Raw genomic sequence first — 72,089 nt, forward strand, 5'->3', positions numbered from 1 at the left:
GGAGTAGCCGAAGCAGTAGTCGCTTGCGACCATGAAGCGGACAGCATAGCTTCAGGGTCAGTGAAGCCTGGAGAAGTCCTGCTCCAGCCCATGCCTCGTCCTCCTCCGAGGAGTTAGCGTAGGCGTGGGGTCGGAGTTGTGGCAATGAGGTCGAGGGCAGAATGTTGATGGGCGGAAGCGTAGGTGGCAGGAGTAGGAGGCGGCGGCATTGCTCAACCCGAAAGGGTACGGGGACAATGTCGTCGCCGGGCTCTGCTTCACCGGGGTCAGCTCCCCGGGGGTGGTGGAGCAGAGCTTGATGACGGGGCGTTGCTGTGCGCCAACAGCGTCTTTCCCTTGCCCAGGCTAAGGCTATACAGGTCCCTAGGCAGGGACCCTGTGCCAACAGACGGGTGTGGGGGACTGACAGAGTGCGGAGCGTCACCCTGATCTTGCGTGGTGTTAGGGTGGTTCCGCTTGTGTCGTGCCTGGCGAGCACGACGAGAGCGGCGGCCCAGGCACCGGCCGCACCTGGGCTGCTGGAGCGTGGTATCGTCGTTGGTCGACGGGGCTCTGGGTGAGAGGAGTACCATGTCGTACTCGTTTCCTAGAGACATGAACTCTAGGCTCCCGAACTAGATCATCATGCCGAGACGCAGTGGTCGCACGGGGTCTGCCATCCAGAACTTGTTGGGATGACTAAGCTGACATGCAGTAGAGCCCCTACATGGCGCACCAACTGTCGGTGTTTTGGACCGGGGGGTCCTCAACCAACGAGTGAAAATGTATTGCGTGTTCCTAATCCCGGATGGTGATGCAAAGAGACACAAGGTTTATACTGGTTCAGGCAATAGGTGCCCTACGTCCAGTCTGAGAGAGCGATCTTGTATTCCTTGGACCGAGGTGCTCGTAGTAGGGGTTTACAAGCTACGCGAGAGAGGGAGCCGGTCCCAGGTCTCGGTGAGGAGAAGTGCGAGTTACAGAGTGTTATGCATGAGGGTGTCGGTGATTCGATGCCTAGAAGCGGCCATGGTCTCTCCCTTTTATAGTTGAAGGGAGGCATAGGGGCGCTACATGTATTCGCTACGTGACGTTTCTTCGGTATGGGCGGTATGTCCGAGCTCTGCAGCTCGTCACTGTGGCGGTATGGTCGATGGAGCGGTCTTGTCCTCCAGAGCGATGCGCTGGTCACAGCTGATCATGTGCGACGTGGGAGCTCCTGTGGTGGCAGGCGCGTCTTCTTCTATTGGAGGCGTGTTGGTTAATGTAGGTTTGATCGGCGCGGGGTGCCGAGGCTCGGTCGATGCCATGGCACACGTATGCTGATTCTGAGGCTACAGGAGCTGGCTTTGCGTACGTCGTGGGAGTCTTTGTAGCCTGACGCAGGGCGCGGCGCGTTCTGCGGTCATAGAAAGCCGAGGCCCAGCTTGATGCCGAGGCTGGACCGTTGTGGGGGGCTCGACAGGCGCGAGTCTCGAGGCTGTAGGAGCCCGGAGGCGGGTAGCCGAGGCTCGGAGGGAGCAGTTGTTCTCGCACGTTGATTCCGAGGCTACATGACTTCGCATGCCGAGCTATCCTTGGGGCAGGGGTTAGGTAGAATAGCATAGCACGAGCGTGGGCACAGTGCGGAGCATAGTGGTCGATAACCTCTGCCCTGTCCTATCCCGGATGGCAGGGCGTTGATGTGACTTCCGTCCCATCGGCCACTCTGCTGTGCTGTGCCATCGTGCGGCTGACGTTGTAGGAGTGGTTGAACGCTTTAATTGGATGCGATGTCCCAGCAGAGAAGTTGGTCAAAGCGGTGGTGACGGGGCTGATGCCGAGCCGGTCTTGAGCGAGTCGGTAACTGGGTGTTCGCCTGAGGCCTTACGGCACGGGGCCTCGATCGAGTCGGAGAATCTGTACTGCATCCGAGGCCTTGCGGTGAGGGGCCTCGGATGAGGCGGAGAAAGTCTCGTGGCGCGGGGCCTCGAGCGAATCGGGGAATCGGTGCCTCGTCCGAGGCCTTGCTGTGAGGGGCCTCAGGCGAGTCGGAGAAGGTCTCGTGGCGCGGGGCCTCGAGCGAATCAGAGAAGGCCTCGTGGCACGGGGCCTCGAGCGAATCAGAGAAGGTGCCTTGTCCGAGGCCTTGCGGTGCGGGGCCTTGGGCGAGGCGGAGAGTCGGTCCTCGATCGAGGCCTTGCGTGCGATTCGTATTCTGGTTTAGTTATTTTTGGTCTAAGCAATTTTTTCGGTTCCTGCTTAAGGTACCCCTTTTTATGGTATCCGACACCCGGTCACTTTGAGCAGTGCGTCCGGTCACAACTTAACACGTGACGCGAAGCAGAATCGACCATTGAGATCGTGTGGTGGAGAATCAAAAGAGGAGACACGTGGCGAGCATCGGGCGACCGGACGCAGGGGTCCAGCGTCCGATCAACCTGACCGACGCGTCTGGTCAGCCTATGTTTCAGTGGACAGAGGAGCCAATGGCTCTATTCGTTGGGGGCTCTATTTAAAGGCGTGTGGCCAGCTCTAGCTAAGACTCTTGGCCATTTACGTTGACATAGCAACCTTTTGAGCTTAGCCAAAGCCCTCCCACTCATATCCATCATTGATTCATCATCTTTGTGAGATTGGGAGAGAATCCAAGTGCATTACTTGAGTGTTTACATCTAGAGGCACTTGATGTTCGTGTTTCGCTGCGGGATTCGCTTGTTACTCTTGGTGGTTGCCGCCACCTAGATGGCTTGGAGCTATGAGGATCGTCGAGCGGAGGTTGGTGATTGTCTCTGGCTCCGATCGTGGTGATTGTGAGGGGTTCTTGACCTTTCCTCGGCGGAGAGCTAAAAGGTACTCTAGTAAATTGCTCATGGCTTGTGTGATCCTCATCTTGTGTTGGTTGTGTGGCACCCTATTGAGGGTTTGGTGTGTGATGCCAATTAGCGCATGAACCTCCAAGTGACTGAATCGCCACAACCCGGACTAGCTTGCCGGCAAGCAAGTGAACCTCGGTAAAAAATCATTGTGTCATCATTTGATTCCGAGGTGCTTGGTCTTCATTGGTATTCATTCTTGTGGTTGATTGGTTCATTCCTCGACTCGGTGGTATAACTATCTTGCTCTCTCTTTTTACATTACCGCAAACTAGTTGTCAAGCTCTTTAGTGTAGCTAGTCGTGAGAGCTTGTTAGTTTGGTTGGTGCGGCTCCTTAGTGAGCCTTTGAGAGCACACTAACTTAGTGTAGTGACATAGCCATGGTGTGGATAGAGACTATAGAAACTAGAATTGTGGTAGGTGGCTTGCATTTTTAGTAGGCTAGCGCAACACTCGCTTCGCCTCATATTTGTCTAACCGGATTGCTAAGTGTTGTTGTAGAAATTTTTAATAGGCTATTCACCCCCTCTAGCCATTAGGACCTTTCAGCCATATCCTTGCTACTTGTTTGTCAGTGATATGGACCTAGGGTACCTCACCACCCATGGAAGAGCACGCTACAACCAGGGTGGGCCGAGGACATTGGGTATGACGCCCAACCGTGACAGGGTACATCATTGAACTTGGTGGACAAGTAACCAGGCGTATGAGATTTGGAGGCTAAGATGCGCAAGCCATATCGATTATGTCCTTAGATTTCCTTGTAACAAACTAGGAAACCTTCATGTAAACCGATCGGGACTCTATCCATAACCCTACCCCCATACTATATAAGGCGGGGGTAGAGAGCTCCAATCGGTATCCATAACCTTGGTCATAGCAACCCTAGGAAACTAAACATCAGCTCCCATGTAAACACCGATGAAAGCAATAGTTTGGTTTTGGGGAATTGATGAAACCCTAAGTGCTAACCTAGTTTATCAAGTGATCATGAGATAGGTAGCATATTCCAAGTGGTGAAGCAAATGAAGATCAAGACATGATGATGGTGATGCCATGGTGATGATCAAGTGCTTGGACTTGAAAAGAAGAAAGAGAAAAACAAAAGGCTCAAGGCAAAGGTATAAATAGTAGGAGCCATTTTGTTTTGGTGACCGAGACACTTAGTGAGTGTGATCACATTTAGGATCGATAGCCGTACTTTTAAGAGGGATGAAACTCATATCGAAATGCGGTTATCAAAGTGCCACTAGATGCTCTAACTCATTGCATATGCATTTAGGATCTAGTGGAGTGCTAACACCCTTGAAAATGTTTGTGAAAATATGATAACACATGTGCACAAGGTGATGCACTTGGTGGTTAGCACATTTGAGCAAGGGTAAGAAACTTCACCGGCGCCCTATACAGAAAAGACAGAGGTCACTGTAAATGACCAGACACTGGTCTCGGTAGGACCGGCGCATCTGGTCAGTGGTAGTGTGAAGATGCTGGCGTCGGTCTCTGACCGGACGCTAGGTCACTTAGTGACCGGACGCTAGAGGGTTACGTCTGGTCATGCTGACTTGGCAGCACACAGGGGAGACGCCGAGTGACCGTACGCTAAGTGAGTCCGGTCGAGCATGACTGGACGCGTCCGGTCGTGATTTCTCGCTTCTGGATGCTTACTGCAAACGACCGGATGCTGAGGTCCAGCATCCGGTCACTTCGCAGTAGCGCGTCTGGTCATCACTTGACCATTGGGATCAGGCGCTCAGTATTTGAAGAGAGGGGACACATGGCGAGCATCGTGCGACCGGACGCTGGGGTCCAGCGTCTGGTTGATCTGACCGGAGCATCCGGTCACCCCCGTGTTGTGCCCAGTGAAGGGGTACAATGGCTCTATTTCATGGAGGCTTCTATTTAAGCCCCATGGCCAGCTCAAGCTCACTCTCTTGGCCATTTTGCATTGACATAGCAACCTTGTGAGCTTAGCCAAAGCCCTCCCACTCATCTCCATCATTGATTCATCATCTTTGTGAGATTGGGAGAGAATCCAAGTGCATTGCTTGAGTGTTTGCATCTAGAGGCACTTGGTGTTCGTGTTTCGCTACGGGATTCGCTTGTTACTCTTGGTGGTTGCCGCCACCTAGATGGCTTGGAGCAGCGAGGATCATCGAGCGGAGGTTGGTGATTGTCTCCGGCTCAGATCAGTGGTGATTGTGAGGGGTTCTTGACCTTTCCCCGACAGGAGAGCCAAAAGGTACTCTAGTGGATTGCTCGTGGCTTGTGTGATCCTCATCTTGTGTTGGTTGTGCGGCACCCTATTGAGGGTTTGGCGTGTGATGCCAATTAGCGCGTGAACCTCCAAGTGAGTGAATCGCCACAACGAGGACTAGCTTGCCGGCAAGCAAGTGAACCTCGGTAAAAAATCATTGTGTCATCATTTGATTCCGAGGTGATTGGTCTTCATTGGTATTCATCCTTGTGATTGATTGGTTCATTCCTCGACACGGCGGTATAACCATCTTGCTCACTCTCTTTACATTACCGCAAACTAGTTGTCAAGCTCTTTAGTGTAGCTAGTTGTGAGAGCTTGTTAGTTTGGTTAGTGAGGCTCTTTAGTTAGCATTTGAGAGCACACCTAACTTAGTGTAGTGACATAGCTTTTGTGTGGATAGAAACTATATAAACTAGAATTGTGGTAGGTGGCTTGCTATTTTAGTAGACTAGCGCAACACTTGCTTCGCCTCATAATTGTCTAACCGGTTTGTTAAGTGTTGTTGTAGAAATTTTTAATAGGCTATTCACCCCCTCTAGCCATTAGGACCTTATAAGTGGTATCAGAGCCGAGGTCACCGTGATTTGAGGCTTAACAACCTTCGGTGTAAAAATGGCTCAAATCAACAACACCAAGAAGCCACCCCAATTTGATGGCTCAAATTATCCCTATTGGAAAGCTAAGATGACAACTTATATCAAGTCAATCAATAAGAAGGTTTGGAAGGTGGTAGAGACAAAGATTGAGATTGAAGATGAAGAGGCTCCCAGCGCCTCCGAAGAAATGCTACTCGAAAATAATGCCATTGCTCTTAGTGCCATCCATGATGCTTTGGATGAGAGAACTTTTGAGCAAATCAAGAACATTGAGAGAGCTCATGAGGCATGGAAGAAATTGGAAGAATCATTTGAGGGCACTACAAGCCGTGAAGGGTGCAAAGGCATACATTCTCAAAGAGAAGTTTGCAAGCTTCAAGATGAAGGAGGATGAGAGTGTACCAGAGATGTTCCATAGGCTTCAAGTGCTTGTCAATGATCTCAAAGCACTTGGAGAAGAGGTGAAGGACAAGGACTTCTCCCACAAGTTCTTGAGATGTTTGCCTTCAAGATTTGGCACATTGGTCACTATTCTAGTGAGGAGTGGTTTGGACACCATGACACCAAATCAAGTGTTGGGAGATATAATGACCGATGATACATATAGAGATGATGATGAGAAGGAAGAAAAGAAGGAGAAAAAGATGAGAAGAAGGATGAGAAGAAGAAGAGCATGGCATTCAAGGCCATATCATCCAAGGGCAAGGCAAAGCAAGATACATCAAGTGAAGATGATGGTTCATGGGATGATGATGATGATGAGAAGATGGCTCTCTTTGTCAAGAAATTTAGCAAGTTCATGATGAAGAAAGGGTACCATGCTAGAAGAAAGAAATCTTCATCCAAGAAGAAGGAAGAGTCAAGAAGATGCTTCAAATGTGGAAGCAAAGATCATCTTGTTGCTCAATGTCCATACAATAGCGACAATGATGATGACAACAAGAAGAAGGACAAAAAGGAAAAGAGAGAGAAGAAGGACAAGATGACCTTCAAGAAGAAGAAGGGTGGTTCATATGTGGTCACCTGGGATAGTGATGCTTCCTCAAGTGATGATGATGATAGTGATGATGACAAGACCACCAAGAAGAAGGCACTTGCAAGCATTGCTATCAATGAGAAGCCTTCTCTCTTCGACACTCCATCATGCTTCAGGCTAAGGCCACTAAGGTACAAATTTGTGATGATAGAAGTGATGATGAACATGATAATGAAAATGATAGTGATAGTGATGATGATGAACCTACTAAAGATGAATTATTTGACATGCTAGAAGATGCTAAAGAACACATTGACATTAAGAGAAGGGAATGCAAGAGCTTGAATAAGGAGGTAAAAGCCCTTAAGCAAGCCCTTGATGAGCTCAAAGCAACTCATGAGAGGCTAGAGGAAGCCCATGAGAAGCTTGGCAAGGCTCACAAGAAGCTTGAAAAAGCTCATTCCTCTTTGCTTGATGAGCAAAATAAAAAGAAACATGTTGAGACTTGCAATATAGGCTTAACTTGTAATATAATTGATGAATCATTATCTATGCCTATCATTGTTGCTCCCGCTAACCCTTCTTGTAGTACTTCTACTTCCACCTCATCTAGTAGTGATGGTCTCACTTATGATACCTCACTAATGGTTGAGAATGAGAACCTCAAGAAGGAGGTCAATAAGCTCACTCACACCTTGGCTAAGGCCTATGGTGGTGAGGACCGCTTGCTTATGTGCTTGGGTAGCCAAAGAGTTTCTCTCTACAAAGAGGGATTGGGCTATACACCCAAGAAAGGCAAGGCGGCCTTTGCTCCTCACAAGACTAGTTTTGTGAAGAACAATGGTCAGTTTTGCACTAGTTGCAAGCAAGTTGGTCATGTAGAGCAAAAGTGCATGAACAAGAAGTCACAAGCTAATGTATCCTCCATTAAGCTTGATTCTTTCTATGTACTTACAAAGGGTGCAAATGGTATAAAGGCTAAGTTCATTGGTAAACCATGGATGGGCTCAAAAAAGAAAGCCATTTGGGTGCCAAAGAGCTTGGTCACTAACCTTCAAGGACCCAAGCAAGTTTGGGTACCTAAAAAGAATTTATCTTCTTTTGTAGGTCAATTACAAAGCCGGAGGAAGGCATTGGGTTCTTGATAGTGGGTGCACTCAACACATGACCGGTGATGCAAGAATGTTCAACTCAATCAACACCAATGGCAATGATGGTTATGATAGTATCACATTTGGTGACAATGGCAAAGGCAAGGTCAAAGGGCTTCGTAAGATTGCAATATCCAATGACATGAGCATATCTAATGTATTGCTAGTAGAGAGCTTGAACTTCAATTTGCTATCCGTGGCTTAATTGTGTGATCTTGGATTCAAATGCATATTTGGGGTAGATGATGTAGAGATCATAAGTGTAGATGGCTCTAATTTGATATTCAAAGGCTTTAGATATGAGAATCTATACTTGGTTGATTTCAATGCTAGTGAAGCTAGATTATCTACATGTTTGTTCACTAAGTCTAGCATGGGTTGGTTATGGCATAGAAGGCTTGGTCATGTTAGAATGAAACAATTGAATAGATTGGTTAAGCATGACTTGGTTAAAGGCTTGAAAGATGTTGTGTTTGAAAAGGATAAGCTTTGTAGCTCTTGTCAAGCCGGAAAACAAGTTGGAAACACCCATCCTAAGAAAAACATGATGAGCACTAGTAAAGCATTTGAGTTATTGCACATGGATTTGTTTGGGCCAACACAATACACTAGCATTGGTGGTAACAAATATGGCTTTATGATAGTGGATGATTATACTAGATACACATGGGTATTCTTTCTAGTGGACAAAAGTGATGTGTTTGCAACATTCAAATCATTTGTCAAGGGCATTCACAATGAGTTTGAAACAACCATCAAGAGAGTTAGAAGTGACAATGGTAGTGAGTTCAAGAACACTAGAATTGATGAGTTGTATGATGAATTTGGAATTAGACATCAATTCTCGGCCAAGTACACTCCACAATCAAATGACCTTGTTGAGAGGAAAAATAGAACACCCATTGATATGGCAAGGTCTATGCTTAGTGAGTACAATATGAGTCAATCTTTTTGGGCCGAAGCTATCAACATGGCTTGTTATTGTAGCAACCGTCTCTATTGTCACCCGTTGAAAGAGAAGACACCATATGAGCTCTTGAATGGTAGAAAGCCCAACATTGCATATTTTCGGGTCTTTGGTTGCAAATGCTTATATCTTAAAGAAAGGCACTAGATTGGGCAAGTTTGACAAGAAATGTGATGAAGGATTCCTACTTGGCTACTCCACTACAAGCAAAGCATATAGAGTTTGGAATTTGGATAGTGGTACTCTTGAGGAAGTTCATGATGTTGAATTTGATGAAACCAAGGGTTCACAAGTAGAGAATGAGAACTTGGAAGATGTTAGAGGCATTCAACTTTCAAATGCCATGAAGAACATGGATGTTGGTGAATTGAGGCCTAGGCAAGTGAATGATGATGAAGATGATCAAGTGCAAGTGCTCTCTAACTCAAATGTGCAAGATGATACAAATCAAGCTAGTACAAGTGGCTCTCATGACAATGAACAAGATCAAGTGGCTAGTACATCATCTCAACCCAATGATCAAGCAAGTGCAAGCAATCAAGTTCCAATGCTCCAACCAACCAATATTGCAAGGGATCATCCATTGGACACTATCATTGGTGATATTTCAAGAGGTGTGCAAACTAGATCAAGATTGGCTTCATTTTGTGAGCATTTCTCATTTGTGTCATCCATTGAACCAAAGAAGATAGATGAAGCATTGAAGGATGTTGATTGGGTGAATGCTATGCATGAAGAATTGAATAACTTCACAAGAAATCAAGTATGGGAATTAGTAGAGAGACCAAAGGGACACAATGTGATTGGAACCAAATGGGTCTTTAGAAACAAGCAAGATCAAGATGGGATAGTAGTAAGGAACAAAGCAAGATTAGTAGCACAAGGCTATACACAAGTTGAAGGTCTTGACTTTGGAGAAACATATGCCCCGGTTGCTAGATTGGAAGCAATTAGGAATCTTGCTAGCCTATGCTTGTGCCCACAACATCAAACTCTATCAAATGGATGTTAAGAGTGCATTTCTCAATGGTTACATCAATGAAGAAGTATATGTTGAGCAACCTCCTGGTTTTGAAGATGACAAGAAGCCTGACCATGTGTACAAGTTGAAGAAGGCATTGTATAGGCTTGAAGCAAGCACCTAGAGCATGGTATGAGAGATTGAGGGACTTCCTACTCTCTAAAGGGATTCATGATGGGCAAGGTTGACACCACTCTTTTCATCAAGAAGATTGGAAAAGATTTATTTGTGTTGCAAATCTATGTTGATGACATCATATTTGGATCAACCAATCAAGACTTTTGTGATGAGTTTGGAAAGATGATGGCTAATGAGTTTGAGATGTCCATGATTGGAGAGTTGAGTTACTTCCTTGGTCTTCAAATCAAGCAATTGAAGAATGGTACATTTGTGAGTCAAGGCAAGTATATCAAGGACATGATCAAGAAGTTTGGCATGAGTGATAGCAAAGCCATTAGTACACCAATGGGAACAAATGGTAACTTGGATAGTGATGCAAGTGGAAATATGGTGGATCAAAAATTGTATCGGTCTATGATTGGAAGCCTACTCTATGTGACCGCATCAAGGCCGGATGTCATGTTTAGTGTATGCATGTGTGCAAGATTTCAAGCCTCACCAAGAGAAAGTCATTTGAAGGCTACAAAGAGAATATTGAGGTACTTGAAGCATACACAAAATGTTGGTTTGTGGTATCCCAAAGGAGCAAAGTTTGAGCTAGTTGGTTACTCTGACTCTGATTATGCGGGATGCAAGGTTGAAAGGAAGAGCACCTCGGGCACATGTCAATTGTTGGGAAGATCACTTGTTTCATGGTCATCAAAGAAGCAAAATAGTGTTGCATTATCAACCGCCGAAGCCGAATACATATTCCGTCGGTAGTTGTTGTGCACAAATACTTTGGATGAAGGCCACTTTGAGTGACTTTGGAATCAAGTTCAAGAAAGTGCCATTGCTATGTGACAATGAGAGTGCAATCAAGTTGACCAACAATTCGGTTCAACATGCAAGAACAAAGCACATTGATGTCCGCCACCATTTCATAAGAGATCACCAACAAAAAGGGGACATTTGCATTGAGAGTGTAGGCACCGAAGATCAACTTGCCGATATATTCACCAAGCCATTGGATGAGAAAAGGTTTTGCAAGCTAAGGAATGAGTTGAACATATTGGATTTCTCAAATATGTGTTGATGCACCCCCCACTTATATGACATGCCTCTCCTTCGAGCAATCCAAGGTAAAAGTTGATTGGCATGGCATACATCCTTGCTAAGGACATGTTTAGTGCATCTAGACATCTTTCACATTTAATAGGCTCATTCATGAAAATCAAATGAATTTTGATGATTGTATGGTACCACTATTGCTTCTATGCTTATTTTGGATCTAGTGGTAGCATATGACATGTTTGTGGGCTTGTAAACCTAGTGTTTGATCTAGAAAATGAGCTCTAAGTGTTTAACTCAACATGGTACAAGATAACCCTTATTTAGGAGGTGTGAAGAAGCTTGTCCTTGGATCAAACCGAGTTAAATATCTTTGGCAAGTATTCTAGATTGGACCAAATTTGGGAAAATGATCCTCACCCCATTGATTGACATTGATACTCTCAACCTATTTATATTTTGAACCGTTGTGGTCATTGATGACAAAGGGGGAGAAAAACAAAGATATTAGTGCATGGGGAGAAAAACAAAAGATATTAGTGTACTAAGATGGTGAAAAGACAACAAAGGGGGAGAACTTGACATAGGGGGAGAGATATGATAAAGGAAAGGGGGAGAACTTGACATAGGGGGAGAGATATGATAAAGGAAAGGGATCAATTAAAATTTTGAGCACACAAGTAGGGGGAGCAAACTCATGAACTTGTATGGTGCATTTGAATGTGCATTTCATATGTTTGCTTGCATGGCACAAGTTTTAAATTTTAATATCCATGCTTGTGTGGTGTATGCTAGTTGTAGGTTTGAATGATAAAATGAAAAACTAGCATGCATAGGTTATCTAGTGATTTCATTTCCAAGTGGTATCGAGCTAACCATAGTGCTAAGGATGGTATAATGGTGCACTCTGATTGGTATCATGCTTCAAAGGTCCATCTTTTATACCTTAGCATCATTTGGTAGACATTGTCTCCTATATTTCCTATCTAAGCATATGTGCAAGCTTCAATCCAAACTCTTAGCACATATGTAGGGGGAGCAATTGCTACCATATGGAGTTCATGAAACTTGTCCATATCCTTTTACACATGGTAAATATGCTTGGGCAAGCAACATGGATTCAATTGAATTTCAATTCATATCTTTGTGAAGGGTTGTCATCAATTACCAAAAAGGGGGAGATTGAAAGCTCTAGTTTGGTTTTGGTGAATTGATGAAACCCTAAGTGCTAACCTAGTTTATCAAGTGATCATGAGATAGGTAGCACATTCAAGTGGTGAAGCAAATGAAGATCATGACATGATGATGGATGCATGTGATGATCAAGTGCTTGGACTTGAAAAGAAGAAAGAGAAAAATCAAAAGGCTCAAGGCAAAGGTATAAATAGGTAGGAGCCATTTTGTTTTGGTGATCAAGACACTTAGTGAGTGTGATCACATTTAGGATCGATAGCCGTACTATTAAGAGGGGTGAAACTCGTATCAAAATGCGGTTATCAAAGTGCCACTAGATGCTCTAACTCATTGCATATGCATTTAGGATCTAGTGGAGTGCTAACACCCTTGAAAATGTTTGTAAAAATATGCTAACACATGTGCACAAGGTGATGCACTTGGTGGTTGGCACATTTGAGCAAGGGTAAGAAACTTCACCGGCACCCTATACAGAAAAGACGGAGGTCACCATAAATGACCGGACGCTGGTCTCAGTAGGGCCGGCGCGTCCGGTCAGTGGTAGTGTGAAGATGCTCGCGTCGGTCTCTGACCGGACGCTAGGTCACTTAGTGACCGGACGCTGGAGGGTTGCGTCCGGTCATGCTGACATGGCAGCTCATAGGGGAGACGCCGAGTGACCGGACGCTGGGTGAGTCCGGTCGAGCATGACCGGACGCGTCCGGTCGTGATTTCTCGCTTCTGGATGCTTACTAGAAACGACCGGACGCTGAGGTCCAGCGTTCGGTCACTTCGCAGCAGCGCATCCGGTCATCACTTGATCGTTGGGATCGGGCGCTCAGTATTTGAAGAGAGGGGACACGTGGCGAGCATCGCGCGACCGAACGCTGGGGTCCAGCGTCCGGTCGATCTGACCGGAGCGTCCAGTCACCCTGTGTTGTGCCCAATGAAGGGGTACAATGGCTCTATTTCGTGGGGGTATCTATTTAAGCCCCATGGCCAGCTCAAGCTCACTCTCTTGGCCATTTTGCATTGACATAGCAACCTGGTGAGCTTAGCCAAAGCCCTCCCACTCATCTCCATCATTGATTCATCATCTTTGTGAGATTGGGAGAGAATCCAAGTGCATTGCTTGAGTGTTTGCATCTAGAGGCACTTGGTGTTCGTGTTTCGCTGCGGGATTCGCTTGTTACTCTTGGTGGTTGCCGCCACCTAGACGGCTTGGAGCAGCGAGGATCGTCGAGCGGAGGTTGGTGATTGTCTCTGGCTCCGATCGTGGTGATTGTGAGGGGTTCTTGACCTTTCCCCGACGGAGAGCCAAAAGGTACTCTAGTGGATTGCTCGTGGCTTGTGTGATCCTCATCTTGTGTTGGTTGTGCGGCACCCTATTGAGGGTTTGGCGTGTGATGCCAATTAGCGCGTGAACCTCCAAGTGAGTGAATCGCCACAACGAGGACTAGCTTGCCGGCAAGCAAGTGAACCTCCATAAAAAAAATCATTGTGTCATCATTTGATTTCGAGGTGATTGGTCTTCATTGGTATTCATCCTTGTGATTGATTGGTTCATTCCTCGACATGGCGGTATAACCATCTTGCTCACTCTCTTTACATTACCGCAAACTAGTTGTCAAGATCTTTAGTGTAGCTGGTTATGAGAGCTTGTTAGTTTGGTTAGTGTGGCTCTTTAGTTAGCATTTGAGAGCACACCAACTTCGTGTAGTGACATTGCTTTTGTGTGGATAGAAACTATATAAACTAGAATTGTGGTAGGTGGCTTGCAATTTTAGTAGGCTAGCATAACACTTACTTCGCCTCATAATTGTCTAACCGGTTTGTTAAGTGTTGTTGTAGAAATTTTTAATAGGCTATTCACCCCCCCCCCCCACTAGCCATTAGGACCTTACAACCGAGCATACGAGATAATAGATCTGTTCTCAACTGGACGTAGGGTACCCAGTACCTGAACTGGTATAAACCTGTTCCCGTGTGCTACCCACGTGATTCCCTGTGCTTGCTAATCTACATTGTATGAGCTCATAATTTCGACACTTCTCCTCTTCCCCTTCCTTCTTCTTGCGTTGGTTATGGCTAGAGAAAAGGGAGAGAGAGCAAGAACTAGAGAGAGAGAGGGCAAGGGAGAGAGTGAGCGAGTGAGAGAGTGAGGAGAGGCATTCTGGTGACCCCATTTCGTGAAAGGGTGACAAGTGTGATGACATGTGGGGCCAAAGAGGATTAGAGCTGGATAGCTCAACATTTGTGCATACTGCGTTCCGTTGGACTGTTCGGTAGTCTCCATCGGACCGTTTGATAAGTGTTGTACAGGTGTAGACTTAACAAGTCCAAAGCGCCCATCATCAGACCGTCTGACCTGTGCCACCGGACCACCCAATAGGTGATAGCAGAGCCCAAAAGATGCAGGATTTGATATGCATGTTTTTTTGAAATCGAGATTAGCATGCATATGATACTCATGATGATGTTGATCATCATCATGTTGACATGACTGGGTCATGATAGTGCGCTTGCGGAATCATTCACTTGAGCATAAGAAACACCAACATTTTCTATTTCTGTGATGTGCACTATTCCATCTATTCGGTGCCTCTACTCCAGTGCGCACCAGAAGTTTCACTTTGCATGGTCTTTAACATGCATTGTTTCATAACCCCGGAGGATTCTTCGTGTCCACACCGGAGAGCTTTGGTGCCAATCAAAATAATGTAATCTCTTCCAATTTAACTCCCTTTAAGTTTGTCTTTGGATTCCACCTATCCTTGGCTTCATCTGAACTACATAGTGATAGTTTCACAAGCGTGCATCGTACCCATTCCTTAGACCACTTAGTTTCACAAGCGGTCATGTCTATACAGTGTTCACCTCAACGGCCTAAAAGGACCGATTAAACTATCGCTAAGCGGTAATCGGTGGTGAACTGTTTTGTTTTGGGGGTAAATGAAAATTAAATGGTTGACCGTTTAAACGGTCAAAAAACGGGGGAAACAGTCTAAACGGCCTAAATAGAACGGAGATAAACAGTACTAAACGGGCTAAAAGGCTATTTAGACGAACACCGGGTAAATCCAGTTAAGTTTTACATGTAGAAATTTGTGTACTTAAGTTTATTATATTCATGAATATGTAAACTTGATTTGTTACATGTATAAATATGTATATTTAATTCTTTTCACATGCATAAGTATATATACATACTAAAACAATTGATTTTTACTTGCATAAATATGTATCAATGCTAGAATAATTAATTTCACATTAAAAAAATATGCATATTTTGGTAATATTGTGTAAAACCATTTAAACGCTAGATAAAAGGTGACCGACTGTTTACCGTGTTTAGTACAACAGTGTGTCTGTATCATTCGCTTCATGTTTCTGTTTTTGTAGAGTTATTATTTCCTACTATACTACTTTGTTGGAGGTAAACTTTTTTTTTTTTGGTAAACTTGTACTTGAACTTTGCGATCGATAATAAGAAAGGTGGTTTTATGGTTTAAAATATTCACAAGGAAATATTAGCCGACGTATCGGAAAGCCAAAGATCGCACTGCGAGTTTGTGACAGCGATACCTTCCCCGGGTCTGCTCCACCCGGCAGCAACGCCAGCGTACAGGATTCCCCGGGTTCGCTCCGCACCCGGCGACGGCAGGCGGCAGCTGCTAGTCTCGCTCCTACGGTTGGTATGACAAGATTCATCTTATCGTAGTAACAAAATTTTATAATAGGCAAAGAAAAACTTTCTCCTGTGGCACCACGTGGCCACGCGGTTACCTTTCTTCCAGGTTCCAGCGTCGTATAGTGGCGGCCCCACCGCAAGCCGGGTGAGAGGAGACCCGGACTCGTACTCTACTCGTTCGGTTTCAAAATAAAGGGGCTGCTTGGTTTTCATCCGCTTTGCTTTGCTTAGCATACACAAGAATCTTGCCCATTTAGACCAGTAGTATATTTGCTCGTGCTAATGCTACAGGCTACGTTAAATTCAAAGTTATTTTTATTAAATTTGATGTACTTAGCTAATTGTGCTTTGTCAAACCTGTTTTCATAAGTTCAGTGTTTTGCTAATACGACAAGACATTACATGAAACTTTTTTTTTTGGCATTTAGAGGGTACATGTACCTACAAGCAAAATGTTGCTATCTTCACAACAAAAAGTGGCATTTAGAGGGTACATGTACCTACGAGAACGAAGGTCTCACCTCTGATTAAAAAAAAAATCCAGCCTTCATAGCTCATACATTCTATAGTTGCATATTACAAATTACCAGTTCTATAAGGCTAGGAAAACATGTGTAGACTCTCTGGTGGTGAGAGAAGAAATCTACTATTCTTCTATTCTCCGGTTCTCCTGCAAATTGGTCTTTGGGTTTTGCTTGAAAGCATGGACCGGATTTCATCCCATCTCAGATGAAAAGCATAGGCTCTATGTTGTTACCCACAAGATCAAAGTTACCCTGAAAAAAGCATGAAGAAAATCAGAAGGCACTATCCCATGTCCCTTGGATATAAAAATGTCAATATACGGCATTTGAGAAGAAAAAGGGGTTAATATAACACGTCCTCTTGCTCTACCAGCTGGTCAGGTTTGTTATAATCCCCTGAAATTTAGGAAAAAAACAATTATTCAGTACAGTCAACTACATTGGAAGGGAATCCACGTACTTGCCACAAGAAAATTACACCAGAATATAAAGGTTAAAGGTGACCAGAATGCTAACGCCACGGGGAAAACCAAAAGATTATTTTTTTTAAAAAAAAAAGAGGGAAATAATAATTTCAAAAGCCGAAAGCATAAGATTAACATGAGAAAAGACCCTCTATTTACAAATGCACTCATGATTTTGCAATGTGGCTGGTAGGGCGCGGCGAAGCGTGCATAAGGCCCCGTTCGGCTTACCCAGAAATCGGCTTTTTCAGCTTGTTTTTTCAGCCGGAACTGTGTTTTTCTCTCAAAACAATTCATCCAGAACAGTGTTTTCAGCCAATTTCAGTCAAGTTTCAGCAAGCCGAACGGGACCAGTTCAAGTAGAAACTAAACTATGTCAGGCTTATGTTTGTCCTGCGCATGCGCCTGCCAACCGCGAAGGGCGTGCCGTTATCCCATACCAACTCGTGAAAAACGTCGTTCCATTGATTTTTCTGTGGCAGAACCGCCTAATCTAATGCCTCCTAGGGGTGCTCGTCTTCCATTAGACACTAAGCACTCAAGAGAGAATACCAAATTACCCGGTTCCGTCGGGCACACCCCAGGGGAGAACCCGAAAATCCATATTTTAGCCATCGGGATCACAAATGAGAGAATAAAGCTTATATCATTCTTAACCATTTCTTGCATCACTTTTAATACAACATCAGAATATAATAGTAATTGTATAACAGCGGGATGTAATCATATTATCAGAGTGATGAACAATTTAAATTAACAGCGGAATATAAACATGTGATCAGGATTACAGCGGAAATAAATATCTATTTATGGCATGATGAAACATTGATAACTGAACTATAACAACAGATTATAAAAACTTCTGTTATAAAAACATTTGGTGAGAGTTATAAATAAAAATTATGGTCGCAGCGTAAAGAAAATCCTCTCTGAGCTCACCAGGAGAAATCCACACACAAAGGTCAGCTCTAGCCTCCACCTGTCACCTGCAACAGGGGGAATAAAACCCTGAGTACTCAATTGTACTCAGCAAGACTTACCCGACAGGAGGAAAGAAAAGACTCCAAGGATATGCAAGGCTATCTGGCTGGTGGGTCTATTGCATTTGCAGGAAGCATTACTAAGCGTGCGTCCTTATATTCGATTTTTATTAATAGCCGCATTGGTTCATTAACTAACCATTCAATGTAAGCACCTGTGCTACTTTCAAGCAGGTGGTAAGCAATCATATTTCCTTTTTTTCATCTTCCATCTTTCATCTTTCAGTTCCTACTACGATGCTAGATACGAAAGAAGCCGTACCGGATTGCCCGGCGATTCACGAATCAATTCCCCCAGCTGGATACCCCGAAAACACACGCCCCGCTTGTACCCAAGGCACAAGCAGGACCAACCCATCACCCTCTTGTCCTGGGGTCCTAGGTCCCCGTCCAAACTGGGACTCCAAGCCCCCGCCCCTGAGTCCCGGACTCAGTGCGGTGCAAGGACCTCCTCCACCAAAAAGAAACCCTGACAGTCGGTCCGAAAAGAGCCAGAACCCACGACAAGAGAGCAACAAGTCTTCTAAGTGCCCATAGCCAAGTATGTGTTCGGGATAATAAGTATGTGACTTGCCCATGATGCCTTATGCAACGATCGGTCCTTAACCGACACAGACAGGGAAAGCAGTGTAACCAAGCTATGTCCCGCATATGCGGCGACACAACTTCTTACACCCACCAATACCCAAACCATATCCATGCCCGGTCACCATTTTTCTTTCCACCATTTTTATATATTCCAAGTGATAATAATCCAATAATATATTTCCTATCTCTCGCGAGTGACGGCCATCACTCGACTTCTACTGGAGTCCTATAGCATAGCAATCTACATGACCCTGTCGTACTAGTAAGACTCATAGGATAAAGATATATATATATATATATATATATATATATATATATATGCAAGTGAGTTTCATTCAACTCCTTAAAACTTAATGCACAAATATAATTTAAAATGTAGAAAAGTAGGGGTTATGCACCGGGGCTTGCCTGGGTAAGATATATATTAAAAGTTAGTATCTGCATCTTCAGATCATCCACCATCAACTAAATAGAAAATCCCTTGCATCATCTCCTAGAGAGATATCATTACACCATCTTTGGATTCCCAATCATCCTTCAATTGATCCGTTGATCCATCATCGTACCTATACGATATGCAATGCGATGCAATGCAAAGACATAATTAATCGACTGCAACCGTGACTCGAAAAATATGATTTACGCCACTCAAGTTAACGAGCTAGTTCTAACGACGACCGTATTTAGGCTATATATCCATGTTGTCGAAAAAGACGTTATTCCCCAACAATTATTTTAGTTATATAAACCCAAGTTGTTTCTTTATCCCATTCTATCAATTTAATCTTTATTCTTAATAGGACATCATTATATATCTAACAAACTAATTATTCTGGAGCTACAAAAATTACAGTGAGTACCTAATATTGCTAGGAGCCTACTGTACAAATTTTAGATTCAACAATATTACCAATTGATCACAACAATTCCAATAAGTTTATATTTTTACAATATTAAGTATCCCAAATTAATTATATAGCTCCTAAGAACATTATCCAACTATGTGAACAAATTATACTAACAGGTAGATCATGATTTTAGGAGCCTAACAAAACTGGTTTCACAATTTTTGGATAGCTACACAAATGTATATTGATTTTACAAATTTATTCCCGAACTAAATTAGCTAAATGTTTTAGAAAGCCAAAGGGACCAGCAGGCACCAAAACGGCCCAGTGGAGACCGGCATACCAGGCTGGCCCAGCGGGCGCGCGGCAGAGGCCTAGGTGCAGCAATGACCGACCGACCCAGCGAGCGAGCGCAAACGGTGGCCCAAGCGGCACGGTCAAGGCGTGTCGGCGATAGGCTAGCCCAACGGCGCGCGGGCGAGCCAGACGCGCCGGCAGCGGCCCTGGCGCGGGCGGCGACCAGCCGGCCTAGCTAGGAAAGCCCAGAGCACGCTGTACCTTTTGCAAAAAGAACCCCTAATTTTTAACTAATAATCTACGATCTAGCTCACTATTCAAATGAGTCATCTGTTCTTCACCTAGCACCCTATAATTGTTTATATTTACAAATCGTGGTCCCCGAGCGACTCCAAAGCAGAGCAGCGCAGCAACTCATGGCCGGCTGGCACCGGTTCTAGCCGAGGGACTCGCCGGCGACGCGGGGCGAGCGATGAGGCGTGCGGGTCCCCGCGCGGAGACAACGCGGCCGTGGAGAGCGACCCGAGGGCCAGGTCACCCAACGGTGGGCAGGGCGCGACTGCCCGCGTCGGCGTGACTCACCGACGGTGGCGCACGCGCTTCGACAACCTACGACCCCGGAGACGGAAACAAAAAGATGGGAGAGCATCAGGACCTTACCCCAGACACGGCTATGGTGTCATCTGGAGCGGAAACGGCCCGTGCTAGGATGGCCACGTGCGTGGCGAAGGGCGGCGGCGCTCTAAACGTGGCGCGGCCGTGTCAGCTCGACCAATCCGAGACGAGCACTAGATAGAGGAGGTTAAGGCGAGTTAGAAATTGCATTCGATCGAACTGCTACCGTTGCTTTGAGCCTTACCCCCAAATCCCAGAGTACGGCGGCGAACTGACGGATAGCGCGGGAAATGCCAAATTGGTGGCCATCGGTGCTCGGCTGAGGCTCAGTGCGGTAGGGCGCCTAGCTAGCCTCCCAAGCTACACGCAGGTGTGAGGAAACTCGTTGCGAAACTCGCTGCCGCGTAGGAGGGAGGAGAAGACACTAGTAGAGAACAGACCTTTGATCCTCGGCCAAAATGGGCTCTAGTCCCGACATTTTTTGCGCCTGGGACTAGAGATACCTTTAGTCCTGGTTGGTGGCTCCAACCGGGACTAAAGGTCCCTGCCCAACGGCTACTGCGCCAGACAGAGGTGGCAGGGACCTTTAGTCCCGATTGGAGCCACCAACCGGGACTAAAGGTATACTTTTACTCCCGATTGGTGGATCCAACTGGGAGTAAAAGTCTACTCCCGGGCCATGGCTGCGCCCGGGGTTGGAAAGTTACCTTTAGTCCCGGTTGGATCCACCAACCGGGACTAAATGTTCTCCCTTTATATATCGGCCGTCTCCTTCTTCCTCCCCAAGCCCGAGCTCAGCACATTTTGAAGCTCACTGCACTAGTGTTCTTGCTTCCTCCCTCCCTCCATTGTTCCTCCATCCATTCTTCGATTCCTCCGTCGATTCTTCAGTTATAAAGGTTACCAATCTCATACTCTCATTTTTCACCATTTTCTTATGCCATTTTGTTCACTATATATATTTATGGTTCTTTATTGTGGTTTTTTTCATTTGTAAGCAATTTGAGCTCAAAATCACTTTAAGCTTGCATATTTACATGAAAGAAGGTTAAAGTATATATAAATATAAACTTAGAAAATAGTTAGAAAATTATAGCAAATCCGTACTAGTTGAACTTGCGGACCGTGTTCAGCTCGGCGAGCATGTTCTCTGCCGAGCGGTAACGAACGTCAGGGAGGAGCTTTGATTCTACGAGGGAGAGCGACAACGGTCATGGAAGACCGTGTTCCCTTCCTCGTAGAATCGGAGCTCTTCCTTGACCAAGTACGGTGCCGTCCGGTGGAGAAATGCTCGCCGAGATGATCACGTAAGCAAGGTCAACTAGTACGGATGGTTATTTATTCACATGTCCCGATATCGTCGCAGTAGTCTATCAATCACCGTACCTAAACGTAGTATATATAAATATAAACTTAGAAAATAGTTAGAAAATTATAGAAAATCCGTACTAGTTGAACTTGCGGACCGTGTTCATCTCGGCGATCATGTTCTCTGCCGAGCGGTAACGGATATCAAGAAGGAGCTTTGATTCTACGAGGGAGAGCGACAACGGTCGTGGAAGACCATGTTCCCTTCCTCGTAGAATCGGAGCTCTTCCTTGACCAAGTACGGTGCCGTCCGGTGGAGAAATGCTCGCCGAGATGATCACGTAAGCAAGGTCAACTAGTACGGATGGTTATTTATTAAAACATGTTTTTGAGCTATAATGTATTAAAAAATGAGTATAGAGATCTAGATAATTTTATAGTTTCTTAATTTTATTTGTTTATAAAAGGAGAAATTTATAGTGTATTAAAAAATGAGTATAGAGAGTAGATGGCAACTGCTTCCGTGTCCTCGGCCTCTCATGGGTTTCCAAAGCGACTTAGGCCGGGCCTCCCTCTCATTCCATGCGGCAAGTGTCGTGATGAGACGAAGATTGTGATGGAGTACCGAGTGAAGAAGGAGGGTCCCAACAAGGATCGTATCTTCTACAAGTGTCCGGATCGCAATGTGAGTTATTTTATCGTATTTAATGATTATGGTTAGTTTATATCTATTTTCATGATGGTTGTGATTAAAGTTCTAATTTTTTGTTTTAATTTCAGTGGGATAGCGGTGGACGATGTTCAGGCTTCTACTGGGAGGAAGAGTATGTTGAACTCGTGCAAAAATATCTTGCACAACAGGCAGATACGGTGGCTAATGAGGCAGTGATCCAGCCGAGGAAGCCCAAAGATGTTGCACAATCGGGGGATCTGTCTGTTTTAGTTGAGATTGGTCGCGAAATCCTTGTGCTCCTGAAATGTATTTTAGCTTTAGTTCTTTTAGTGATAGTTGGGATTGTCTACATTGTAGCGATGCTTTCATAAATTTGTATCTTTTGTGGTGGCACGCATGTTGTATAAATAATTAATTATGATCTAGGTTTTAATATGATATTTATGTCATGTAATGCAGATGAGCCATCATGGGATGTATAATGCTGATCGCCGCTCCCAAGAGTTCATTGACGGCGTGCATTCTTTGTTACGTGCAGCCGAGGCAAACAAACGCGACGGTTTCATGTGCTGCCCATGTGCCATATGTAAGAATACGGTGGAATATCCTTGCTCAAGGACTCTTCATTCACACTTGTTCAAGTCGGGTTTCATGCCAAACTATATTTGTTAGACAAAGCACGGAGAAACCGGTGTTGTAATGGAAGAAGGTGAAGAAGAACAATAGGACGACAATGATATTATTCTCGATGGTGCGTGCTTCAATGATACTGCAATGGGAGAAGCTGAAGAAGAGGTAGCCGCAGAAGATGAGCCGGCTGATGATCTTTCTCAGGTCATTCGTGACGCACAAAGAGAATGTGAAAGTGAAAAGGAGAAGATCAAGTTCGAGCGGATGCTAGAAGATCACAAGAAATTGTTGTACCCAACTTGTGATGTAGGGCAGAAAAAGTTGGGAACCACACTAGAATTGCTGCAATGGAAGGCAAAGAATGTTGTATCTGACAAGGGATTTGGAGAGTTACTAAAAATCCAAAAGAAGATGCTTCCGAAGCACAATGAATTGCCCGCCACTACCTACGAAGCAAAACAAGTTGTCTGTCCTATGGGGCTAGAAATAGAGAAGATACATGCATGTCCTAATGACTGCATCCTGTACCGTGGCAAAGAGTACGAGAAATTGGATGCATGCCCGGTATGCCATGCGTCGTGGTATAAGATCAGGCGAGATGACCCTGGTGATGTTGAGGGCGAACGTCCGCGTAAGAAAATCCCTGCCAAGGTTATGTGGTATGCTCCTATAATACCACGCTTGAAACGTCTGTTCAGAAACAAAGAACATGCAAAATTGTTACGATGGCACAAAGAAGACCGTAAGGTAGACAATATGTTGAGACACCCTGCTGATGGGTCCCAGTGGAGAGCAATCGACAGAGAATTCCCGGAGTTTGCAAATGACGCAAGAAACTTAAGGTTTGCTTTAAGTACAGATGGTATCAATCCTTTTGGAGAGCAGAACAGTAGTCATAGCACTTGGCCTATTACTCTAAGTATCTACAACATTCCTCCTTGGTTATGCATGAAGCGGAAGTTCATTATGATGCCTGTGCTCATCCAAGGCCCGAAGCAACCTGGCAATGACATCGATGTGTACCTGAGACCACTTATTGATGAACTTCTCATTTTGTGGAATAAAGAAGGTGTACGTGTGTGGGATGAGTACAAACAGGAACACTTTGATCTGCGAGCATTGTTGTTCATAACAATCAATGATTGGCCTGCTCTAAGTAATCTTTCAGGACAGTCAAACAAGGGATATAATGCATGCACACACTGCTTCGGTGATATTAGAGGTGTATTCTTGAAAAAATGTCGAAAGGTCGTGTACCTTGGCCATCGTCGATTTCTTCCTACAAATCACCCCGTAAGAAAGAAAGGCAAGCATTTTAAAGGGAAGGCAGACCACCTGACCAAGCCTCGCAACCAAACCGGTGAGGATGTACTCGATATGGTCAATGATGTGAAAGTCGTCTTTGGAAAAGGACATGGAAGCCAACCTGTTCCGAAAGACGCTAACGGTCACGCACCCATGTGGAAGAAGAAGTCCATATTTTGGGACCTACCCTATTGGCAAGTCCTAGAGGTCCATAGCTTGATCGATGTGATGCACCTGATGAAGAATCTTTGTGTGAACCTGCTAGGCTTTATGGGTGTGTATGGAAAGGCTAAGGACACATTTGAAGTACGACAGGACCTGCGTTGTTTGAGAGAAAGAGACAACCTGCATCCAGAGAAGACAGATGATGGACGCCATTACTTACGTCCTGCTAGCTACACTCTAAGCAAAGAGGAGAAGGAAATCATGTTTGAATGCTTAAACAACATCAAGGTACCATCTGGATTCTCCTCGAATATAAAGGGTATTATAAATGTGCCAGAGAAGAAATTCTGTAACTTAAAGTCCCATGACTGCCACGTTCTCATGACGCAATTACTTCCAGTTGCATTAAGAGGAATTCTACCTCCAAATGTACGTCTAGCCACCGTGAAGCTATGTGCATTCCTCAATGCAATTTCTCAGAAGGCAATTGATCCAACTGATCTAGCTAAACTACAGAATGATGTGGTTCAATGTCTCGTCAGCTTTGAGTTGGTGTTCCCTCCTTCCTTCTTTGATATTATGACACACCTCCTAGTTCACCTAGTCAAGGAGATTTTCACTCTCGGTCCTGTGTTCCTACACAACATGTTCCCCTTAGAGAGATTCATGGGAGTCCTGAAGAAATATGTTCACAACCATGCTCACCCAGAAGGAAGCATCGCCAAGGGCTATGGAACAGAAGAGGTCATTGAGTTCTGTGTTGACTTTATTCCTGACCTTGACTCGATTGGTGTTCCTGAATCGAGACATGAGGGGAGACTAAGCGGAAAGGGGACACTAGGGAGGAAAACATATATTGGTACAGATGATGATTATTTCAATAAAGCGCACTACACAGTTCTACAGAACTCCTCTTTGGTAGATCCGTATATTGAGACACACAAGGATCTCTTACGATCCGAGTTTCTAGGGAAGACTGAAGCTTAGATTATGCGTAAGCACATGGAAACTTTCGGCGGTTGGTTGCGAAAAAAATGTCAAGGTGATGAGAGCATCCATGAGCAACTGTATTTATTGGCTATGCAACCATCATGGCATATCGTCACATACAAAGGGTACGAGATAAATGGGAACATATTCTACATAGTAGCCCAAGATAAAAGGAGTACCAACCAAAACAGTGGTGTCCGCATAGATGCCTCAGACCCGAATGGGAATAAACAGACATATTATGGACGCATAGATGAAATAGGGAACTAGAATATGCACCTACTTTGAAGATCCCATTGTTCAAGTGCCAATGGGTCAAGGTGACCGGAGGCGGGGTAACAGTAGACAATGAGTATGGAATGACAACAGTAGACCTTAGTAATATTGGGTACAAAGACGAACCATTCGTCCTTGCCAAGGATGTGAATCAGGTGTTCTATGTCAATGATATGTCTACCAAACCAAAAAGAGGGAAAAACGATAATGACTCAACCAAAGAGCCAAAGCGCCACATAGTTCTTTCAGGGAAAAGTGTCATCGTGGGAATTGAGGACAAGTCGGACATGTCAGAAGATTATGAAAAGGATGACCGAATTCCGCCCTTCAAAGTGAACAAAGACCCTGGCATCTTGGTAAATGATGATGACACTCCATGGTTACGAAGCGATCATAACCAAGGGACATACGTAAAGAAGAAGTTCACTGCTGTGCCCACTTGATGATATAGTGATTTAATGTAGTGTGTGTTTGAGATATTATGTAATAATTGTGAATTCAGATGTTTATTATGTCATGTTTCAAATTAAATCAATGTTTGATTTGGTGGAATTTCTCTCTCAAAAAGGTAAATTAGGATACTGAGTGATGAAAAATTAAAATATTAACGTTAAAATGATGTGAAAACAAATTTCCTGTCCAAAACCAATAGTTTTAATAATTTTAATTAAACACTACATTTTTGCATTAACGAAATAATAAATATTAGTTACATTATGTTTTATAATTCTAACAAAAAATAAAAAAAGTTAGGTTATAGATTTTTCCTATGTGCAATAAAAAAAAAGAAAATCCATATTTTTAACAAAATAATTTTATGCCTTTTATTTAATTTACTATGTATTTAACAAAAACTATTGCATTTCTATTGTATTTAACAAGACTATTGCTTAAAACAGGCGGGAAACGAAACTACAGGCCACCTTTACTCCCGGGTGGGAAGCCCACCCGGGAGTAAAGGTGGGCTGCAGTTTCGTGGCCCGCCAAAAAAACCTTTACTCCCGGTGCGTGTTACCAATTGGTAACACGCACCGGGAGTAAAGAGACCTTTACTCCCGGTTGGTAATACGCACCGGGAGTAAAGGGTTTTTACTCCCGGTTGGTGGCTGGCACCGGGAGTAATTCTCTCTGATATATAACCTCCAGCGCCTGGCGCAGATCGATCCGCTCGTCTTCTTCCTCGTCGAACACCGCCGCCCTCTTCTTCCTCACGCCGCTGTCCGTTCGCCTTCTATGACACCGCCGACCTCTTCTTCCTCGTGCGGCCTCCACCGCACGCGCCCGTGCCCCTCCTCCACGCCCTCCTCCACGCCCGAGGCCCTCCACCGCGCCCTCCTCCGCCCCCGAGGCCCTCCACCGCGCCCGTGGCCCTCCACCGCGCCCAAGGCCCTTCACTACCGAGCTCGAGGTGATATGTTCGTCGATCTCTTTGTACATTCTCAGACGGTGGCCGAAAACTGAACATTGTTTCATGAATCTAGAACACTGCCTTTGCTCAATAGAAATTTTTTTTCTATCTTCATAGATCAATGTTTGTTAACGAAATTTTATCCAAATATATTCATGTAGGGTCTTTTTTTGAAGGATTTGTTGTAGGATATATAATGGTCAAAGAGGAACTCAATTTGGATACCCAGTTTGTAAACTAAGCATTTTTTAGTTTATAAAAAATATCACATGTGATGATGTAAGCAGTTTTGGTTGGACTTGCATGCATGGCTACAGACAATGAAGGAAAACTTCAACGTTTCTTCATTTGTGAACTTTGAATATACAGATATAATATATTAATGTTGCTAAAGTAATATGAGCATTACATATTTTTTCCAGGAAGACTATCTTCAAACTTTATATCATAGCATCAGAGATCGCCTGTAGAAGAAGAAAATAAATTCTTATCATTTCGGAAATAGTAATGGTTATATTAGCAATAAGACACATATACTTACATTTCATAATGACTTATACTTACATTATCAACATAGAATTTTCTCATATGATGAATGACTACATGGTCCACATGGTATATAGGATCACAACGTCACGCACCGACACCGCCCCGGCCCGCCTCACGTCGTCATCGTCGTCAGCACACCGGCCACCGCGCCGACATGTATATATACATCATTTGTATTCATATGCATGTATATATACGTCGCGGAGCACCGCCGCCCTCGTTCGCCCATGCGTTTCTATGTATACGGCGGAGCACCGCCGCCCTCATTCACCCATGTGTACAGACATATACGGCGGAGCGGAGCACCGCCACTCTTGTCACACCGCCCTTTCTCGTGGCCTAGTTGATCAACATTCGTATTATCATTATCGTTAATGCTAAACAATCACACCAGGGCGAACCGCGCTGTTGATGTCACCGACGTGGTTCGCCCTAGTCACCGACGCAATTTGCCCTCGGCCATTTATGTATAGCCCTAATTCACCCTAGTATCGACGTAGTTCGCCCTAGTGTGGCGAATTGCGTCCGTGGCCGAGGGGCAAGATTTAATAATGCATATTGTTCGTAGATTTTACGCATGTAAGCAAAGATTTGACGTACTATATATTGGTTTTGTTTTTTGAAGCTAGATGGCCGACCCGAGAAACATGGATGAGGAGGAGTTGATGATGAATTTGATCAACACTGGCACTCAAGTTGTCGGCGATGATGGTGCTAAAAATAATGTGCAAGAGGATGCAGATGACGGGAGTCAGTACTTAGCTCTTGAACAAAATGAGCAACAACATATTGGCCAAGTATATATTTTTTATTATTAGCTATATATATTATCATATGTCTTATGTGTGCTCATGACATTAAAAATAATGTTTATGTTTTGTAGCCCTCTGGATCGACATCAACAACTACAACGAAGAGTAAAAATGTTCGAGGTCCCAAAAAGCCATTGGAGGGCCGCTTCATCATCTCGGAGTTCAATGTGGATACAGGAGAACCGGGGGGGGGGGGGGCGAATAAAATGAAATTTGTGCACCACTGTGGTTACCTTGTACGGGACCGGCTCCCGATTAGTACCCGTGAATGGAAGAAGAAGACCAATGCTCCTCATATCAGTTTTGTCTCCGATCATGACAAGACATTAATTTGGAAAGATGTCTTGGTACATTTCACGCTCCAAATAGATGGTTATGATGTTATAATAGATGGTGATGAATTGAAGGAGCGAGTTAGGGATTGAGCAATGAAGAAGATGGCCACCCAGTTTCAGACTTGGAAGAAACACCTATACACGACGTATGTCAAGAAGAACATAGCACCAGATTTTACTGTCCCAGGCCCGATCTCAAAGTAGAGGCCCTATTGGGATGAGTTTGTACAGTATAAGACTTCGGAAGAGGGTGTGAGTCGGGTGATAAAGAACCAACGTAATGCCCAACAGAAGACATACCACCATAACTTGGGATCAGGTGGCTACCCGACTGCCATTAAGAAGTGGAACAAAATGGAAGTAGACCTTCTTGCCAAGGGTATCAGACCAGAATCACTCGAGTGGGGAGAACGTGCAAAGAATTGGTTTTTCGCTCATGGGGGAACACTGGACCAGGAGATAGGGAAGTGCGTTTATGGCGCAAGACTGCAAGAAGCAGCAGAAAGATTGTTTTATGCTCAGAGAGCTACTGCTAGTGGTGCGTTCAGGCCCAACAGAGAGAAGGATGAGCTGACATACGCCATCGGGACTATTGAACATGGTGGCCGAACTAGAGGCAAAGGAAGTGTCTCGTGGGAGCATGGATTCCCTCAGGACAGACCTTCCTACAGAAGTCGCCAGAGAAAGAAGGAAGAAGAGGCACAGCGGCTCCAGAGGTTGGAGGAAGCGGTGCGTGAAGCACAGGAGCGGGAAAAAAACCTTGAAGCGAGAATGCAGGAGGAAATCTGAAGGCAAGTGCAAATAGCAGTGAGTGCAAGCAAGCAGGCATCAGAGCCAGGAATCAACATTAGCCAATCTGTTCAGTTGAAAAGCAGCTGCGCTTCCACGGAGATACCAAATCAAGGGGACACAGGACTGCGCTTCCCTGTGGATGACGTCACTGAACCTTGTACAACGTGTGAGCTACACATTCCGAAGGAGAATTCCACAATCAAGGTGGCTATCAGTCTTGTTAATCCTATCGACCGAACCAAGACACCAAGGATTCATGGGAATATAATCCAAGAAGGATATGCTACCATCTCGGTAGATAAAGCTGAAAAAGGTTTTAGTGATTTGCCTCTTGACATTCCTGGAGGTGATGGCGAGAAGACGCTAGGAGAAGCGGAGAAGACATTCATTATATGGCGCAAGCGCTACATCATCATTCCAGGGATGTCGGCTCCACCTCCTCCTGAACTACCTCACCATAGGTACGTGCAGATGAAAACACTACATCATTAATTTGTATTGGCTTAAATAATTAACAATCTGCTCATAATAATATGTCATTCCTTTTTTTGTAGCAGATCCTCCCCCAACCTAAATCCAATTGTTCAATCGCCAGATCATCATAGTGCTCTGTACGATGACATTGTGTTGGAAGGCAAGGCTGCATCCACACCATCTCCAAGGAGGTCTCCAACGCCGCAGCCGCCACCTCCAAGGAGGTCTCCAACGCCACTGCCAACACCTCCAAGGAGGTCTCCAATGCCTCCCCCACCCCCGCCTACCAAGAAGCCTAGCAAGAGGCCAGCCCCTCAAACGAAGAACCAGTCCCCGCCTACAAAGAAAGCCACCGTGAAACCAAGGGCTATTCCCAAAATAATATTTGAAGAGAAGGAAGAAGGAACTGATGCATATAAAAAAGACATGTCTAGATTCTATGACAAACTTAAAATGAATCAAGAAGCAAGGAGAAACCCGGAGAAACCGTACTTCTTCGTAGCTCCAGATATTCTAAGAAAAAAGGTGACTTCTTACCAGCAACAACAGCGGGAATCTCGTAAGCCGTCCAAATCAACGTTATCGGACTATGACCGCACTCTCACCAAGTCAATTGAGGCGGCACAGAAAAAGAAGCGGGCATGGAAAGGAGTTGCCCAACTCGGACAACAAGCGCACCAATCAATCCCCCCGCTAGTTGTTGGTAATGAATATGGTTCGAATTTAGGATTAATGCATCAGGCAAACATACCTCCGGATGTCGATTTGGATCACCTTGGTGAATTTCTTGATGAGACTGGTCTCGACCTTTACCAGATGTTTGGTGATGGAAACATTGAGAGTGCGGCGGAGATTGATATTTGGAAGAAAAAATTTGTACTAGGCCAGAGTCTATATAACCCTCAAGCCTTATCTGATCTGGGGACACAAATGTACCTGCTAAACAAGTGGTACATGCAGGCGTCTACCAGTGGAGACTTCTGCGTTGGTGTCAGAATTAGAGACAAACATTGGTTCCATGGCGATGATGTTATGTATGTTGACTTTGCAGAATTTCATCAACTATGCCACCTGACCTCTCTGGACAAAGTTATCATTAGCTGCTATTGCCTGTAAGTAATAATTCTTTCGATCTATTATTAAACTCATCATATGTGTGTATATGCATATAAATTATCCTAACAAGTACTATATATATGCAGATTTACAATGACAGAGCTCAGAAAGGAAGGCTGCAATGAAATTAGTTTTGTTGATCCCCATATAGTATTCAAAGACCCAATTACTCCAAAGACTAATTGGAAGTCTGAGTCAGAGAGTAACCTCATGAACTTCTTAGTGAACCAACGCCACAAGAAGGATATACTCTTTCCCTATAACTTCAAGTGAGTGTTAATCATGTCGATCATCCTTAATGGCTCATATGTTGATTCTAGTTAATTAATGAGTGTTATGCGTTATATCCTATAAACACATGCAGCAATCACTGGATATTGATGGACATCGATCTGGTGAAAAGTCACTTGATAATCTATGACTCGATGAGAAAACCACAACAAGACTACCAAGATATGATAGATATTATCCAGAGGTAATTTCGGGATCTCTAGCAACTATATATACACACAAACATGATGATTAACTATATCTGATGATGTGGCAAATTTTTTATTGGGCAGTGTTTCGAAAACCTTTATTGAAAAGCAACACATGGAAAAATGCAAAGCGCCACTGAATGTAATCCCTTTGAAAGTAAGTCCCCTGAATCGCATCATCTTTATTAATTAAACATATAGCTTTCACCGGATCACCAGATTGGATGACAAATCTTTTTCTCATAAAGTGGTGTCTGAGGCAGGAACAGGGGAACAACTACTGTGGTTACTATGTTTGCAAGTTTATCAAGGTGCTCTCCCAAAGAACTCCTACAGAGAGACTCAAAGTACGTTAAAAATACACTATATATTCATTTAATTATTATTATTGATTGTGTTACTATGTCTTTATATATATATATATATGTACATATATTAATTTATTTTCCTTTAATTCAAACCTGTAGACTCGATGGTTGGAGGAAAAGATCATATGGCAAGACCAAATCAAAGCAATTCAAGAGTCTATAGCCGGATTTTTTAATGAGCAGGTCATCGATTCCAAGGGCGAGTTCTACTTCGACCCAACACTGCCATTGAAGCCAAGCTAGAGGATGAGAGGAAACTTGTTATGTCACAATAACTGTAATGCAATCTTTTGTAATATATGCACATGAAATAATATAATGTAAAATACACATATGCATGCATGCATGTAAATATATATATGATGCATGCATGCATATATTTCTATGCTTAAATTGTGTGATTTAATACGTTCATTGTGCTTGAACCGAAACATACTATACGCGCGTATAAATGTATAATTAGCAGCGTACAATACGACTTCGAAAACCTATTTTGAAAAGAAAACAAAAAAATGAAAAGAAAAGAAAAAAGAAAAAAAACCTTTAGTCCCGGTTCGTATTACCAACCGGGACTAAAGGTGCCGGCCATCGTGGCATGTCAGGAGGCACCTTTAGTCTCGGTTGGTGTTACCCACCGGGACTAAAGGTCCTCCTTTAGTCCCGGTTCCTAACCCGGGACTAAAGGACCCCCCTTTAGTCCCGGATGCTTGCTCCCGGGTGGGGAACCGGGACTAGAGGGGGTTCCCCACTGGGAGTAAAGCTCGGTTCTCTACCAGTGAGACCACGGCCATGGCATGGTGCGGCCGAGGGAAAAGCACACAGCGAGCCGGCAAATTAAAGCGAGCGGTCACGGTTGGTGGAGCGATGCGAGCACATACACACATGCGAGTGGAGTCTCGACGCGACGCACTTGAATCGAAACGGCCAAGCTCGAACAGAGCTCACCGCCGTCGGCTAGCGGGACAGGGTGGACAGGTAGGGCAGAGCAGGGAGTAGTCCCATCACAACAGCTGCCGGGCCAACGACACAGTCGCGACGACTTGGCACACGCCCCAGGACTATGTGCGGTCGGTGGAACGGACGGCGAGGGCAAGCGCCATGTCAGCCAAGCGACAGCGATAGCGGCGTCGAGCTCGACCCCACGTGATATGGTGGACAGCGCACGCACGTGGGCTCACAGGGTTGGCAGCACGGTAGGGAGGGGCTGGCCAACCCAGCCAGGCACGGGACCGGCAGCCGCGGGGCCGACCAGCGGGTCAGCAGCTACGGCCACAGCGCCAACCAGGGCAGTAGCGTGCGCGCGGTGACCACACCCCGAGCCCAAACAGCTAGAAACTGTGCTACGCACGCTTTTAAAGCGAAGCAAAAGCCACTTAGTATTTCGATTGAGGTTCACCGAAGCCATCAACCTAAAGTCGGCACTAACAGCTAACTAGCGAAGTAAACCTCATGACCAGAGAGCAACTACAGAGGGAGATAAGGAACTACCAACTTGAGTTCGTCACCTGGGTGCCAAATCATGGACTAGGTTCCAAAATCTGTTTCACAGCGCATTCTACGGAGGTTAGGGCAATTTTGGAGAGTGCATCGTGACCTTACACACCACCTCAATCTACACCACGCTCACGAGCTCACTTAGAGACAACCAATAGTGCAAAAACATGATGCGAGTATTTATCATTTTTGTTAGAATTTAAATGCCAAACACTACTACAAAAACAAATTTGCGCAGCGTTGCGATAACGCTCTCCGCGGCGGGCTCCTATTTTTGCCCGCTACGGTAAATCCCATGATTTACCGCGGCAGGCATTTTTTATTTACTGAGGCGGGCACTTTTGCCCGCCATGGTAAATCGATTTACCGTGGCGGACCTCTTAATATGCCCGCCACAGAAAATACCTATTTTCCATGGCGGGCATATTAAGAGGTCCGCCACGGAAAATCGATGTACCGTGGCGGGCATCCTATAAAGCCCGCCTCGGTTAAGGACGAGGCCCAATAGGCCCAGGGCAAGGCCCGTAGCGGGTACTGGTATAAAATGAGCACTTAGGGTTTTAGTCCTCTTACCTCTCATCCCCAGGCGCCGCTCCCACCTCGCCCACCTCGCGACCCGCGACGAGCACCTCCACCCCGCGACGACCCGCGATGCACGCACTCCCTCCGTCGCCAACGTGAAGGCCTCTCCCACTCCCTCTCTCTCCCACTCCCTCTCTCTCCCTCGCCGGCGTGTGAAGGCCTCTCTGCGACGCAGGAACAAGCGAGGTCGCACGCGCCACCACCTCTCCGTCGCGCGCGCCGCCGGCGTGTGAAGGCCTCCCCGCGGCGCAGCATCGAGCAAGGTCACGTGCGCCACCACCTCTCCGTCGCGCGCACCACCACGCGGGTCTAGGACCGTGACCGGATCTGGCGAGGAGAGTGCCGCCGTGCCCGGTATCTCTCTCTCCCTCCCTCTCTCCCACCCTCTCTCTCCTCTCAGTACCTCCCTCATCTCTCTCTCTCATAGGCGAGGAGCTGCGTGGCGCGCAGGGACCACACGGCTGTGGATCCAGGCGGCCGCGTCGACTCCCTGCGACGTGGATCCACACGGCGGTGGATCCAGGGCGGCCGCGTCTACTCCCTGCTCCCACAACGTAGATCCACACGGCGACGACATGGATCCACGGTGAGACGGCCCCAACCTGCGGCGATGGCGCAGATCCTACGAGGATGACCTCCCCGGCGGCAGATCCGGCAAGGTGGAGACCCCGGCGGCGGATCCAGCGAGGTGCGGTGGCGCCAGTATTGGGTTGTGAATGGGCTCGTCAGTGGGCTCGAGAATGGGCTCGCCGGCGGGTTCCTGGGTTTTTTTTTGTTTTTTTTGAAATGTTTAACCGCGGCGGGCATCCTAACGTGCCCGCCGCGGGAAATCGGTTAACCGCGGCGGGCAAAGCCGCCCGCCGCGGTTAAGCCACGATTTACCGTGGCCTCTAGGCCGCGGCGGATGGCTTTGCCCGCCGCGGGAAACCGAAAACGCCCGCCTCCAGTAAATTTTGTGTAGTAGTGAAAGATAGCATTGTCAACAACAACTCGATGTTTGCCTACTTAGCCGAAAAGAGTGGATTTAATTTCCAATTTGATTTTCGAGCTTCCAACAAAACTAACTAACCACATTTATCCTCCCAAAATTAAAGTGACATATTCCTCTACATATCTTCCCCATCAAACTTAACTTAAGTAACATGCACAAGTTTATTATTTTTGTTTATCAAAAATTGTTTTTCATGCCAAACAGTTAACACCACTTATTCTATTTTTCCTTATTAGGATCTTATTAGCATATTTTTACATTAAGTAAACTAACTCACTATATTCATTTGATTCCTTTCAACTACAAAAGCGAATCACGTAAGATTCGCCTTATCATTTCATGCGTGCTAAAATTTAAAACTTCGAGGAACTCGTTTCGTTAATTCCACGGCCCTAAACTTGGTGCTAAGTAAACTCGTAACACCAGAGGTGTTACATTTTCTGTTTACCCAAAACCTAAGCCATCAAACAACACCTCAGCGAAAATTAAGTATATTGGGGCCAGAAGATATAAATAACAGAACTATATAGTTGTAGAACAGAATACTATAGTATCAAACATCCATAAATCTGTGTTTTCAAACACCAGCATGTATACCAATGCTATTATTTGATCTCGCGACATCTTTTTAAAACTTTAGATAATTAGGAAAATTCATTCATTAGAACAAAATCACCTTTATTAGATCAAGCAATGTCAGATTTGTTAATTCTCAAGGCAATGTCTACGTCAATTTTCAGAAGATACACGTGCAAGCTGTCAATAGAGCATATCAAAATTTGCACATGTACAGCCTGTTCGTTAGTTGGTTTCTGGGCTGATAAGTCCGGCCGGTGCTGATTTGTTGTGAGAGAAAAACACTGTATCATGACTAATAAGCTCTGGCTGAAACCAACAAGCGAACAGGCTGGTAGTCAGATGGGACTATTGTAGCCTAATACTATAGTACGATGGAGCTGGTACCGCTGCAGCAAATTCAGAGTTGCAGGAGCCAGTCTTTTCTCTATAAGGCAGGATCCTGATTTACTGCAATAGCAGAAAGTAATTAGAATTGTGAGGAAATAATGTTAACGAATAAGTACCCCTCTATAGCTATAGAGAAGAATATTTCACCATCTCCTTGAGTATATTCCAGAACCAAAACATGTTTACCGGTCACCAGTGCTAACGCCGATGCACTGCTACTGGTAGCAAGATGTAGAATCCTAGAGAGAAGATGGACTTCGCCTGGGAAACAAGTATGGCATAAGCATTAGAAGATGATAATGAACGGCAGTAGAATGGCAGCGGCAAAGCAAGGCAGTCACACTTTTTCTCATGAGTGCATCACAGGTTTTTCTAACCAAAAGGGAAAAAAAACTTCACGCTGCTAGAAAAGCAGAGTAGAAGCATAACAGAAGATCTCATACATTTTTTCCTACAGTTGCGTAGTCTTGGTGCTACACAAAAAAAAAAGGTGTTTTTTTTGCGACAGCCAGCATTGATGAAACGTTCAGTAATTGCAAGTTTTTTCAGTGTAACGAAATCAAAGGCCCACCATTCCAAAAGAAAACAACCAACAGTCTATTGACTGAACCAAGGATCCGAGAGTTTTATACTCGGCAGTAAGGGCCAGTTTAGTTCCAAAATTTTTGGCAAAATGAGCACGGTAGCATTTTCGTTGTTATTTGGCAAATAGTGTCCAATCATAGTCTAATTATGCTTAAAAGATTCGTCTCGTGGATTTCGTCTAAACTGTGTAATTAGTTTTATTTTTTATTTATATTTAATGCTTCATGCATGCGTCCAAAGATTCGATGTGACGGAGAATGTGAAAAATTTTGTAAAATTTTTTGCAAACTAAACTGGACCTAAGCAATTCCATCAAAAACCTTGCACGCATATGCCAACCGACCAAGAGACACACTCGCAGACAGAGATGGGGCTGTATACTGACGCACCTGTTGGTGCGGCCAGCACATCCTCCTCCGTGGCCGTGGTGGCCGCCACGGGCCTCGCCATGGAAGCACTCAGGCTAAGGGCAATGTTTGGCCTAAATTTAGTAGTTTTTAGTCTTTTTAGTAACTTTTTTGTCAAACACTATGACTAAAAGGACTTTAGTCCTCTCTAGTAACTTTTAAATTATTAAAAATGACTAAATCATTTAGTAGCTACTAAAGTTTAGTAGCCCAAACCAAATATGCCCTAAGCCGTCAGGCTAGCTTCCCCGGGTCTGGCTCCATCCGACGCCAGCCGCTAGGGTTGTATAGTTAAAAAGAAAAGAAAAAATACTGTCCTGGTGGCAGGCCCCCCGGACGGCCTGGACCCCATCCCTAACGTCGGGTGAGAAGGATCCGGCCTGTAGTCTGCATAAAAAGATCAGCCGGACCCCGCAGTCCATCTCCACCACAGCCACAGTCCACAGCACCTTCACCTTCCCTTTGAGCAATTCATAGTTCGTCTTCCACCCAGAAGCTCCCTCCACAGCTGATCCACATAAGATAGCTGCCTCATCGACCTGAGTCAGTCACGATGCCTCCCCATGGAGATGGAGATGAACTTCCTTCCTTTTCCCCGTCGATTCCCCACTCCACCCAAGATTATTCACCCAAGACTCCAGCAGATCCAGCTGCCCAGATTCCATCAAATACAGCCATGGATATGGACCTCGAAACCCTCGGCTGCTACTATAGGGGCCCCTCCGTTGATTTTAGATCTTTATCATCGTGGCTCCCTCCAGAATCACCTCAAATCGACTGGTCTGAGATCATCAACTTTGCCGCGCCGGCGGATGCCCCCGAAGATCGGCGCCCTTGGAGTACGGATGCCGATATGCTCGGGGTCAACGACGCCGCCGCCCCACAGGCAGCACCCCCGGTCCCTGTGGGGGGAGGCGGACACGCTGCCCCTTGGTGTGCTACGGCCGGTACGACGGAGATCCAGCACCTGGAGGAGGAGGATGCTCAGCGGCGGTTCGATTCGTGGAAGAGCGACGTTGAGCAGCGCCTCCTCGGGGAAGTGGACCCTTTGACGGTCTCCGATGAGAAGCTGGTGGAGGCTCCCGCTCCGGCTCCGGCTCCCGAAGACGGCCGCCCTTCCGATAGAGATGCCGATACGGCCCAGGTCAACGCCGCCATCGAGCCCGTGGAGGAATATGAGCGGAGGTTCGGTTCATTCAAGAGCGCCGTCGAGCAGGACCTCAGGTTACCACATTTTCAGCAGCTCCAGCATGAACAGTGTTTTTCATAAACAGTATTTTTTTTTTTCAGTCCAGCCCAACAAGCTATATTTAGGTGGCGGTCACTCACCCGGTCTTTGGACCTGTTATATGAGCGGAGGTTCGGTTCATTCAAGAATGGCGATGAGTTACCAGGACGCTTTGACATCGCAACGAACAAACCGTGGTCCATCGTCAGATTCACGGGACCCGACGCGAAAGGCAGAAAGCCCCACCAGGGACGCTGGAAGGAGAAGAGCATGAAGGGGATGCGTGCAGTTGCAGATCCGTCGCCCCAACCGCCGGAACAACAACAGCAACGCTACGTCGGCCTCAAGAAGACGCTGGAGCTGGACGACGACGGCAACGGCAACAAGTGGCGCGCCCACGAGTACACCCCGCTCGTACCCTCCGACGATGGTAGTGATAAGCTTATACCCGCGGTAATAAAGGATCACTCAACTACTACTACTGCTATACATGTACAAATAAAGAGCAAATATACTTCGTCATCCTCATATCTAATTTGCTCCATCCCTCTCCCTCCCTCTTGCAGGACATCTCACTCCGCGTTGAATTCAAAGAAGATGAACCACTGTCGTCGTCGTCTTCGAAACGCTCCAGAAGTGGCGCTCCCAAGGATGGCCCCAAGGTCCCCGTGAAATCAGCTGTATGGAAACACATGACCAAAGTACATGTCAAAGTCGCTGCTAATAATGCGGATGGGTCCCAAAGGAAGAAACCTTGCTACAAAGTCATGTATGCCATCTGTCACCACTGTGACAAAGTGTTCAACGCTGATTCCGGACGACACGGCACAAACAACCTGTCAGAACACTTGGATAGCTGCCACTGCAATTGCACACACTCGCACTAGATACAATGAATTGAAAGGTAGATTAGAATTAGATAGTCCCTTTTTCCACTAGACTAGACTAGAGATCCTTTTTTTGCTCCGGCCCGCTTCTGTTGTAATATATGTGTGTAAACACTTGAATTACAATGGGGCAGAGTGCTCAATCTTTTTCTCCTTTGCCTCATCATTTCCCTCCCTCCATCCTCCCCAAGACGCGGCCCCGGCCCAAGGAGCCCCCGATCCGTCGCTTTTTACTGGCCTGGGAGTTCAGTCACATGATGATGTCTCTCTCTCTCTCGTCTCGTCTCATGTAGTCATGTCCCAGCCAGCAGAGTGAGCTACTGGACTTGGCTTGTTGGGCTTCTTGGCCCACTCTTGTCCCGCACACCGACTACTGGGCCAAGATGGGTGGCGACTCGTGCGCGGCCCATCTTGAGTAGAAGTAGCAACTTCATGCGGTGGCTGCTCCTTTCTCCAGCTTTCTCAAGAGGTAGTGCATTCAGACGGCTATCAATCTGGGTATTGGCCATCTTATCCTGGAGTCAGATGCTCAAGAGGTAGTGCATGCTATCAACACAGAAACTTATTCAGATTCTGTCGTGGGACATCTGATAGAAGAAGTCAAGTCTTTGATAGGCTTGAATTTTCTTAGTTTCGAGTGTGTTTTCAAGGGGAGAGAATGTAATCAAGCCTGGGGCATTTGTGCGCTGAGGGAGAGGAGTAGATCTTAGGCTTCGCTCCTGGTAGCGTGTGTTATTGTAGCTAACGATTTGTTAGCTGTTGCGTAATGAAGTTACACCCATTTTTTTTAAAAAAAAAGTATCAGCAGTAGCAACACAGGCCTGCATGGAACCTATGATTTCCGCCGGAATTCCTATAGAATATGTTAGACGAAATTCACAGGTCAAATAAGACCTGAGTTCGAGTACCTTTTACAGTAAAAGAAAGGTAATGGCGGTAAAATCTTGGCCCGACTGGCACATCTGCACATGCATATCCATTGACCATCCGCCGCCGGTGGTCCAAGACGCAGCCAAAGGATCTCCGAGCCGTCGCCTACGCCCAGGTGGCCGCCACAACCACAAGGAACAAGACAAGCCCCCAGAGCCCAAGAAAACGCTGGCTGACAGGTGGGCCTCTCTGCCCTAGAACGGCTCACATGCATGGCTGATAGTACCTGACTCAAGCAGCAGCACGGCATGACGGAATGGACCGATCCTCCCATCTCCACCAGGTCCACCATGAATTCACATGCACTTGCTTGCACGCCGGCGTTCAGCCTTTAACAGCAGCAGCAGGCAGCCGCATTCCCCGGTTCCTTTTTTTTTTTTAGTACTGTTTTACAAGATATACATGTATATAGCAGCCATTCAGCTCTTTTGCCATGCATGCTACAAAAGGCCTCAAAACTCTATCAGACAGCTGTTGTGACATACTAGTAGTAGTATATTTGACTATTTGAGAAACATGCATCAGTTTTTAACCAATCAGACAGCTCAAAACTCAGATGCTTCAGTCCTTACTTAAGCTTAACAGGTAAGTTGAGTTGTTACCAACAGAACACTGTCATTTTAGATAAACCAGAACTGATCGTCTGAAAATACACTGCGCACCCATGAACAGACTCACCATGCGTCACTAGAAGTGAACTCTAGAAAATAGCAAGCAGTGCCAGCTACCAAGTTTACTTACAAGATCGATGCCATGATTCAGCGTTACAAAGAGGTGTTCTCTGCGCTTAGAGTTGCAACTGCTGGTAAAGGAATGCCTCTAAGCATATCTGTATGAGAAACACAGGTCATTTTTGTGCTAATCAGATGGCTCAGTTATCAAATTGACAAATTCTCAAGTCCTGCCTGAGTCGAATTGTTGCTAACTGAACATTGCCCTTGTGCACAGTTTGCAAACTAGCAAGTCCGAACCAATGGATCTTGAAACCACAACAGTTCAAAATTCATCACCTGCCTTTTTTTTCACTCCATGTTCTATTATTTCCATCCTAAGAAACATAACTTTGCATCTACTGATTCTACACCTGAAGCTTGGCACTTGCCCTGGGTAGATGGTACAGCGACTGAACTGGGATGAGACAGCAAGGCGACTAACCGTATATACACGGGCTATCCATTGTTGAGCTACGATCCAAATTCAAGCTCGGACCGAAGCGAAGCGGCCCATTAGCGTTAAGAGGGACTACATCATCTATTAGTTCCGTATTGCTAATAGACGAGGATGTGGGGTTTTTTCTCCCTATATATACGGACTACCTCCCTCATAGGCATCATAGACTTGTATACGGGAAGGCCCCTAGGTTAGGGTATCCCCAAGTTGTAAATCTCCGGCATTTGTAATCCCACCTGATATAGTGAAGATTTGCTGGCTGGTGCCCGTGGTTTTTTCCCTTCCACCTTGGAAGGGTTTTCCACGTTAAAATCTCGTGTCTCCTGTGTTTGATCTACTGTTCTTCGTCGTTTATATTGTCTATCGTTTATAACAAGTGGTACCAGAGCTTGGTTTGACCTTAGGGTTTCGCGATGGCATCGATGAAGTTTGATCTACCGCTGCTGGATTACAAGACGAGATTTGCACTGTGGCAAGTCAAGATGCGAGCGATTCTGGCACAATCTTCGGATCTTGATGAGGCGCTGGATGGTTTCGGAGGAAAAGGACAGAAGTCATGGACCGCTGAAGAGAAGCGGAAGGATCGTAAGGCTATGTCTCTGATTCAACTTCATCTACATAATGATATTTTGCAAGAAGTGCTGCAGGAGAAAACTGCCGCAGAACTTTGGCTCAAGCTAGAATCGATCTGTATATCCAAGGATCTAACCAGTAAGATGCACGTGAAGATGAAGTTGTTCACGCACAAGCTGCAAGAAGGTGGTTCGGTGATGAACCACTTATCGATCTTTAAGGAGAACCTAGTGTCGATGGAGGTAAAATATGATGATGAAGATTTAGCTCTTCTACTGTTATGCTCACTGCCTACTTCGTTTGCAAATTTTTGAGATACCATACTATTAAGCCATGATGAACTAACTCTTGCGGAAGTATATGAGGCCCTCCAGACAAGGAAGAAGATGAAAGGTATGGTTCAGTCTGATGTGTCGTCCTCCAAGGGCAAAGTGTTGCAGGTTAGAGGCAGGCCCGAGTAGAAAACCTACAACAACAACAATAATCGAGACAAGAGCAAGAATGGTAAAGGCCGTTCTAAGTCCAGAGGTAGGGATAAGTTCTATAGGTATTGTAAGAAAGATACTCATGTCATTGAGGATTGTTGGAAGCTGCAGAATAAGGAGAAAAGAAACGGTACGTATAAACCGAAAAATAAATCCGATGGTGATGGTAAGGCCTCTGTTGTCTCCGTTGTTGATAATTCTGATTCAGGAGATGTTCTGGTTGTTTTTGTGGGTTGTGTTGCTGGTCATGATGAATGGATACTTGATTCTGCATGATCGTTTCATATATGCTCTAACAGAGATTGGTTCAGTTCTTACGAGTCTGTGTAGAGTGGAGATGTCGTGCATATGGGAGATAACAACCCACGTGAGATTGTGGGCATTGGCTCCGTTCAGATCAATATGTATGATGGCATGATATGCACACTGAAAGATGTGAGACACATACCAGGGATGGCCAGAAATCTTATCTCCCTTAGCACACTTGATGCCGAGGGGTACAGACACTCTGGTTCAGGTGGAGTGTGTAAGGTATCAAAAGGCTCTCTCATTTATATGATACGTGATATGAACTCTGCAAAGTTATATGTTCTTAGAGGAAGTACTTTACATGGTTCTGTCACTGCTCCTGCTGTTTCTAATGATGAACCAAGTAAAACTAATCTCTGGCATATGCGTCTTGGGCATATGAGTGAACTTGGTATGGCAGAATTGATTAAGAGAGACCTGTTGGATGGCTGCACTGTGGGTAAGATGAAGTTTTGTGAGCACTGTGTTTTTGGTAAGTACAAGAGGGTAAAATTCAATGCATCTGTTCATACCACCAAAGGTACACTTGATTATGTACATGCTGATTTGTGGGGGACGTCTCATAAGCCCTCTTATGGTGGTGCTCATTACATGCTTACCATTATTGATGATTACTTTAGAAAAGTGTGGCCTTACTTTCTAAAAAATAAAGATGATACTTTTGCTGCTTTTAAAGAGTGGAAAGTTATGATAGAAAGGCAAACTGAAAAGAAGGTAAAATTGCTTCGTACTAACAATGGTGGTGAATTCTGTTCGGATGCTTTTAATGATTACTGTAGGAAATAAGGCATTGTCAGGCACCACACCATCCCGTACACTCCTCAGCAGAATGGTGTGGCTGAGCGCATGAACCGAACCATCATCTCGAGGGCTCGTTGCATGTTGTCCAATGCTCGTACGAACATGCATTTTTGGGCTGAGGCTGCTAACACTGCCTGTTACTTGATCAACCGGTCACCTTCTATCCCACTTAATAAGAAAACTCCCATTGAGGTATGGTCTGGTATGCCTGCTGATTATTCATAGTTGAGAGTTTTCGGTTGCACTGCTTATGCTCATGTTGATAATGGAAAGCTAGAACCTAGAGCCATTAAGTGTCTGTTTCTTGGTTATGGTTCTGGAGTTAAAGGATATAAGTTATGGAATCCTGAAACTAAAAAGACTTTCATGAGCAGGAGCGTTGTTTTCAATGAATCTGTTATGTTTAATGATAGCTTGTCCACAGATGTTTCACCAGTTGGTTCTGATGAGGAGTAGGAACATGTTAGCGTGCAGGTGGAGCACGTAGATGATCAGGAAACTGAAATTGTTGATAACAATGTTCATGATATTGTTCAGCACTCACCTCCTGTTTTGCAGCCTCAAAATAAGTCTATTGTAGATCGCAGAACAAAGAGGAGTTGTGGACCTCATCCACGTTTAATTGAGGAATGTGATATTGTTCATTATGCCTTTAGTTGTGCTGAACAGGTTGAGAACATTCATGAGCCGCTACATACACTAAAGCTGTTGTTTCTGGTGACCGCGAGAAGTGGATTTCCGCTATGCAAGAAGAGATGCAGTCACTTGAGAAAAATGGCACATGGGATGTTGTGCGCTTGCCTAAACACAAGAAGGCCATTCGTTGTAAATGGAACTTCAAAAGAAAGGAGGGTTTGTCTCCTAGTGAGCCTCCAAGATTTAAGGCAAGGTTAGTAGCAAAAGGTTTCAGTCAGATTCCTGGTGTTGATTATAATGATGTGTTCTCTTCAGTTGTAAAGCATAGTTCAATTCGTACATGTAACACCCTAGGTGTTTAGGCTTCCACTAAATTGCATGTCATTTCATAAACATGTGCATTATCCATGTCATCATGCCATTATCAGTGAAACATACATATGCAACATTTTAAATTGTATGTGTTTCCTGTTTGGTTGCTTAGAGTGGTAGTAGTGCAACACGTGAATGTAACATGAAACTCTTATACTTGGAAACATGGCAAAATGGTAGTAATGTGACAAGCATAGGATAACAACCAGGTCATGCAACATGTGAAACATTGTATTGAAACATATGAGTGAACTACTTGTTTTAATTGCTGTATCACATGTGATCATTAGAAGTGGTAGAACAATTTTGTAAAATGGTTGATCATGGTCTATTACACCTTAACTACACTTAGGTTACTTGTTTGGACATTGTTCATATAGATCAAAATGACCAAAATGCCCTTAATTGCATGTTTGACTTGAATTGACCCTAGGAGTGTCATAGTTTGACTATTTAAAAAGTCCAACTTGGAAGCTTTGCATGGCTGTACACTCTTTACCAAACTTGTAGCTAATTTAGCAAGGAACAAAAGTTGTTTTATGGTCAACTCATGAAAAGGTCTAGAACATGGTCAAACATGGCCCACAAGTCAGAAGTACATGCTGATTTCATATTCAGCAAATTTTTCTAAGTCCTAAAGTGTAGTACAGTTTCGTGTACACATGTTTGGAGCCATGTATCTCCCTAACCGAGCCAAACCAGCTTGAGCTCTAGTGGAAAGAGTTGTAGTTAACGTGTAGATGAGCAACTTTGTTAACTACGGCATGGTCTAGATCACCACGGATTAGGAGTTGATGATCGTCGAATATGTGCTGTCAGTCATCGTCGATAAACACTAAATCGTGTTTGTTTTCAGAAAACGTTCAGTCGCCGTGGCCGACCGACGCAGAGTCATGACGCCGCGTGTCCGCCACTCGTCGCCGGCCTTCTGTCGCGCAGGCCACGCGCCGTGGATGTCCTGGCGTCGCAGCCGCGCCTTGAAGCCACCCCGCGCCTACCCGAACGCACTCGCCGCGCCATTTGCCTTTCCTTTCCCCTTCCTCCGCGCGCACGGCGACCGGAACGCTGAAGCATCGCCGAGCCATTTCCACCCAAAACCGAGCGCCATTGCCCGATTCGTCCCTGACGCAGCACCACCGTGAGCCCCTCCACGTCCGTGACCCCACCGCCACTCCATTTTCACCTCAGGTAGAGCTCACCGCGTAGGCGGCTCCACCGGGTCGCCATGACCGCCGTCGGCCGAGCGCGCGCGTGGCCGTGCTGCTCGAGCCCCTTCCATCCCTTTCTCCCCCTTGCGCTGGATTCTATGAACCCTACTGAAGCTAATAGAGTCGGCCATAAGGGCCGAGACGCCTTGGCCTCGCCGGAGCCGACAGTGCCGTGGCCGAGCGTCGCCGTGGCCATCGCCACCCCCGCTAGCGGCGTCAATCGCTACGACTAAGGGCTCTCCTAGGTCTGCTAGGATGAGGCGAGCACGTAGACACCCTTGCCTTCGCCGGAGAAGCTCCCGGTGACGAGCTTCGCCGCCGTCCCCTTCTCCTCCCCTGCCTGTCTCGCTGACGCGCGGGTCCTCCCTGTCAGCCGTCGTGGCTGAGGCGGGAGCCCAGTGTGGGCTGCGTCGCGTTGGGCCACGCCAGCGCGTGAGTCGCGGGCCGCCGTTTCTTGGGCAGGCCCGAGTAGGGCTGAGTGTTGTTTTCCTATTTTGTTTTGTTTATTTATTTCACAGATTTATGTACATCTTGAAAAATATGTAGCTCCTAGTATATAGATCCAAATGCTATGGTTCTAATTTTGTTAAGTTCCTGGTCATGTCTAGTATTTAACAAAAATAGTATATGAGCACATGTTTTAGAAAGATTGGATGAATTAAATAGGAGTTTGAAATGTGTTTTTAGAAGCATGCAAACTTGTTTGAATTTTATCTTGAGTTTCTGTGGTCCAAAAATTATCTTGTGTTTTTAGAAGCATGCAAACCCCGTCATTCTGGATAGATTCTAGGTTTGCTGGAAATTGATTTAGTTAACATAAGAATCATGCTTTGATGTTTACAAATGTTTTGTAGAGAATTTCATAAGCTTTCCAGAATGTCCTCATGCAAGTCATTTGGAATTGTAGAACTTTAGTTGTGATTTAATTAAGGGACTACTTGTATGCATATGAAACTTAAATGTTAAATTATGTATACCTTTATTATTTCTAAGTTGTGGTAATGTTCCTAGGTGTTAGGCCTTTAACTGAAGATGAGCATCTTTATCTTAGGTTATGCAAGTTAGGTAAGTTGATCTTGTCTTTAAGTTAAGTAGATACATGCTTAAAGTGATTTGAATAGAGCTAATTACTCGGTAAACGAGTGTCCAGTGATACTTTCGTAAACACTCACTGTGATTCATTCATCATGAGCATCATGTCATTCCTTATGCATCCATGATATTTATCTTTTGCATCGGCATGCAATAGGTGTACCGGAAGGAGTAACCCTACTGGAATTCGAGGAACTGAGCGAGCAGCAGCAGCCGACACCGGAGATTCAGGAGGAGCAGCCTTCAGGAGAAGTGCCAGATGAGGTCGCCGTTGAGTGCCCGGATCACCGTCCTTGCAACTTTGTGAAAGGCAAGCCCCGAAGCATATTAAGCCTCCTAATTTCCGAAATTCAGTTAAAGTATTAATGTTACATTATATAATTATTGTTGCATTAAGTTTAGGTGTTGGATGCAAACACTTGCTGCATTGGTTACCCAATCCTTGTCCAGATATTGTTACCCTGAATCCTATGTAGCTCAGGTTCGTGTAGTGCTTAGCCCTACTTCAACAGCGGTAGAAGTCAGGTGATTTCCTGTCACCTGCGAGATATAGGAATATACATGTGGCACGGTTGGCTATATTTGCTATCGTGGAAAAGAACTAGTCTTAATTTGAAATTAAGACCGGGTGGAGGCTTGCCGGTTTGCAGTGACTCCGTCCGTGTCGATTAAGGACTGGATCTTGGAGCCTTTCCTGTTCATGTTGAACGCATGCCTCTCTCTTAGTTGGCTGGCCCGATGACCGACCGCAAAGCCGAGTAGCTCACCTCAGGCCGGGAGTCGATAAGTATAAAGTGCGCCTCGGAAGGGAGCCGTAGGCGTGAGTCCAAGGGCATGTGATTTAAAAGTCCTGATCGTCCTGGCAGAAGGGTAATCCCTGAGAGTGCTGGCGCTGATCGAACCTACGAATTTGGTTCCTGAGATGTCCCAAAGGTGACCCACGGCTACTCTTGCAAAGTATGCCAGGGTGAGGGTTAGGAATACCCCCTCAGCTGAGTTGTAATTCGATTCGAATCGCCGTCTCTCCCGGTTAGTGAGAACTTGATGGGCTTATCTCCAATGTAGATACACTTAATAACATAATGGTTCGGAAATGATGATATGATGATGACAGCCTTATTATACCTGCTATGGTTAATATTGTTTGCTCCTAATAAGTGAGTGCTCTAGTACAGGTGCTAATCTAGTGGACAGGTAAATAATGATAAGCTTGATGCTAATTTTAAATTGGTTACTATAATCTTAAGCTCTTTTATGCAACTGTGTCAAGCTAGCCCACCTGAAAAGCCTTGCATGATCCTTGGTGTCCTTTATTTCTGATTTTGTCGGGTAAGTCTAGCTGAGTACCTTCTCGTACTCAGGGTTTATCTCCCACCTGTTGCAGATGACCAGTTCTACTTTGGTTGCTGCAAGTACTGCCTTCTCCCAGCTGGGGATGAAGACTAGACCGTTGGGCGCGGTCTCTACTAGTTCTCGTACCTGATAATGCTTTTGTGGGACATGACTCAGACTTGGCAATGTATTTGAAAACCGTGATGTTTTGTACTAAACTATGTTGCTTCCGCACACTCAAACTTGGTTTGTAATATTCTATTTCAACTCTGATGGATGTAATCCGAATGCTACTTGTGAAATGTTGTAACAGATGATGTGTTGTGTTGAATCACTACGATCTTGGTTTGTATGTCGAGAGTTGGTTGAAATCCTTCGTGATTTCCGGACTACCGGGATTATGGGAGCTTAAGTACAGGAATTTGATCGCTTCGGTGATTGTTTTTGTACTTACGTTCTTATGATTTGGTCGGTTCCGTTACAGCTGGCATCAGAGCAAGATTTGACACTAAACACGTCATTTGTGTATTTAAAACAAAAGTATTGTGAAAATCCTAAATTAAATACTAAGTATTGCCAGTGGTCATATCCCTTATGCCCAAATAAGGACTCTTAGGTGGCTTATTAAAGTACTAACTTGGGGGTTCCTGCTTGTTTCTGTTTCATCGTCCATACGGCGTGCTATTGTATGGATGCCATCCGCTTGGGTGGTAATGTGTGGATCAAAATACCTCTACGCTCTGGTAAGTGTGAGTTGTGAGAGCATGACCGTCCAACCGTCGGTCTAGGGGAGAGTAGTTGTGGTTGCTCGCATACTTACATGTTTAATCATGTATCTATGAGAGTACTTAATTATGGGTATCTCTGACGGGTAGCTGTGATACTAGAGTATATACATCAGGGGATGTATGTATGAAAGTATTTAGTGTACTGCTTGCTTTTATGCTTTTTGGGAAATTATTGGGCTAAAATGAAATTTTCTGCAGGTACACTAACAACGTATCGTTGTAGATCGACTAGCTACCGTATACGAGAGAACGTATGTATGCCACCGTATATTTCGCTAGCCTTTAAATTTTTCTAGGTTTGTGAGGATGTACGGATTGTGCATGCATCATGTTCAAGCATACATGGCATTTCTTGCATTACTCCCTCCTTTAAAATTGATGGTCCCGAATAATTAAATTTCGTATCCCTTAAATGATTCTCCCCTTACGTTGTAACTTTTTGCTACAGATGGCGCGCACGAAACGCACTGCTCGCAAGTCCGCTGGAGGTAGGGCGCCTCGTCACCGTTTAGCTCCTCGTGAGCCCCGTCCTGAGCCTACTGAGGCTGAAAGGCTGAGGGCAGAGCTGGCTCAGGTGACTGCTGAAAGGACTACAGTTCAGCAGCGTTTGGAGCAAGTCACGCAGGAACGGGATCAAGAGAACCTGGAGGTTCAGAGGTTGACAGTTGCTCACCGCAACTGTGAGCGTATGTTGGTTCACATGCTGAACCAACGGAATGAAGCCTGGCACGAGGAGAATGTGTTGAGAGCGAGGCAGATTGAGCTAGAGCAGCAGTTGGCAGCTGCAGAAGAGTACAATGACAATCTCCATGAGGAGGTTAACCTACTGCACAATCAACTTCACCCTATCCTGCCACCTGATGAGGATGAGATGGGTTCTGGTGTCATCATGGCTGAAGGTGATGATGACATGGAAGTCAATGGACCTGAGGACGCTCCACCTGATGAGGAGGAAGATGAGGAGTTAGAGCCTCCTAGTGATGAAGATGGAGGAGAGATCCTCAACACTGACTCCGAGGACGATGCGTAGTTTAGCTTACTACTGAGCTAATGCGCTAGATCTAGTCTTTTGTTGATCCTCATGCATGAACGAGTAACTTTGTAGCAAGTTAATCGTTGGGATGTAATATCAAAGCCTATGTTACCTTTGATGTAAGTTGGAACCACTATGGCTTGGATGTAACCTATCAAACATATTATGCTCCACGTATGTGAGCATTTGATGAATTTCGCCTTTGCGGTCTATGGATCTCGTTGTTGGTTAAGTTCATCGCATTTATATATCAATTGATGCGCTTGATGAGTTGGGTGATTGTGATGAATGATTGTGCCTCTGTTGATTATTAAATGCATTCCCTCTAATGGACTCAGTTTGGCATAATTATACAGTTCATCTACAAAAATTTCCACATCGTTAGTGCTCATTGGCTATACCTTTTGCAGATGGCTCATAACCTTCATCGCGGTTGTGGCATGGGAAATGAGGAACAACCACCTCCGCCACCGCCCACACCAGCTGAGCTAATGCAGATAGTTGTGGAAAGTCAGCGCATGTTAGCTGAGGCTATGCGCCAGATGGCTAACCGTGAGGATCGGCATGTCCGCCAGGGACCCGAGCCGAACCAGTACAGCAGCTTTAAGGACTTCATGGACACAAAGCCTCCTATCTTTCATGAGGCAGAAGAACCCTTACAAGCGGATGAATGGTTGAGCACGATAGAGCAAACATTTGGATTGCTCCGTTTGACTGAAGGCATGAAGGCTACGTATGCAGGACACCAGCTCCAAGGCCCTGTAGGCATCTGGTGGACCCATCACAGGACCACCTTCCCTGCTAACGTTGAGATCGTTTGGAACCAATTCCAGGCAGCCTTCCGGGGACACTTTATCCCTCCTGGTCTCATGGCCATTAAGCATACTGAGTTTATGAAGCTCACCCAAGGCAATAAGAGTCTCAATGAGTACCTCCAGGCATTCAACAACCTGGCAAGATATGCTCCTGAGTTCGTCGATACTGACACCAAGAGAATAGCTAGCTTCAAGAGGGGACTTTCCCCAAAACTAATGAAGTCAATGGGCAACTGCAAGTGTGTCACCTTCAATGAGTTTATCAGTGACACTCTGACTCAGGAGAACAATGACAAGATATATACTGCTTCCAAGAACCATAAAAGGAACTTTGAGGCTGGTGCTTCCCAGTCCAAGGCTCCAATGGTATCTAAGGCCCCGTACCGTCCACCCAATGCTAATGTCCGGTACCGCCCACCTCAGAAGAAGAACCAAGCTAAAACCGGTTTCCGCAAGGGGTATACGATTTCCTTGCCGAAGAATACATCTGGGCAGAGTAGCTCCAATGTTCCACCAGCAAACAGGTCGTGCTGGAACTGTAACCAGCCTGGTCATTGGGCAAATAGATGTCCCCATCCTCCCAAGAATGCTCAAGGAAACGTCCGTCAGGGGTGTGTTCACTATACTACAGTGGAGGAAATTCCTACTGGTGAAGTGGTCACCGCTGGTAAGTTTCTTGTTAATGATCACCCTGCAGTTGTGCTCTTTGATTCGGGTGCTTCGCACTCCTTTGTGAGTTCTACTTTTGCATCTGAGCATAATATGAATGTGATTACAATTTTCAAGGGTGGGTATTGTATTAGTGCTGCTGGAAATAATATCCTGACTAACCAAGTAGTTAAAGATGTAAAGCTTGAGATTGGGGATCGAGAGTTCCGTACGGATCTTGTGGTTCTACCAGGGGTAGGAATTGATATAATCCTAGGAATGAAGTGGATGAGCGGGAATGGAGTGTTGATCGATACCTCAACCCGTGTGGTAATGTTGAGGGACCCTGTGGATAAGAAGGGTTTTCTAGTGCAGTTACCTCGTGATATTTCTATCCACAATACCACCAATGCTACCCTAGCCAAAGCCATTAAGGATCTACCGGTTGTCTATGAGTTTCCAGATGTCTTTCCTGATGACTTGCCTGGATTACCTCCGGACCGTGATGTAGAATTCAAGATAGAACTCATTCCGGGTACGGCTCCTATTTCTCAAAGGCCCTATAGAATGCCACCCAATGAGTTGGCCAAGCTGAAGAGTCAGTTGAATGAGCTATTGAAGAAAGGGTTGATTTGGCCTAGTTCTTCTCCTTGGGGTTGTCCGGCTATATTTGTGAAGAAGAAGGACGAGTCTCTACGCATGTGCGTGGATTATCGTCCCCTAAACGCTGTTACTATCAAGAACAAGTACCCTCTTCCTCGCATCGATATTCTGTTTGATCAGCTCTCCAAGGCTAAGGTATTCTCCAAGATTGATTTGAGGTCTGGCTACCATCAGATCAAAATTCGTCCTGAAGATATACCTAAGACAGCTTTCTCTACTCGTTATGGCTTGTTCGAATACCTCGTCATGTCATTTGGGTTGACAAATGCTCCGGCACACTTTATGTACCTGATGAATTCTGTATTCATGCCAGAATTGGACAAATTTGTCGTCGTGTTCATTGATGATATCCTGGTATATTCTCAGAATGAAGAAGAGCATGCTGGACACCTGAGAATTGTTTTAACTCGGTTACGTGACAACCAGCTTTATGCTAAGTTCAGCAAGTGCGAGTTCTGGTTGAACAAGATACCTTTTCTAGGTCATGTATTATCTGGTGATGGAATTTCGGTTGACCCTACTAAGGTGCAAGAAGTCCTAGGGTGGAAGGCACCTACTACGGTCACCGAAGTCCAAAGCTTTCTGGGTCTGGCTGGCTATTATCGTCGCTTTATTCCGGATTTCTCAAAAATCGCCAAGCCCATGACTCGGCTACTGCAAAAGGATGAGAAGTTTGTGTGGACTCCAAAGTGTGAAGAGGCTTTCCACACTTTGCGGACCCTACTAACCTCTGCTCCTGTATTGGCACAGCCTGACATCGAGAAGCCTTTTGATGTCTACTGCGATGCATGTGGCACCGGTTTGGGGTGTGTTCTTATGCAGGAAGGCCGAGTAATTGCTTATGCTTCGCGCCAGCTTCGAAAGCATGAGGTCAATTATCCTACCCATGACTTAGAGCTAGCCGCAGTTGTTCATGCCCTGAAGATTTGGAGACATTACTTGCTGGGTAATGTGTGCAACATCTATACTGACCATAAAAGCTTCAAGTACATCTTTACGCAGCCTGAGTTGAACATGCATCAACGACGATGGTTAGAATTGATCAAAGACTACAACCTTCAAGTGCACTACCACCCTGGTAAGGCAAATGTGGTTGCTGATGCCTTAAGCAGAAAGGCCCATTGCAATTCCTTAGTTAGTGAAGACTTTCATCTGGCACACCTCCTTCATCCTATAGTACTCCACAATATCACTGTGGATTGCTCTCTTAGAAGTCGAATTATCGAACTCTAGAAGACGGATGTGGGTGTATTTCACATCAAGCAGAAAATGAAAGAGAAAGAGACCAAGCACTTTAAAGTCGATGACAAGGGAATTCTCTGGTTTAATGATAGGCTTGTGGTACCCAAAGACAAAGAACTTAGAAATCAAATTATGGCTGAAGCCCATTCTTCTAAATTGTCCATCCATCCTGGTAGCAGTAAAATGTATCAAGATCTCAAGCTGTATTATTGGTGGACCAAGATGAAGAAAGAAATCGCAGCTTACGTGGCAAGGTGTGATAACTGTTGCAGAGTCAAGGCTATTCACATAAGGCCCGGACTATTGCAGCCACTCTCTATTCCTGGCTGGAAGTGGGAAGAAATTAGTATGGATTTTATTGTTGGACTACCCACTACCAAAAAGGGTTGTGATTCCATCTGGGTTATCGTAGATCGTCTAACTAAATCTGCTCACTTTATTCCGGTCAAGTCTACCTATCACCCTCACAATTATGCTGAGATTTATTTTCAACAAGTGGTACGTCTCCATGGTGTACCCAAATCCATTGTTTCGGATAGAGGACCTCAGTTCACGGCTCGCTTTTGGGAGTGCTTACATCAGAATCTTGGCACTCATCTAATCCGCAGTTCTGCCTATCATCCGCAAACATCAGGACAAACTGAGCGTGTTAATCAAATTCTTGAAGACATGCTTAGAGCTTGTCTTATCTCTTGCAAAGGCTCTTGGGAAGACTGGTTACCTCTCGCTGAATTCTCGTATAACAACAGTTATCAAGACAGTATCAAAATGGCTCCTTTTGAAGCTCTTTATGGCCGCAAGTGTAGAACTCCTTTGAACTGGGTGGAACCCGGAGAAAGAAGATTCTATGGTATTGATTTTGTAAAAGAAGCCGAAGAGCAAGTCCGGACTATACAGAAGAATATGACTGCCGCACAGGCTAGACTAAAGAGCTACGCTGATAAGAGAAGAAAACCTATTGAGTTTGAAGTAGGTGATCATGTTTATCTAAAGGTATCTCCTATGAAAGGAGTCAAGCGCTTTGGAATTAAAAGGAAGCTTGAGCCTCGATATGTTGGACCCTACCGCATTATCGAGAAAAGTGGAAGAGTAGCATATAAGCTCGATCTACCACGTGAGATGGGAGCTATATTCTCGGTATTCCATGTGTCCCAGCTTAAGAAGTGTCTTCGTATTCCTGAGGAGAGAATAGCAACAAGGAAAGTCAACTTGAAATCTGATCTTTCTTATGAAGAAAAGCCCGTGCAAGTCCTGGATACTCAAGAAAGAGTGACTCGTACACGAGTGGTTAAATTATACAAGGTAGTTTGGAGTAATCATAGTGAACGGGATGCAACTTGGGAGCGGGAAGATTATTTAAAGGAAAACTATCCAGCTTTCTATACTGATTGGTACGCTTTCCAAATCTCGGGACGAGATTTTTCTAAGGGGGGAGGGCTGTAACACCCTAGGTGTTTAGGCTTCCACTAAATTGCATGTCATTTCATAAACATGTGCATTATCCATGTCATCATGCCATTATCAGTGAAACATACATATGCAACATTTTAAATTGTATGTGTTTCCTGTTTGGTTGCTTAGAGTGGTAGTAGTGCAACACGTGAATGTAACATGAAACTCTTATACTTGGAAACATGGCAAAATGGTAGTAATGTGACAAGCATAGGATAACAACCAGGTCATGCAACATGTGAAACATTGTATTGAAACATATGAGTGAACTGCTTGTTTTAATTGCTGTATCACATGTGATCATTAGAAGTGGTAGAACAATTTTGTAAAATGGTTGATCATGGTCTATTACACCTTAACTACACTTAGGTTACTTGTTTGGACATTGTTCATATAGATCAAAATGACCAAAATGCCCTTAATTGCATGTTTGACTTGAATTGACCCTAGGAGTGTCATAGTTTCACTATTTAAAAAGTCCAACTTGGAAGCTTTGCATGGCTGTACACTCTTTACCAAACTTGTAGCTAATTTAGCAAGGAACAAAAGTTGTTTTATGGTCAACTCATGAAAAGGTCTAGAACATGGTCAAACATGGCCCACAAGTCAGAAGTACATGCTGATTTCATATTCAGCAAATTTTTCTAAGTCCTAAAGTGTAGTACAGTTTCGTGTACACATGTTTGGAGCCATGTATCTCCCTAACCGAGCCAAACCAGCTTGAGCTCCAGTGGAAAGAGTTGTAGTTAACATGTAGATGAGCAACTTTGTTAACTACGGCATGGTCTAGATCACCACGGATTAGGAGTTGATGATCGTCGAATATGTGCTGTCAGTCATCGTCGATAAACACTGAATCGTGTTTGTTTTCAGAAAACGTTCAGTCGCCGTGGCCGACCGACGCAGAGTCATGACGCCGCGTGTCCGCCACTCGTCACCGGCCTTCTGTCGCGCAGGCCACGCGCCGTGGATGTCCTGGCATCGCAGCCGCGCCTTGAAGCCACCCCGCGCCTGCCCGAACGCACTCGCCACGCCATTTGCCTTTCCTTTCCCCTTCCTCCGCGCGCACGGCAACTGGAACACCGAAGCACCGCCGAGCCATTTCCACCCAAAACCGAGCGCCATTGCCCGATTCGTCCCTGACGCAGCACCACCGTGAGCCCCTCCACGTCCGTGACCCCACCGCCACTCCATTTTCACCTCAGGTAGAGCTCACCGCGTAGGCGGCTCCACCGGGTCGCCATGACCACCGTCGGCCGAGCGCGCGCGTGGCCATGCTGCTCGAGCCCCTTCCATCCCTTTCTCCCCCTTGCACTAGATTCTGTGAACCCTACTGAAGCTAATAGAGTCGGCCATAAGGGCCGAGACGCCTTGGCCTCGCCGGAGCCGACAGTGCCATGGCCGAGCGCCGCCGTGGCCATCGCCACCCCCCGCTAGCGGCGTCAATCGCTACGACTAAGGGCTCTCCTTGGTCCGCTAGGATGAGGCGAGCACGTAGACACCCTTGCCTTCGCCGGAGAAGCTCCCGGCGACGAGCTTCGCCGCCGTCCCCTTCTCCTCCCCTGCCTGTCTCGCTGACGCGCGGGTCCTCCCTGTCAGCTGTCGTGGCTGAGGCGGGAGCCCAGCGTGGGCCGCGTCACGTTGGGCCGCGCCAGCGCGTGAGTCGCGGGCCGCCGTTTCTTGGGCTGGCCCGAGTAGGGCTGAGTATTGTTTTCCTATTTTGTTTTGTTTATTTCTTTCATAGATTTATGTACATCTTGAAAAATATGTAGCTCCTAGTATATAGATCCAAATGCTATGGTTCTAATTTTGTTAAGTTCCTGGTCATGTCTAGTATTTAACAAAAATAGTATATGAGCACATGTTTTAGAAAGATTGGATGAATTAAATAGGAGTTTGAAATGTGTTTTTAGAAGCATGCAAACTTGTTTGAATTTTATCTTGAGTTTCTGTGGTCCAAAAATTATGAAATTTTGTGGGTCCTCTATTTTGGTTTAGTAGAGTCTCTGGTTAAAATTTCAGAGCTAGTGCATGTGTAGTTTTTAAGTTATAGAATTTCCTTTTATTAATGGGTGGATCTTGTGTGAATTTTCATAATTTTTCTATAGATCCAGTAAAGGTAAAATTTGGTGGGTACTATTCTTATGCTAGAATGATGCTAGGAAAAATGTGAAATCTGTTGCTTGACACTTTTCATTAGGATTTCTTAATTATGCCATTTTAAGCCAGTATGCCTTATCATTTTTGTGTAGACTGTTATACTTACTCAATGGCTTTGAAATTTTTATGGTAGTCTATGTGCAGCATGAGATAGCTACTGTAATTTTTGTAGATTTTTATAAATAGTTTTACTATATATTGCTTTAATCACCTAATTAACTAGATAAATTAGAAAAAGGGTATTAAATAATTTATTTAGAAGTTGACACTATATTTTCTGATGTTTATTAGGTATGCAAAACAAGTTGGTAAACTTGGTTTGATCAAAGTATGCTTTTGCACAATCATTAAATAATTAAGTTAGTAACCCCGTCATTCTGGACAGATTCTAGGTTTGCTGGAAATTGATTTAGTTAACATAAGAATCATGCTTTGATGTTTACAAATGTTTTGTAGAGAATTTCATAAGCTTTCCAGAATGTCCTCATGCAAGTCATTTGGAATTGTAGAACTTTAGTTGTGATTTAATTAAGGGACTACTTGTATGCATATGAAACTTAAATGTTAAATTATGTATACCTTTATTATTTCTAAGTTGTGGTAATGTTCCTAGGTGTTAGGCCTTTAACTGAAGATGAGCATCTTTATCTTAGGTTATGCAAGTTAGGTAAGTTGATCTTGTCTTTAAGTTAAGTAGATACATGCTTAAAGTGATTTGAATAGAGCTAATTACTCGGTAAACAAGTGTCCAGTGATACTTTTGTAAACACTCACTGTGATTCATTCATCATGAGCATCATGTCATTCCTTATGCATCCATGATATTCATCTTTTGCATCGGCATGCAATAGGTGTACCGGAAGGAGTAACCCTACTGGAATTCGAGGAACTGAGCGAGCAGCAGCAACCGACACCGGAGATTCAGGAGGAGCAGCCTTCAGGAGAAGTGCCAGACGAGGTCGCCGTTGAGTGCCCGGATCACCGTCCTTGCAACTTTGTGAAAGGCAAGCCCCGGAGCATATTAAGCCTCCTAATTTCCGAAATTCAGTTAAAGTATTAATGTTACATTATATAATTATTATTGCATTAAGTTTAGGTGTTGGATGCAAACACTTGCTGCATTGGTTACCCAATCCTTGTCCAGATATTGTTACCCTGAATCCTATGTAGCTCAGGTTCGTGTAGTGCTTAGCCCTACTTCAACAGCGGTAGAAGTCAGGTGATTTCCTGTCACCTGCGAGATATAGGAATATACATGTGGCACGGTTGGCTATATTTGCTATCGTGGAAAAGAACCAGTCTTAATTTGAAATTAAGACCGGGCGGAGGCTTGCCGGTTTGTAGTGACTCTGTCCGTGTCGATTAAGGACTGGATCTTGGAGCCTTTCCTGTTCATGTTGAACGCATGCCTCTCTCTTAGTTGGCCGGCCCGATGACCGACCGTGAAGCCGAGTAGCTCACCTCAGGCCGGGAGTCGATAAGTATAAAGTGCGCCTCGGAAGGGAGCCGTAGGCGTGAGTCCAAGGGCAGGTGATTTAAAAGTCCTAATCGTCCTGGTAGAAGGGTAATCCCTGAGAGTGCTGGCGCTGATCGAACCCGCGAATTTGGTTCCTGAGATGTCCCAAAGGTGACCCACGGCTACTCTTGCAAAGTATGCCAGGGTGAGGGTTAGGAATACCCCCTCAGCTGAGTTGTAATTCGATTCGAATCGCCGTCTCTCCCGGTTAGTGAGAACTTGACGGGCTTATCTCCAATGTAGATACACTTAATAACATAATGGTTCGGAAATGATGATATGATGATGACAGCCTTATTATACCTGCTATGGTTAATATTGTTTGCTCCTAATAAGTGAGTGCTCTAGTACAGGTGCTAATCTAGTGGACAGGTAAATAATGATAAGCTTGATGCTAATTTTAAATTGGTTACTATAATCTTAAGCTCTTTTATGCAACTGTGTCAAGCTAGCCCACCTGAAAAGCCTTGCATGATCCTTGGTGTCCTTTATTTCTGATTTTGTCGGGTAAGTCTAGCTGAGTACCTTCTCGTACTCAGGGTTTATCTCCCACCTGTTGCAGATGACCAGTTCTACTTTGGTTGCTGCAAGTACTGCCTTCTCCCAGCTGGGGATGAAGACTAGACCGTTGGGCGCGGTCTCTACTAGTTCTCGTACCTGATAATGCTTTTGTGGGACATGACTCAGACTTGGCAATGTATTTGAAAACCGTGATGTTTTGTACTAAACTATGTTGCTTCCGCACACTCAAACTTGGTTTGTAATATTCTATTTCAACTCTGATGGATGTAATCCGAATGCTACTTGTGAAATGTTGTAACAGATGATGTGTTGTGTTGAATCACTACGATCTTGGTTTGTATGTCGAGAGTTGGTTGAAATCCTTCATGATTTCTGGACTACCGGGATTATGGGAGCTTAAGTACAGGAATTTGATCGCTTCGGTGATTGTTTTTGTACTTACGTTCTTATGATTTGGTCGGTTCCGTTACAGTACATTTTTTGGTATTGTTGCTATGTGAGATTTTGAGCTTGAACAGTTAGATGTAAAGACTGTGTTTCTACATGGAGAGCTAGAGGAGGAGATATACATGGACTAGCCAGAAGGGTTCATAGTACCTGGTAAGGAGGATCATGTTTGCAAATTAAAGAGGTCCTTATATGGTTTGAAATAATCTCCTCGTCAATGGTATAAAAGGTTCGATTCTTTTATGATGTCACATGGTTTTAAGAGGTCTGAATTTGATAGCTGTGTGTACATTAAATTTGTTGATGGATCACCTATATACTTGCTGTTATATGTTGATGATATGTTGATTGCTGCCAAGAGCAAGAAAGAAATCACTACGTTGAAGAAACTATTGAGTAGTGAGTTTGAGATGAAGGATCTTGGTGCTGCTAAGAAGATTCTAGGAATGGAAATTACAAGAGATAGAAATTCTGGTTTGTTATTTCTTAGTCAGCAAAGTTACATTAAGAAAGTTCTTCATCGTTTCAACATGCATGATGCAAAGTCTGTTAGTACTCCTATTGCTCCTCATTTCAAATTATCAACTTTACAATATGCTAGTATGGATGAGGATTTTGAGTATATGTCAAGAGTTCCATATTCTAGTGTTGTTGGTTCTTTGATATATGCCATGGTTTGCTCTCGTCCTGATTTATCATATGCTATGAGTTTGGTTAGTAGATACATGGTTAATCCTGGTAAAGAACATTGGAAGGCTGTTCAGTGGATTTTCAGGTACCTTCGTGGTACAACAAATACCTGTTTGAAGTTTGGCAGGACTGATAAGGGACTCACTAGCTACGTGGATTCAAATTTTGCTGCTGATTTGGATAAGAGGAGATCTCTCACAGGTTATGTGTTCACTATTGGTGGTTGTGCTGTGAGTTAGAGGGCAACATTGCAACCCGTTGTTGCCCTGTCTACCACTGATGCAGAATACATGGCTATTGCTGAAGCATGTATAGAATCAGTTTGGTTGAAAGGTTTGCTTGCTGAGCTTTGTGGAGATGATTCTTGCATTAATTTATTTTGTGACAGTCAAAGTGCTATATGTCTCACTAAAGATCAAATGTTCCATGAGAGAATGAAGCACATTGATGTCAAATATCATTATGTTCACGATGTGGTCACGCAAGGTAAGCTGAAGGTATGCAAGATAAGCACACATGATAATCCTGCTGATATGTTGACAAAGCCAGTTCCTGTTGCTAAGTTTGAGCTTTGCTCAAGCTTAGTTGGTATAACTGTTTAGCCTAAGAGGCTATTTGGCACCAGAAGTATTTCTTTGTTGTTTTAGGGTGAAGGTTCGTTTAATGCTACAAGAAGGAATTTGTCTTAAGGTGGAGTTTGTTGAGCTATGATCCAAATTCAAGCTTGGGCCGAAGCGAAGCGGCCCATTAGCGTTAAGAGGGACTACACCATCTATTAGTTCCATATTGCTAATAGACGAGGGTGTGGGGTTTTTTCTCCCTATATATACGGACCACCTCCCTCATAGGCATCATAGACTTGTATATGGGAAGGCCCCTAGGTTAGGGTATCCCTAAGTTGTAAATCTCCAGCATTTGTAATCTCACCCGATATAGTGAAGATTTGCTGGCTGGTGCCCGTGGTTTTTTCCCTTCCACCTTGGGAGAGTTTTCCACATTAAAATCTCATGTATCTTGTGTTTGATCTACTATTCTTCGTCGTTTATATTGCCTATCATTTATAACATCCTTGTGGCGATGGAAGAAGCAAAGGAGGCTATGTAGGCCGTGTTAGCCCAGAGGATCACCGGCTTAGGTGAGTCAACCACTCACCAGTCTTGCCGAGCACCCGCTAGTGTTGTTGGGCACCCACTAGCTATGCCGACCACGAAGAAGCGTTGTCCATCCACACACACTATAGCTAGAGGTAGAAAAAGAGGGAGAATAGAGCATACACACATAGTACAAGCACCAGCGTTGGCCGGAGGCCTGTATAGGAGATGACAAATCTGAACTCTCTTTGTTGAATTGCAGTGGCAAACGATATATACAACTCTATCCATCTAGTCCTAGTACAGCTGCCCTACTGCAATAGTGACTAGATAACACAGTAGGATTGACTTCTGCGCCTGTCCGTACATGTGGCTACAGTCCGGCAGGTGCGCCGTTCGGCACCTGCCTCTACAGCGGCTACAGTACCACAGCAGGGAGCCTTTTCGACGCCGTCTTCCCTTGCTGTGTGTTCACATAAGGAAGCAGTAGATTATCTAACAATTCTTCCCCTAATCCTACTGCTATCTCTTGTACCCCATCCGTGCCGATCATCTCCTTCAGCTCCATGAGTCGAAGACGTCTGAGCGGCTTGGTGAGGACGTCCACGAGTTGCTGACCAGTTTCAACGAAATCGATGACGATCTGCCCTCCATCGACACAGCCCCTGAGGAAGGGGAACTTCACATCGATGTGTTTGCTCCAGTCGTGCAGAACTGGATTCTTCGCGAGGGCGATGGCGGGCTGGTTGTCCACCATCAGTGCTGGTGGGTAAGCTTCCACACCAGTCAGCTCACCCAGCAGCCGGCGCAGCCACACAACTTGGCACGCCGCTGTGGTCGCCTCTACGTACTCTGCCTCGCACATAGATAGCGCCACCACCTTCTGTTTCAGCGACAGCCATGAAATTGGAGTCGACCCGAGGAAGACGAGCACGCTAGAGGTGCTCCGTCGTCCGTTGATGTCCCCCGCCATGTCTGCATCGCTGAACACAGTGAGCTGCAGCCTACTCCCGCTAGTCTTGGGAAAGATAATCCCCTGATCCACCGTCCCCTTGACGTAGCACAGTAGCCGCTTCACCGCAGCCCAGTGATCCTCTCTGGGATCCTCCATGAAGCGACTGACGTAGCCCACGGTGAATGTAATGTCCGGCCATGTGTGGACTAAAAGCATCTAGGCCCCTAGATGGGTTTCGGTGATTAATGACAATATGAGATTACTGTGACTAACGTGTGTTTTGTAGATGCAATTAAGTTAGGTCATGGTAATGGCAATTGATTGGGCAATCATGGTTGTCATGCCCCTACGATGGAAATCATTTCGGTTTTCAAAGGATGGACGACAAGGTTAAGGATGGACTAGTTCTAAGTGTCGTTTAGTGTTGAAGAGACACTTAGAGTAGTTTAGGACTTTGTTTTTCCTTTGGCCGTACTATTAAGGGGGGTATAGACAAGTAGCTTGACCTAGGTGAGTGTAGTGGGTTAGGTATGGTGCACACTTGTCAAATCTAGCACTAGGTAGCTCCTAAGTAGCCCTAAGATTAATTGGAGAAAACTTCATTCACGTATGATTGCGAGTTGGAAGTGAATGGAGGGTCAAATGTTGATCAGACACTGGTTCTAGTGTGACCGGACGCTGGCAGTAGAGTTTGGTCAGTTCATTTGATCAAGCAGAAGTTGTCTGGTGGGACCGGACGCTGAGTGAGAAGCGACCGGACGCTGGGTGCCAGCGTCCGGTCAACTCCAGTAAGGTTCCAGAGAGCGGTTTTCGCGACCGGATGCGTCCGGTCAGTGCTGACCGGACGTTGGTCAATGTCCGGTCACAACTTAAATGGCTCCGTGGCGGGTGAACTAACCAGAGTGTTCGGTCACCCCGCATAGACACATAACGGTTCATGTTGAATGAGGGTGTATAAATACTTGCTCTATTCATTTGAGGGAGTACTCTTGCCCATTTCAACAGCTAAGAAACACCCTTGAAAGTGCCAAGGAGAGCAAGAGCCTAGTGAGATGATTGAGATTTGAGAATCCAAGATTAAGGCCTCATTAGCAAAAAGAGAGTAATACGTGTGCATCCATCCTTCTCATTAGGCTTGTTGTGGTCAAGTGAGAGTTCTTGCTTGTTACTCTTGGTGATCACCATCACCTAGATAGCTTGGTGGTGATTGGAAGTTTGGTGATCATCCGGTGGAGCTTGTGGATGACCCAACTCAAGTTGTGAGCGGTTGTGGGTGATTCACCGCGATGAAGTGGCGAAGAATCAACCCGTAGAGAGCACTTGATCCTTGCGCGGATCAAAGGGGAGCTACACCGTTGCGCGGGTGCTCCAACGAGGACTAGTGGGGAGTGGCGACTCTCCGATACCTTGGCAAAACATCGCCGCATTCCTCCTTCTCTCTTTACTTTGAGCATTTACTTTGAGCAATTCAATTCTTGTCTTTACATTCTTAGAATTGCCATGCTAGAGTAGGATTAGAACTTAGGTTGCTAAACTTTTGTGCGGTAGAACATTAGAAACACTTTCTAGGCACAAGGGGTGAAGTGGGCTAAGTGTAGGGTTTAATTATTGCAAAGAATTTTAGAATTAGCCCAATTCACCCCATCTTGGGCATCTTGATCCTTTCAATTGGTATACCTGATCACGGGTTTTTCGGGAGGCGTACCTGATGGGTTACTAGTACACGTACTTTAGGGTACATTCGTTTCACACGGAATGGAGTGTCGGAACGGATCCGGCCAGGAACGTTGATATATTTTATACGGACAACCATCACCAGGAAGTGTTCTGACCGGGAATCAGCCTAAACGAACGGGCCGTTAAGGATTACATCGCAACGGACAAACCGTGGTCCATCGTCAGATTCACGGGACCCAACTCGAAAGGCAAGAAGCCCCACCAGGGACGCTGGAAGGAGAAGAGCATGAAGGGGATGCGTGCAGTTGTAGCTCCGTGGTCGCCCCAGCCGCAGGAACAACAACAGCAACGCTACGTTGGCCTCAAGAAGACGCTGGAGCTGGACGACGACAGCAACGGCAACAAGTGGCGCGCCCACGAGTACACCCCGCTCGTACCCTCTGACGATGGTAGTGATAAGCTTGTACCCGCGGTAGTAAAGGACCACTCAACTACTACTACTACTGTTATACATGTACAAATAAAGAGCAAATACACTTCGTGATCTTCATATCTAATTTGCTCCATCTCTCTCCCTCCCTCTTGTAGGACATCTCACTCCGCGTTGAATTCAAAGAAGATGAACCACCGTCGTCGTCGTCTTCGAAACGCTCCAGAAGTGGTGCTCCCAAGGATGGCCCCAAGGTTCCCGTGACATCACCTATGTGGGAACACATGACCAAAGTACATGTCAAAGTCGCTGCTAATAATGCGGACGGGTCCCAAAGGAAGAAACCTTGCTACAAAGTCATGTATGCCATCTGTCACCAATGTGACAAAGTGTTCAACGCTGATTCTGGATGACACGGCACAAACAACCTGTCAAAACACTTGGATAGCTGCCACTGCAATTGCACACACTCGCACTAGATAAAATGAATTGAAAGGTAGATTAGAATTAGATAGTCCCTTTTTCCACTAGACTAGACTAGAGATCCTTTTTTTTTGCTCCGGCCCTCTTCTGTTGTAATATATGTGTGTAAACACTTGAATTACAATGGGGCAGAGTGCTCAATCTTTTTCTCCTTTGCCTCATCATTTCCCTCCCTCCATCCTCCCCACGATGCGGCCCCGGCCCAAGGACCCCCCGATCCATCGCTTTTTACTGGCCTGGGAGTTCAATCACATGATGATGGATCTCTCTCTCTCGTCTCGTCTCGCACTAGATAATATTATGACCCTTGTGATCTATCTTATGCTTATATTGTCATTAGAAACACTGCTTATAATACATTTATCTATTATGTCCATCCTTGTGCTCTAAAAGGTTACAGCCATGTGCTTGGATATCTAAATCGACGACAACTAAGGTGATATTGTCTGTGCTCAATTTTTGTAGCTTCTATGTAAATTCTTATATACATAGCTGTAGGTGTGCTTTCAAAGGCATCACAATATTTTGACTAATCCTATAGACAGTTTGGCTTTGCTATTAGATATACCCTATAATGAAATCTACGATGATCTTATCAAATTAAGTTCAGTTTCCTCTTATCAAAATGTTCCTGCTTTATTTGGACAGTAAAGTAGCTGAACTAATAACTTAGGTGGGGCAATGGATGAACTACTAAGTACGTACTAACTAAAATTATATAAATTTTTTGTCAATTTTTGTCGCATGTCTGCTTATATTGGCCAGACTTGGAAAATTCTATTCTAGTTCTAGGCACAAACTGTCTATTTAGATAATAGACACAGAGATATCTGGACAAGTTATATTCTTTTACCAAGTACTACTACTGTTGTACTACTAAGTTACTTCTTTTGCTTGCTATTTCTAGGAATCTGACAAAGAACAAAGGCTGGTCATTGGTGTTAGTTGTGACTTGTGAGTGCTAGCTGTTGACTACGTACATATCTCTATCAGAATGGTAAGCTTTAGCTTTGTGATATACTAACACTACTTACTGTTAGATGGCAGAGCTCTATCATGGTCACTAAGGACCTTACTCAAATTTGTTTTATAGGAATCTGATAACAAATGTGCATCATCAACTGCCGACGAAACAACTAATAGTGCAGAGGAGAAACACAGTGATACAAATGCAGAGGAGGAAGAGCGAGATGCTAATGCAGAGGACCAACATAGAGATGCTACTATAGAGGAGGAAGAGAGAGATGTTAATGCAGTGGTGCAACCATCTGAACCTCCGTGTCGACCCCGGAGAAAGAGGACAGTCACAAAGTGGCCAGAGGACAAGATAGTTGTCACGGAGCTCACTCCGGCCGGGATGCCCAAAGAGAAGAGGGTGCAGATAAGAATGAGGAGGCTTGCTGGTCTGATTGCTAGACAAAGGATATCCTTGGTCATGCCTTCATTCAATGACCTAAGTGGAGATGACAAGCGGCAATTATTTGATGAGTGTGTCTAGCCTAGATTGGAGTTTCTAGATGCATTGAAGGCTATGGCGTTTAAGAAGATGATGCAGATGGTAGCCAAAAGTTAGAGAACCCACAAAAGCAAGCTAGTACAGTGTTACATCAGCAAAGGGTTGGATGCCATGGTGAAGCACCCATACATTTCACCTCAAGATTGGGCAAATTTTGTGACACTGAAGGAGAGCGAAGAAGCAAAGGCAACAAGTGAGAGATACAAGAAGCTTCGGGAGAGGAACATGCATGACCACTGCCTGGGGACAGCAGGGTATGCTGGGAAAGCAGAAAAGTGGGAGCAGGAGGATAGGGACTTAGCCGCTGAAGGCATCAGTAATCCTTGGGACAAATTTCCTACTAGTCGCCCTATGAATCGGCTGCATGCATGGAGTAAATTGGCTAAGTCAGGCGGTAGTGCTGACATTCGTTGGTTGAAAGATCTTTAGGGCTTACTTTGGTCAGGGAAATAGATGTGCTCACAGAGGTCTTGGGCAGCCCAGAACAGACATGGTGCGTGCATGGTGTGTCTAGTTACAATGGTTGGAAGTATTGGCCAGAGTGCTCCAGCATGTACAGAAAGAGGAAGCGTTCAAATGTGGATGTGCAAGCCATTAAAGAAGAAGTTAGAAGCCCAGTGACACAAGAAGTTACCAAGAAGGTCACTCAAGATATCATGGACATGCTACGGGAACAAGGAGTGCATTTTAGGTTGCCTTCCAACACCCCTACCTTTGTAGGTGGTCGAAAGAGCAGCTGTGCCTCAGCCTTGGATGCAGTCTGTAATGTACAGTTGGACAGACTTGGTGTAATTCCAGATCCAGATTCTATGGACCTTCTTACAGAGCCAACAACGTGTACACTTGTAATCAACCCTGGAGGTTATCAGATGGAGGCAGCAACGGGTCGGGTGTTCCCACAGCAAACTGAGCTATATTCAATTCTAGTAGAGGATGGATATGTCGTTGTACATGTTGATGGGCTTTGTGCTGACTCCGCCCCCAAGTGATGAGATAACAACTCTTGGAGAGGATCTATTCAAGAGGATCCAGTGGAGGAGGGGTTGCATTGTGGTATCACCGAAGGTGCTCTCTTCTCCAAGATCATCAAGACCTCCACTACCTAGGTCAGCCAAAAGCAATCTAAATGGCCTTGTGGTACCCAATGCTTCATCCTCACAAGATGAGAAAGTGAAGAGTGCCTCAACTATAGAAAAGAGTGCTTCCTAGGAGCCTGTGGAAGCCAAGAAGCCAACTAAGTCCACACGTGATCTAGCTAAACCTTCGTGAGCCCATAGAGCAGCCAAGAGTGACAGCAAAATGGACCGTAGGTGGGTGTCAAGCAGCAGGAGGAGGAGGAACCCACCAAATCATCTAAGAGTGCCCCTATGGCTTTTGTATAGATACAGGCCAACGCCAAGTTCAAATTTGGATAGCCAATGCTATCAGTAATAGAAGTTGAGAAGGCAGGACCTGGGTGTCGTGCTCTTCATGCCCACTACATGAAAGCATGTGCAGAGAATAGAAAAGCCGGTATAGTTACTATGATCAAGAGGTGGCGTGAATCAGAAACTGAGGCTTTCATTGTGGGATTAGAAGATTTGTTTGACCTCTTCACACTTGATGCATTGCATATATCCATTCTTCACTGCTTGACATTGTAAGTACAATTTCTTCTATTTTAGACTCGTTCATTTTTAGCTAGGGATGCTCTTCATATATTTTCTTGCTAAATTGCTTTTGTATACTTCTTTATTCCAAGATGCCTGATTCTAGAAGTTAGGGGCAATTCTATGCCGGTTGGCCTTCTTGATCTAGAACCATTGTCAATAAGCTCCATGACCAGTGATAGAGGTTATAGCGTGGGATATCTGGAAAAAGGCATAAGGAAACATGCCAAGAAAGACTATGTGATGTTTGCACATAACTGTGGTGGGCACTGGATTGCTGTCATCATCATTCCCAAGTGGTAGAAGGTGTTGTACCTTGACTCCAAAAGAGGCAGGAAGACAGATTTGAGTGGGTTGAAATCTATGATAGATGAGTGAGTATTTTCTAATCTACTATTGACCCATGTATTTCTTTCTTAATTATGTTATTGAAAGTCAAAAAAATGTGACAACAACTCATGTATGTGTAGGGCTTTTGGCAATTCCCAACCCAAGGCGAAGAACAAGCCAAGAAATGTGAAGTTGACCCATGCCACCAAAATTGCAGTAAGTAGTGCTTCACTTCCAAATGTGAAGTAGTGTTTCAATTCCATTATTAACCATGTGTTTAATATGTTCGTAGTGCCAGCAGCAACCTCTGTACAACACATGTGGGTTCTATGTGGCCCACAACTTGATGCTTGCGATGGGACAGACCAACTTGGATGATCCTGAGGTACGGTAGATCTATTTACTTATTAGGAGTTCTTCGAAGTTGAATGCGATACATTAGGATCCTCCAAAGCTGAAAACCTCAAGGCTTAGAATCCCTATCTTGTGGCTAGGTCCTGTGCCGGATCTGGATGGTAAACTTTGCATTTGTCTAGGAGAAAGTGTAGCTACCTTATGCTATTGTGTAACCACTGCCAATAACACAGTTAGCTAGGCTGTGTATGTGTGTTCATAGCTAAATAGGTAACATGCATCTAAATAGGTAAATAGAAAGTAACACATAGGAAATATTTGAGAAGAACCTGCCTAAGGCTACTGAACAACTTTCATGAGCCTACTAAAACAAGGAGACTGAACTAGTGACTCATATAGAATTTGTGAATTCTACATTTTTCAGAACCACAACAGAGGTGCAAAATGTTAGTTTTAGTCAATCTTCTCTACTTACTGCTTGAAAATCAGTGTTGTTTGTGTCATCAAGAGCTCATATGAGCTTTTACATGTGCCTTCTCTACTTACTGCTTCAATTCATCTGAGCTTTTACTGGTTCCTTTGAATGTTGAATTCATATGAGCTTTTACATGTGGCTTCTCTACTTACTGCTTGAAAATCAGTGATGTTTGCTGCTGATGTTTACTACTGCTGCTGCTGCTGTTAGTTAGTGATTTGCTGTTGCTGGAATACAGCCTTGTGCACAGTTGTGCTGCTGCTATCATGTCTGCATATATATTAGTCTGAACTTAGTTTGTGTGCTAGCTAGAATAGCCTTTTTCATAGTAGTTAGATGTATCATTCTGAGAGTTGTTTCAAATGCAATGCAAGTAAACTTTATATGTGCAGCTTCATCTTATGGCTACTGCTCTTTTACTGGAATTTGAAGTGCTGACCACTCCAATCAACTTGGAGGACATTAGAGAGAAGATCGCCATGTTCATTGTGTCACAGATCATTGACAAAAAAGGCGAGTTTTATTGTGCAAATAAACAATATGATGAATAGGATTAGAGTTTGGAGTTGTGTGTGAGTTTGGAGCTACATGTGAATCTGTGATATGTGGCGTTTGTGAGATGAACAAAGCAGTGTACTACTGATCTTATTAAGTGAAGAGGTGTGATCTGTGTATATATATGTCATTTGTGTGAGATCTGCTGATCTGATGTGTATATATTATGAGATCTGTGTATATATATCTATGAGATTTGTGTATGTATAGCTAGCTCTATGTGTCTGTGCTATGGGCTACAGACGGGTGTAGGCTACAGATGCGTCTGTAGTAAGGAAAACACTACAAAAGCGTGTAGACTAGCAGCGTCTGTAAGTACACATCTACTACAGACACGTGCTAAGAATAAGCATATGTAATATTTTCCTTACTACAGACACGCCTTAGAAACAATCGTCTCTAGTATAATTATTACTACATATGCGTGCTAAGGACACTGTTGACAGTCGCTACAGCAAAAATAAACCATCAATTTAGCTTGCATTTATCCTTAAAATCAATCACCAACATAGGAAATAGAGGTTTAAACTAACGAATTCCATAAGTCTTGGTGAATATTGGCATGTAGGCTGATTTATAAAGAAAACGGACCAAAGTTGGCCATAATACGTCAGAAAATCACGATGATCCGCAAAGGAACCGACTCCACTGGCCTCACATCCACCATTGGAGACTTACCGCCAAATATCGACAGCAGAGGAGACCAGAGGGGGTTGCCCGACCCCCCTTAGGTCAGCCAACCTGTGGCCCCCTCCTGTCAGCCTTCCCTCCGACGTGGACTCTCCATCGACCTTGAGGATCAATCTTCACCGTGCTTCAAAGGCAGTTTGGATTGGAGAGTCGAGATGGAGCCATGCCATGGATTCATGGGCCCACAAGGTGCCAGGTGACCCCTATAAAAGGACCCCCAGACCCCCCTCCAGAAGGCATCGTAATTGAAGAGAAGAATAGTCTGCTAGATTAGGGTCTATTCTTTGTACATAGAAAATAGTGAGTTAGAGAGTAAGGGAAGAGTTGAAGAAGTACCAGGCTTGTCGGTGCTATCTCTATAACTTGTACCTTGGCGGATTCGGTGTCTATTCGAGCCTACATTCGAGATAACTCTGGTAATTGATTTTTTATTTAAAGTAGTTTTGTTCTTTCATGTTCATTAGGATCACAACTCGTTTGAGTGCTTTAATCCTTGTTAAGCTCCTGGGTTAAAGTAGTAATCATTAGTGTAAGCGTGGTGCTTAGACTCTTGGTTACTTGTGGATGCCTCCGGCATTCCGGAACGTGTGGTAGACCGCGTGAGTGACAGTTACGTTGGTCCTTTATAACCCACCTCCCGTCTGTAGGACTAGCAGGACCCGGTTGTGATGGAAGAGGTATATTTAGCTATGCTCTTCGTTAGTAATGTCCTAAGGTGAACACTAGAATACAACGCTAACTTAAGTTAGAAGTTAAAAGCCATAGAAGTCCTCTCTGCACTCCTATTTATCCTTTACCTTGTTGCTATCCCTGGTTAAGTTGGTTCATAGCTAATCTCACATGTTTCCCTGTGGATACGATAACTTAAAATACTCATTCGAAAAGCTAATACGATATCCATGTGCTTGTGGATTTTTCCGCGTGCCACCATAAGTGTCAACAAGCTTTTCTAGCGCCGTTGTCGGGGGAATGGTTGTTGTGTTAACGTCGAACCTAGCTTAACCTTGTATCTTTTGTTTTATTTCTTTTTAATATGGACACCATGCCTATTTATAAATATGCTGCACCTACGAGCTCATGCCTAGAGCCACCAAAATCTTCAAAGCCTATCCTAACACTTGGCTCTGAGCTACGCCTGTGTTTAATAAAAATGATTCGGGAACAATCCTTCTTGGGAGAAGGCGATGAGAACCCATACTTTCACCTATGAGAGTTTGAACAGACCTGTGCATTCTTGCATATTGCTGGCATGTCAGACGAAACTCTAAGATGGAAGCTATTTCCTTTCTCTTTGACGGGAATAGCTAAACATTGGTATAATCAAACCGTAGGAAGTTTGTAAGGAGATTGGGAAACTTTATGTTCTAGATTTTTCTTATCTTTCTTTCCCATCTCTAGAGTGGTCAGCCTTCGATTAGAGGTTCTATATTTTAAACAAAAAGAAAAAGAATCTCTTGGCATGTCATGGGCTCGTTTTAATAGCCTCATCACCACTGGCCCTGACCTTGCTATTCAAGACCCTATTCTTCAACATTTTGACATGGGTCTTAGTAAGGAAACCGCACAGTTTCTTGACATAGCTTTAGGAGGTTCATTCTTGCATGTCTCTGCTAGTATTGGGAGGAATATTATTGACAAAATCCTAGAGAACACCCCCTACACTGGTATACACGACGAATTCCCTGAAGAAGTGGAAGAGAAGCTACTCAAGGAGGAACCTCAGATAGTTGAGCCTAAACCTGAACCTATACAAAGTCCAATACAAACCTCAGCTATCCCATCTCCCGAACCATCAAAGGAGGAAGAAATTCCACTTTTGGATTTCATGCTGGAAATCGAGGATGGCCTTTTAATGCTGATTTTGGGAATACCTTAAACTTCTAGCTGCATAAGAGACCTTCAAGGGAACATAATTCAAATCTTCTCAAGGAAGAATCTCTTAGAAAGCCTCCCAAATCAAATTC

The 72,089-nt window shown here is 44.8% G+C and overlaps 1 protein-coding gene and 1 pseudogene across 2 annotated transcripts; both read left to right on the plus strand.

The window, feature by feature from the left end:
• The first annotated feature begins 37,359 nt into the window (after positions 1-37,359).
• LOC136501651 (uncharacterized) lies at positions 37,360-39,185 on the plus strand. 2 transcript variants are annotated; one of them, XM_066497163.1, is made up of 3 exons: positions 37,360-38,145; positions 38,212-38,602; positions 38,716-39,185. In XM_066497163.1, the coding sequence occupies exons 1-3, from the start codon at positions 37,475-37,477 to the stop codon at positions 39,034-39,036; spliced, it is 1,383 nt and encodes a 460-aa protein (XP_066353260.1). In that variant the 5' UTR covers positions 37,360-37,474; the 3' UTR covers positions 39,037-39,185. The 2 variants fall into 2 exon arrangements, with proteins under 2 accessions (XP_066353260.1, XP_066353261.1); XM_066497164.1 differs by having other exon boundaries at positions 37,360-38,106.
• Positions 39,186-63,938: 24,753 nt separating this feature from the next.
• Positions 63,939-68,099, plus strand: LOC136499382 (uncharacterized; annotated as a pseudogene).
• Positions 68,100-72,089: the final 3,990 nt, after the last annotated feature.

Source organism: Miscanthus floridulus, chromosome 13 (assembly GCF_019320115.1).
Source record: "Miscanthus floridulus cultivar M001 chromosome 13, ASM1932011v1, whole genome shotgun sequence".
Taxonomy (NCBI): domain Eukaryota; kingdom Viridiplantae; phylum Streptophyta; class Magnoliopsida; order Poales; family Poaceae; genus Miscanthus; species Miscanthus floridulus.

Coding starts and splice junctions, on each gene's coding strand:
- LOC136501651 (XM_066497163.1), top strand. CDS start 37,475: ATGCCTCCCCATGGAGATGGAGATGAACTTCCTTCCTTTTCCCCGTCG. Junction 38,146..38,211: donor GCCGTCGAGCAGGACCTCAG/GTTACCACATTT, acceptor TTTTTTTTTCAG/TCCAGCCCAACAAGCTATAT. Junction 38,603..38,715: donor GTGATAAGCTTATACCCGCG/GTAATAAAGGAT, acceptor TCCCTCTTGCAG/GACATCTCACTCCGCGTTGA.